The 57,336-nt window shown below is 37.0% G+C and overlaps 1 protein-coding gene across 1 annotated transcript; it reads left to right on the forward strand.

The window, feature by feature from the left end:
• Nucleotides 1-11,814: 11,814 nt before the first annotated feature.
• On the forward strand, nt 11,815-52,199 carry TACR3 (tachykinin receptor 3). The gene is made up of 5 exons (XM_009963162.3): nt 11,815-12,534; nt 27,974-28,162; nt 29,576-29,726; nt 48,098-48,294; nt 51,223-52,199. The coding sequence occupies exons 1-5, from the start codon at nt 12,083-12,085 to the stop codon at nt 51,536-51,538; spliced, it is 1,305 nt and encodes a 434-aa protein (XP_009961464.2). The 5' UTR covers nt 11,815-12,082; the 3' UTR covers nt 51,539-52,199.
• The last annotated feature ends 5,137 nt before the right edge of the window (nt 52,200-57,336 follow it).

A 57,336-nucleotide genomic window follows, 5' to 3' on the forward strand; every position in this document is an offset into this window, starting at 1 on the left:
AGAAAGAATATACAAGGAAAGTAATTTTGCTATCAACTCTTGTCAATATTAGCTATAGTACAGTACTGTGTAGTATAGCACAGTTCAGTATAGTATAGCACAACAGAGCATAGCACATCTAAAGAGCATGCAAAGTAAAATAAATGCACATAAATAAACAGATTGAGTCTAAATCAGGAAAAAATATATGCCACATTATTACATGAGAATTAATAAAAAGAGGAGGACACGATGACAAAAATTAAAGTATCTTCCAGAAAGTTCCAAAATAATTAGTCACCAAATGTGAATGCTAACGTTTGGAGCTTGTCTAAATAAATAAGATGCATTCTTTACAAAGTATATTTAGTTACTACCTTTTGCTTTCATGCCTTTTCCTCCCTCTTTGCTACTGCTTGTTCTAAACTCATCTGGTGATATATGTTGTATCCACAAAAAATAAATTAGTCTAAATTATTTCACCTCAGAAAATTAATTGCCTTCCTCTATGTTGTCTTCACGATGCCTCTGGAACATGCTGAATTATTGAGATTGGTCAACTCATTTGCAAGGAGACTCTTTTTCTGCCAAATACGCCTGTCTCACACTAGAAATAGGAGAAAGGTTTAGTGGTTTAGTACATAAGAAAGCAATATGAATTTTTGCAAGGAGTGGTATACACAGAAAAGCTTGGGACAAAATTACAGACATTTGGTTTCCAACCTTAACAGCAATGCTTTGTTGATATCACTGGTAATCTCGGAGCACTTTACAAAGGAGATTAGGAGGATGGGAATTCTGAAATTGAGAGAAAAACTGATTTCTCCAAGTTGGGTTCTGCTACTGTCAAACTAGAATGTAGGTCTCCAGCAAACCCAGTTCAATGCTCTTAACACTCAGGAACCAATCTTCTTTTGCCTGTCACTGCTCTAAGAAAAGTATAAGATTAACTAGGAATGTACTTTTCCTTACTCGTTTTTTTCAAGTAAGTATAGCACATTTCATATGTTCAAAACCTAAAACTGCTGGTTTTAAACAGTGTCAAGAATATTGAACAGGGTTGGTGTAGCACAAAAATGTGTAGCAGCCAAGTGGTTTAATAGGTCAGCTCAATTAAAACAAGAGGCAATAGGAACACTATCTCATGCTAAGGTAAAACTAGTACAACTTGGTTCTCTTTTCTACAATTTATGGAATATATCACCTGAAGAATATTTGACACTGCAGGTCAGCCACAGAATAAGCAGTACCAGCATACTTGAAATACTGTGCACTACAAGAAGCAAAAAGTGATAAACACCTCTTACCCTTACCCTTCACTCTTCTCCCCTCTACAGCACAACTAAGGCTTATATAAGGCTAAAAAATCAGATATTTTTACCAAAAGCCCAAGCCAAAAAACCTCATGAAATAGTTTTGAAAATAATTTCTAATTAGAAGTTACTTTTAGTGAATCTTCTCCTCATTAGTTGCCACATTAGAATACAAGCTAGCAAGAAAATGCCTGCTTGAACTCTGTTAATTCTTTAGTAATACTTCATAAATGAGAGAATAATGTAGCCTAGAAAATACCTTTCTCTGGAGTATAGGAAAAGAAATCACTAAGAGTAAGTGATGGATCAGACTCCCATAAAGGAGCTAACGCATCCTATTACATAAGATAATCAAAGCAAGAAAAATATATTCAGCACTACAAATTATTCCTAAAATTGTGGTGAACACAGAAATCATGGCCTGATTCATATATAAATTTTATCTGCTCTTCCTGGATTATCTCCACTTGTGCTGGTTTTGGCTGGTATGGAGTTAAATTTCTTCACAGTAACTAATATGGAGCTACATTTTGGATTTGTGCTGGAAACAGTGTTGGTAACACAGGGATGTTTTGCTCACTGCTGAGCAGCGCTCACACAGCGTCCAAGCCTTTTCTGCTCCTCACCCCATCCCAGCAGTGAGGGGACTGGGAGTGCACGAGAAGTTGGAGGGGGGCACAGCCAAGGACAGCTGACCCCAACTAGGCAAAGGGACATCCCACACCATATGTCATTGTGCTCAGAAATAAAATTAGGGGGAAAGATGGCCGGGGGGCTGCTGCTCAGGGACTGGCTGGGCATTGGTCAGTTGGTGATGAGCAGTTGTTTTCATCTACATCACTTGTCTTTCTTGGCTTTTATTTCTGTAATTTTTCCTTTTCATTACAATTTTAAAAATTATCATCATCATCATGATCGTAATCATATTTGAATTATTAAACAGTTCTTATCTCAGCCCACGAGTTTTCTCACTTTTACCCTTCCAATGCTCTTCCCCCCATCCTGCTGGGGGGTGGAGTGAGCAAGGGGCTGTGTGGTGCTTAGTTGCCAGGTGGGGTTAAACCATGACACCACTACAACTGATTTTTGGTGGGGAACTTTTAAGTATTTTAAATGATGGCTAAGAGGAAAAGAGAAAGTGAAACCTGACTTTTGGATGTAGAGTTAAGAGCTGACTTCGCTCTTTAGTTAGAAAGGCAGAAATTTAGAACAACTCCCCAGAAATCAGAGTAATTCTAGATCACATCAGTGTAAATGAGATTGGAAACTGTCGTGAATACCTAACCTAGCATCAGCATGTCCTTTCATTCTTTCTTACAGTGACTTCTGTGAAGAGTTTAGACTTTACTCCTCTATAAAGTAAATATATTTTCTGTAATAATCCACTGTGCTATAGTACTTTTCAGTTTTATTATTACTATTATTTGCAATGTTCAATTCTTCCTGATTCCTTAATCTGCTCTGGTCGATCTGTTTCACAGAGGTTGTTGGTATTAAATGCAATGTTTACTTTTTCTGAAAGCTTCAAAATGCAATTATTCTGGTTTTCCTTAAACTCCAATCAATACACAAAAATGAGTGTAGCAGGAAATCTTCTCTGACCTTGTGAATAAAGCTAGAATGTTAAAAAAAAAAAAAACAAAAAAAACAAAACAAAAACAACAACCAACCCAAAGAAAAACCAAACAAACAAAACCAGTTTACCTAACAGGCAGAAACAGAATAGCAATTTACAGAATCATTTGCAGCAAACTTGTAGGAAAAAATATTTCTTGTCTGTAAGGCTTCAAGGAGGGAAATTATACTTAGCATATTTCTATAAAATCTTCCATTAGAAAAGCTAACAAAATTACTGTCTTTATTGATCATCCTCTTTCTTTTTGCTTTTACTATTGCAGCTTTTTGGGGTCATAACAACCCACAAATCTTCAAGTCAATTTGTAAGCAGTCATATTTTCTTACATTTTTTGAACTGTAATGCAGCTTGCTGAACATCAACCAAGTGATGTTCAGCAGTCAATAAATAATTGGCCAGTCAGAGTGTCATTCCTGGGGCTGGCTGCAGGAATGAGTCTTCACATGCTGAAAGATTCTAATTCTGAGTGATGAAAGGTAAATGTCAAGTACTCTTGTTCTTACATAAAAAATTCTTCAACATGAATACAGGAAATCAAATTAATACAAATTCTTTTGCAAATATATACTGTAGCAGAAATAAGATGGTCCATTGATTTGCAGAAGAGGTGCAACAGATTGACTGACTTCTTGAAGCCTCAAATTTAATTTCACTGATATGGTCATAGTTGGTTTTTTCTTTCATTCAAATCCAAAGGAAGGGGAAAGATCACACAGCAGAGAAACAGAAACTGAGCACTGGGGAGAAGAGACAGGAAAAGAAACAAAAAATTATGTTTGGCAACATTGATTAACTTTCATTGAAAAATAATCATTTTTAAGACATGATTATTTCAATAATGGGTTCCATCCAACTCTACATAGACAGGCTGTATTGTATTTTGGAAAAATAAATTAAATTATTATTTCTGCTGAAAACAAACTAACTAGCAGAACTATTGGCTTGAGAAAATCTTTATTTTAGAAACAGAATGTTTGTGATAAAATGTCATAAGAATACCATGACCTTTACGCATTAATTTTGACGGTTGTTTCTTTTCCACTGACAGTCACATAGGCAAACACACAAAACATGGCAAGACATTGTCAGCATGTAGGCCACAACAGTGGTTTAGGATGTGGAAAAGCCAAGTTCAGATCCCCTCTCCACCTGTACCTGCAGCATCTCAGATGAAAAACAGAAGTCTGAAGGAGGCAGGGCACAAAAATCTTAGATTCCAAAATGCAGAGCAGGAGAAAGAAAATATTTTCCCAGATTTAAGAGAGTATCTGACAATGTTTTCTTTTTATCCTTTCCTCCCAATACAAAAAGATACGTTTCAAGACACAGAATTTCCTATGTTGCCAAAAGGCTCCTTCCTTTGTATTTGTATTTGCTACACAATTTGCAGATACAGCTTTTCTACTAAGTTATTATATGCTTACCACACAAGCAATCACAAAACTCACTTGACTGATCCTACTCTAGCACTTAGAATTCAAAATAATTTTTGGACAAAAGTCATAAGAACATAGTAATATCAAGTGTAAATTTATACCTTTTTTTTTTTTTTTCCCCTCGTACAACAAAGGCAAGAGTAACAAACTTTTTCTATACTGCCCATATATGGTGTCATATAAGCACTCCAATTAAACAGTCTTCTAAAATGGATGAGATTATACTATTTTTTAAGAAATAATCTGTAGGTAGTATTCTAAATCTGTGGATTACCTGCAATGATTTATGAAGAACAATCCATAAAAATTCTTTTTAAATGAAGGAAGCAAGCAACATTGAATATTATCTTGATACAACAGTGATAGTAAAATAATAAGGAAACAGCTGGTCAGATCAAGTCTGAAATTTTCATTAATTCTTTGAAGTGAACACCAGTGATATCTTTTAAAGGCAAATTGATTCAGAGGACACACTAACATCAGCATTATATAACTAAGTAGCTGTATTTAAGTCTTATAAAACTTCTATATATCTCTTCTTTTCTTCAAAATATTATTTCATGTTGTAATTGATTTATGCTTTACCAAAATTCAAGAATGAAAAGGCAACTTTAGAGACACCTATATAGACACATCCCTGTTACAACTGTACTCAGAGTACCACAGCTAGACAATTGAAATAAAAATAACGCTTGATACCAAATACGTTATAATTCAGCAGATTTATGTGATTTCATTCTTTACATATAGAAATGATCCCTACATTTTCTGATGCCATAATGAATTTGTAGATTTTTCTGTTGGTGTGAATAACTCTACGGACCTATAATAATAGCTCAGAAGCATCTCCTGTTATTAAAAAGCAAAGTCAAGAAGCCTCCTTGTTTTACTTTTCAAGTAACAGTGAAACACCGATTCATCACCAATGGTCTATGAGTAATGTGGATAAAGCTACCTGAAAATTTTATTTCCTGATTTCACTCAGCACTGAGTTAGTATGATTTCATTCACACCTTCTCATCTTGCTCAAGACTTTAAAATACACATTTTATTATGTATGAATATGTATATACACTTTAACATATACAACATACATTCAGTAAATCCAGGAGACAGAAAAATCACTGATAAAATTCCGCTTAATCTGGATGTGTGGGAAGAAACAAATGGCTGGAAAGATCCCTGTAGGAGACAGAAGAAATTGTGTTGCCAGTAGGTCTTTTCTATTGACTTTAGTGGACTTACAAACAAGTCGGCACGAATTTCAGGTGTCAAGAGCAGCTACTCATTAATTTCAAGACTATAGGTTCGTAATCTGCAAGATCTAATAAAACACATTCTTTTATCTCTGATTTATATGACCTTGTAATTCTGTTGTTAAATTTAGATTAAAATAAAATAAAAGCAATCAAAAATAAAAGAATATGGGGAAACATGAATGAGTGCATACATATATGTATGTTGCTAGTTCATAGTTCATCTCACCTATGACATTAGCCAGGCACTTGGGCAGTTGAAGAAAGGTGAAAAGGCAGGGGTGCCTGGAATTACAATTGCAAATAATTTGTCTCCCACTGGAGAAAATAAAGAATGTACAGTGTCTAAAAGGAAAACATTTTAATTCAGTGAATATTTCACACTAATTCGTGACAGGGACTGTAACAAAAAATGTAAAGAAGAAAAGGACACTGGCAGGAAAGAAGACTAATCACAATAGCCCAAGAAAATGTTTATTATATCATGTCCCATTTCACTCTGACTTTTCCTCCTCTCCAGATATATTGCTGTCAGGTAGAAGAACCACTTGAATCAATCTACTTAATTTTTTTCCAAAAAATTGCTAGTATCTCACTTTGTATAATGTATTTTCCCCTCAAAGCCCTATCTGACCAGGAAAGCAAATGAATAAGAATATTTTTCACAAAACAATTGCGCCCTACAAATTACATTTTGATGCAGGCACCTCACTGTACCAGCTATTCAGACCCTTCAGTCATTCCCCAAGTGAAGCAGCTAAAAAACAGAGGGCTAAGTTATGCTGGTGACAATGGAAACCAAGAGTATTTAGCCTTTCAGGAAGATTAGAAGATCAAACTCTCAATGGTTGAAGAAATCCTGCTGGTTTTTTCTTCAACAAAGAAGAATAAACGTTTTCTCATACAAAATAATTTGTGAATATTATCTGTAGTTCAGAGTAGTCTCAATTTCTATTTAGAGTTAGTTAATTTCCTATAACTCATCCCTAGACTGGTTGAGTTTTAATTTATTTTAAAAGTGATTTCAGTGAAGTTGTACCTCGGCATCATATTCCATAAGAAATATAGTCTCTAGTCAGTTCTTTGGCTCTGATTGTCCCCCACCCTTCTGGCCCCCTCTAGCTATGATGAAGGACCACATACTGTATTCCTGAATTTGGCCTACCCCTTTGCTGTGACATCCTTACTCACATGCTTGTGAAGTTGCCTGATATCCTACTGAGTCATTTTCATTTGGTGCCAGGAAGAAGACTTTTGCATTCATAAGCAGTGATCAGAAACCACATTCAAACTGAGTTTTCCAGCTGTGATTTAAGCTACACAAATAAAAGCAAAGTGTCCAAAACCCAGGTAGGCTAACATTGTCATGACAGCAGCACAATGCAACCAAGCAGCCATAATAAATAGGACAGCATTAAGCATCCTTAAATTGCAAAAGTTCTCCTGCCACAGCGAAAGCTTTGCATGACTGACTGGTGAACAGGAGATATCAAAGCTGAAGAAAAAAGTCGGACCATCAAAGCTGCTGCTGCTGAAGATCATCTCTTCCAGCTGGGGGCTGGAGGAAGGAGGCAGGGAATGAGGTCATTAGGCTAAGTCTAATCAAGCAAGCAACAACAAAAGCAAATTTAGTAATGCCGTCAGTGCCATATACCAAAGAAAGGAACCACAGAGGACAGGTCTTGTGAAACAGAACTGCTGTACTTAACAACGATGCAGTTAGCACTCATGCTAAATAGATATGTTGTGCAGGCTGCTACTTTGCTACAAATCCTTAATTGTGTTCTACCACAGATACTCTCTGGCTCTATTTCTCATAGCGCCCAGATGAATTTAGTGGAAGAGGGACTTCAGATGAAAATTTCAAGTACAACAGAAGACCTGTAGAAGATTAAATCATAGTCTCATAAATAGCAAAGAATACAATAATTTCTAAATCTACCTTGTAGTCAAGATGCTAAATCAAGATCTTATCTTCCACTCCAGGCTCAGTAGGAAAGGTTTTGCTGGAACTGTGAAAAAATAGCTTCAAGCTATATAACACAACGGAAGAACTACAGACAATCACAGCTACTTTTCTGATCACAGTTTGGATATTTTTTTCACATTTCCAAGTATTTCTGTGAAGCTGGAAATGGCAAACTCCTAATAGATGCAAGTTTAACCACAGCTGACTCTAAAAGAACAAAGTAGCTATCAGTGGAAGGGCAAAAGAGAACAGTAGATAGCAGACGACCCAAAAGCAGTCACTCTAAAGTTAAGTACAGTCTTACTTAGAGGAAAATGAAACATTCCCACTGTGAATATGCATAAACTGGAATGGGTAAAAGTTAACAAAAGGAATCATGTACCTGTAACAGATTTAGAAGAATATGTGAGAATGGTTACCCTCTACAACTACCTTATTTCTCTGCAAGAGACTGGGAAAACCCACAGACCTTTGTCTTTTGTACTGCTCCATTGCATAAATTTCATCACAGTCAGACAGGTTTTGCTACACAGAAGTTATTAATCCAAATGCTTTCACCAAAGTTTCTGTGGAACTTATTTGAAAAACTGAATGCTGATGACATTCAGCTGACCCAACTTCAATCAGTACCTGTATAATCAACACAGATTTTGATGGAGAAACGCAGCTGGCTTCACTGTCCAAGTGAATTTCCTTGCTAGGCAAGAGCCAGTTACTGCCTGCCTGACCTCCTTCCTTAATTAGTTAAATAAAATGCTAACAAGAAAGTTGCTAATGGGCAGCTCAGTTTATTTCTTTGCTGTAGTCTTTTGGATGGAGGACCTGGTTCTGCTACATTTGACTGTACCAGACTGGTCCTCAAGGGTTTCAATAAGAACGAATGCTAGAGCACAGAGAAATTTATTCTAGCAAACTTTTACATTCATCTCCAAAAGGAATTATAAATGTTCCCTATGGGTGGCTGATCCAGTTGCCCAACCTTTGCCCTCTGCTGTTCAGTGTTCAATTTCTCAAAACGAAACAGCTCCAGATACTCAGCCACCTCTTCTGCTAGATTTGGATACCTGCTGCAACACAATAGATAACATCCAGCTTACTGAGCAAGCGACTAATGAAAAATGTAGGTTGTCCATTATGGAACCATGTTAATGGTACCCCACTGTTTTTCTTCTCCTCATGTCTGTAGGAGAGTGGATGGGGAAGAGCACAGAACATTAAAAAAAATAGGTTCCCTACAGGAGTGGAATAATTCCTGTTTCCTCAGGGTATCCCTGAAGAGGAAGACAGGAATCAATGATACTTTAATTTCTACACTGAAAAGCTGATGCTTTTGTTCACATACTGTGTTAGTGGTCTGGCTGACATTTCAAAAACACAGAATACAAAAAGCTTCCTGACTTTTGTTTAAAGTAAGTCTCAAGCACTCGATTTATTGATAGCTTTCCTTGCATAATGAGGTGTTGACTTGTACTAACTTCTCACACTGTGACTAGGAATGTATTGAGGAGAACCATTTCCCTTGGGGACACTGTAGAGAATTAGGGAAATATATATGGGAATGGTCTCTCCAGAACAGATTGTATGCAATGGCAAGCAATTTTCCAAGACAGAGAGCTAGAACAAGGTTCATTCCTCTGAGAAAAGAGGAACAAGAAATTAGACTCAAGCTGTCAAAGTCAAAATACAGCCCCTAGTTTACAGCATTGGTGCAGAACTACTGCATACTACACGTTTTTTAGGGGAATTCACCACTGAGACAGAATTTGCACACAAGACCAGAATGCAACCATGACCTACACAGAGCAAATAGTTCAAACACAGATCCTTTATGTTTCTATACAGGGGAAGTTATTGCATGTGCTATACTATATGCTGTTCCTAGAGGTTTGCACTCTGCTGCACACCTAGCAGTACTGTGTGCAAGAAGAAATGTCCCTGTGTCTCTGCTGAAACTGAGGAAAAGGAGTAATGGAGCTGAGGTTGGGAGAGAAACAGAAACACGTGGGACACAAAGACTTGGGCAGCTGGTGTTGGAATATGGAAAACACGTTAGTTTAGTAAACAAGTTAACTTAGTAAAGTCAGGAATACCCAGTTTGGGCATAAAGGTGGAAAGGTATAGGGCACAGGGCTGGGTTTGTGCTTTCCAGCTCATAGCTATATGAAAATCTTGAGTGAAGCTTCCAGAGTCAAGAGTTGAGGGTCCAAGTATCTGCTATAACTAGTCAGTCCACTATTCCTCGCTCATTGGAACCACCATTTGAATTGTTTCAACACTCAGACTCACAGAGATTTTCTTTACCATGGTTAATTCAGTTTCTTACTTGGATTTCGCCTGTGACTTAGATCATTTATTAAAAGTCAGATTTCTTTGCCCAGGTATGAGATTCTCTCAGACTACACCACTGGCCTATTTTGGACAGCATGATACAACAACAAGCCCCAGCAACCAACCCTCTGACTCCACTGATTTTACCAGGAGAGTGCACCTGAATTACTCAACTGCTTATTCTTCACTGCCTTCCCAAAGACCCCTCTATACATGCCCAAAAGGCAAAGAAATATATCCTACAGTTTGCTGTAGTTTAAGCTAACTTAAAGAGTGGTTCAACCTGCTCAGCGCTACTAGACTCTGCTGACTCTGTGCTTCTTACTATGGGATCTCTTGAGAACCTGACACAAAGCCTTTTGGGGAACTACTATTCCCTTCTTCAGACTCACCTCCAGGGATAAGACAAAATACTTCTTTTGGATGGAAGATGTGGGTCTCAAAATGGAACTGTGGGATTAACTCCAGCGGTTTTCCTGTGATGAGGACCTGCAGCGTATGAGTAGGTTCTAGACATGGTATAGCAAAGGGTGATTATCAGCAGAGCTTCTAGCCTGGGGTGGGCTGCTGCTTGGGATCGTGTTAGCTGGTTAGAACTGAGGAGTGCATAGAAATGGCCACAATTGCAGTCATTCAAATTAAAACTGCAGTGAAAACCTGACAATTAAAGTGCAGACACTACTTCCACTGGGTAAATACTGCAGGGAGGAGGTGGCACACAGGAATATTTGATTTTTGTATGAAGCTTTTGTTTAAAAAAATGTAGAATGTGTTATTGCTGATAGGGGTATTGAATAGCTCCCACTGCTGTGATACAGTTGAAATCTCTGCTGATGACAAGTAGTAGCTCCAAATTGTTGAAGCATGGAGCAGATCAGCACTAAATCACATTTTCTTCCTAAAGACTGCAGCCTATTGAATAACAAAGGTTTGTTAGTTGAAGTCCCTTGCAATCAACCCTTGCATAAAGCATGCATTCCCAATGCCAGCTGTTGTTAACATATTAACAAGAAAACTGATTTCTTGGATGTGAAAACATCAGGTGTTAGATTTCCTCATTTACCCTTTTCTACCAGTATAGAAATCACTGCATATAAAAATATTGCCTGCTCAAAATAATAATAGTACTAAGTGTGGAATAAATGGAAATAAGTAAAAAGAGCTAAAGAAAAAAATGTTTTTTCAAAGACACAAAGAAAACAAACCCCTATCATTTTACTCATATTTAAGGACATCTATGTTTAGGGATGCATAATGTTACAACAAAAATCAGTGTCTGCTGAACATGTAAATGGCTTTACAGTCACCAAAGCTAGGGCTGTAAGAAAAAGATAGTTACATTTTAATTTTATAGATGTTTCTTGATATTACAGATTGAAAAGTGAAATCAGAGAGCATCAGGATGTATTTATTTATCCGAAAGAGGTCACTATTCCAAATCTGTAGTTAACAGAATGGTTAAAAGGAAAGCATGTACTAAATTAAAAGACATTAGCAAAAAAGCAGATCTGAATTCATCTAGAATAAATTCATCTGGAATCAGCTTTAATAAAAAGCAGCCTCAGTCCTGGGATGTTTAACTAAGCCAGCTAATTAGCCCTGCAAAGACAGGGCAAAAAGACTATTTAAAAAGGAAGCGCAATAATGAAACTTAAAGAAAGGCAATATAAAACAAATCTCTCAAGATAAACGAGACAAGAATTCATTTTCCCCATGGTGCTCTCCACAGCTCCTGAAAGTGTCTGCTGCTGGCAATGGATGAAATAAAACGGGAGGAGGGAGAACAGAGAGAAAGAGGTGTTATCTTACCAGTCGATGGAGCTTATTGCTACACTCCCTTCATGACGTCGGGAACTCACAAGCCTATAAAATGTGCCTTGGCTGCCAGTCCCCTTCTCTTCAGCAAAATCAAAAGCAAGAAGTGACTGTAGAGAGGAGGAATAGAATGCTGTTCTATCCAGAGGTAGCTCGCCTGACTCAGCTGGTACAGCATTTCTAACAGTTTGAACACCATAACTAAAGCTTTTTCTGACAGATCTCTCTTTCCAAGTACCTGCTGTGCTGCCTTACTTCCTTTTTTTCCTTCTTTCCTCTTCTGTCAGTGGGGATTTTGGAGGGCTGGGAGAGGCACATCATTCCTGGAAGAGAGGAGGAGAACATCCGAGATGACTTCTGTCCCCACAGCCGGCTGGAACGTGAGCCTCGCTGCAGCAGGTGATGCCTGGGGACAGGCGCTGGGAGCGCCGGCTGGAAACACTTCTCCCCCTGTTGCATCCTCAGCAGCCAACTTCTCCAATCAGTTTGTGCAACCTTCTTGGCGCATTGCCCTGTGGTCTCTGGCTTACGGTGGTGTGGTGGCAGTGGCCGTTTTTGGAAATCTCATTGTCATCTGGATTATCCTGGCTCACAAGCGCATGAGGACAGTGACCAATTACTTCCTGGTGAACCTGGCCTTCTCTGATGCCTCCATGGCTGCTTTCAATACTCTCATCAACTTCATCTACGCACTGCACAGTGAGTGGTACTTTGGAGAGGCTTACTGTCGCTTCCACAACTTCTTCCCAATCACAGCTGTCTTCGCCAGCATCTACTCCATGACAGCGATAGCTGTGGACAGGTGAGAAAAGAGAGGAAAAGTTTAGGGGTGAGAGACTGAGATCAGATTCTCTGCTGAAATAAAAATACAGAGATAACAGTCATTAAGTGATGAGAGGCAGAACCCTCCATAGATCGATTGTGCTCCCCTGTACTTAAGATCTCTCCATAATACATTGGTTTTCTCCCTCTCTTTGGTCTTTCCCTTCAGCCTTTCACTGGTTTTACTCTCTTACTTTCTAACAAACACTTCCTCTCTCTGTTCGACTTCAGCTGCTCTCTGTGCTACATATTTTAATACTAATTCTGTAACAACAGCCATTGCTCACGGTTTTGCTTCCCCACCTGTGAAAACAGTATCTGTCCCTCAGCCAATGTCATCTAATTCATACTGATAAGGAGCTGTAGAGACTATGTGTGAAGGGAGACGATTTCAAATTTCCCTCCTCTTTGTATTTCTGCAGCTGGCAGAGGCATTTGCCTCCTCAGAAATCACTTCAGACTCTGTTTTTAATAGCTTTTCTCACAGACAGCTCTGAGCTGTTTGGTTCCTCCTGATTTTAACTAATGAGACTATTTACATTGCCATCTGTGCATATCCAGAGGTCTGGTAAGAATATGGGTTTAAAGTGCTTTATTTTTTTCTGATTACTTGCAGCAAAACAAGCCTTTGTGACTGTGAAAGAAGACAGGACAAGGAAAAACTTTACCTTTGTGCTCTTGACAAAAATGGAAAAGGACAGTTGTAGTCTCAGCAGAGTAAAGAGGAGATGTAGTTGTCAGATTTCCAGCAGACATACTTTGATGGACAATATTTCTCAGAAGGTGCTGTGAGTCTCCCCTAGGAAATGTTCCTTTCTTTATGATCGTTTTCACATTTGCTGTATTGGAGATATAACTTACCCCATACTTTAGAAATCCAATAAATTCTTGAATTTTCATTCAGAAAAACAGTTCGCTTTGTACTTCAGATCTTTTGTTCATTTTAGCCAAGCACTGAAATTACTCACAAAATTCCTTTCCACATACTCAAATCATGTCACTCATCTTACCTGAATAGACTTGGCAGAACTGCAGCACTTTCCAGTGATGGCAGTTAAGATTTTATGAGGTTCAATCCATCTCCTGAAATGTTACTTCTCGTTTCCAAGTGCAAAGATTTGGAAACATGTTGTTGTAACTTTTGTCTGTGCTACGGACAAGTTCATAATAATGCCTTTCTGTTGGCCCTGCTAACTGTAAATTTTAGGTGGCATTCTCAGCCAGATGCATTTCTGCTCCATAAAGCTAAAAGTGAAAGAGAAAACAAGCAACTCTTTTACCTCTCTGCTTCAGGGATAGGTGAAGACAGGAGGAAATCCTCCTTTCCTCCTGCCAGCAATGTATCTTGTTCACAACTGTTACCTCCCATTAATAACGAAGGAGATCGTGTAAAGCCAGTGATATTATCCTTTAACAAGGCAAAGATTGCTTCCATTGTCAATTTGGGTTTAGCTTAAGATTCTCATCTAGCTTGAGGTTTTCAGAAAGATAAAAGGGTTTCAGTTGATGCTGAGGTTTTAACTGTTATTGCTGCAGCTGATTACATCATTAGGCAAGCACTTACTAGAATGCTCTGAGTAAAGTTTTTTAATTTTTCCGACAAAAACATCCACAGAGAAGTAGTATTTACTACCTTGAAAGTTCCTAAATTTATGCTAGAAAACTGGAAATGAAGGTAAATACAGTTCCTTGGAAATCTAAAGGGTGCATTTCTAGAGTGAGTAAAGAATAGCTCTGCTCCACACTGCCTGAAGTACAATGGTCAGATATAAATATATTGGAAATGTTTTCCTTGGTTTATTAGTGTGAGACACTGGTACTCAGGAGTCAAATACTACTGTTATTCACTCTGATGTATTTAATGTCTGAAAAATCACCTGGAGAAATCACAGTTTCCACTCCACCACACCTTCCAAGCTCACCTGACCCCAAAGACAAATCAAAATCTTCCCTTGGGAGGAGCACAGTGAACAATGCCCCAGCTGTGTTTAGGTGAGCTCTCTGTTGTACCAAGGAACATGATATAAAACAAATAGAAGGGCAGTCTATCCCTTCTTCCCCATTCACACTGCTATTCCTTTTCCTTTTATACTAAATCACATCTGATGTGTTCAGCACCTTTAACCATTTGCTGCCTACCTCTGCGGAACACTTCTGCAGAGTCAAGAGGAAAACCAAGGGTCAGAGTGAATCCCAAGGAATGTTCTTGGATGTACAGACTGCCCTGTTCCAGGGCACAGATCTGCTGGGTGGATGTTTTTTAAAAACCTTGTTTCCCATTTGCCTTCTGTAAAAGTTCATCTAGCACTTCAGGCAGGACACTCTGCTTTTGTTTTGACCCAGTAAACTCATCCTTACACATTCACGTTAATATAAAAATAATTAAAAAAAAAAAAAAAAAAAAAAGGCTATTAATAAGGATAAAGCTACAGAGGGAACTGTAATGATGAGAACATATCAGATGATATTACAGTTGAAATTGTTAACATCCCAAAGTACTGAAAGGTCATGGGTTGCAATTCATTAAAAGTATGTTGGGATACACTCCACTGATTGTTTTAGAACATTCAAATGTTCACAGAGTATGAATGAGTCATTGTGATTTTAGACATCACTGAGCAGCAGATCATGGGTAGTACATGTTTCCTTTCACCTCTGATTCTATAGGCTGTGTTGTCTAATTTGTGTGCACTGTGAAATTACGGGGCTGACACGGACTTCTGTGGAGTAGGCAGTTCCTTCAGAGGGGCGTGCTGCATCGGGACCTGGGGATGAAGGTGTCCAAGACTACCAGATGGCCACCTTGTCATTGAACATAGACTCAAATTTATGTGGGTTTATTCATACTTCCAACTACCCCTTCCTGGTGCTCTTTTCCCCCTGCCTTCTGCTTCTTTTCCAACAGGCTGTTTGCAGTCCAGTGAAGAGATGCCACAGGTAGCTTTAACAAGGCCAGCTCAAGTATCAGAAGCAGCACAGATTTTACACTGTACTGCCTCACAGGCATTCATTCATCTGTTCATTTGTTCTTCTGTAGCTCATGCTGCACTGTACCACAGTCACACTGCTTCCAGTGCAATAGTTCCTTTAGCTACCTTATGGGGATAAACTTTCAAAATAGCCTAAGATAAACTGAATAGGGAATACTTCAGGAGCCAGTAATGCCCTTGCCACCGGCCAGTGCGTGATCCTAATGGGTCATGTGTCTTAGCTTCATCTTCAACTACCAGCTGCGGTACAATTCTTGGACATATTAAAGACAGTAACAGGCAGAATTGAAGCCATCTGGCCCTGGTCACTGAAGACCCAGTGTCCCTTCCTACTAATTCTTAACATACAAAAGAGGTGGTTCATGTACACAGGCAATTAATTTTCAATCCCAAGATTACCTCATTATACAACCAGTTCTGTATGTAGGCCTAGAAATTCTCTGCAGACATCTGATGGTTAAAGTGGAAGTCTGAAGATGTAGCAATATAGCATAAATTATCATGCCTTCAGTAGAGCACTTAGTATATTTTATGCGTTTTTTCCTGTTATTAGCACATCTACAGTATGACTATCTCAGTTATTGTTCTCTCAGCAATCCCGTAATAATATAATCATTTCAACAAGTTTAACTCTTTGTAAAAACAACTGCTCTGGAATTAAACAAGATATTTTAACAGTGATAGTGAGTAGTTGCTTATCCTATTCACATCTTACCATTTCTGTTCTTCCTAGTATGCAAGCAAACTTCTGAGCTTTGAAGAGCTATTACATAGATTTCTCTATATGCAAAAGTAATTGAAAAGAATTACATATATATGACAATATTTCATACAAATGCAAATAAAACTACATTTATGATACTCCAATGGTCTGTATTAGTGCATAACAGCCTACAGGGCTTACTGCTGCTCAACATGGGTCAACATAATAGCATCAAAAAGACCTATATGACTTTTTTTGTTAACAAATTACTATGAAAGAGAAAAATTATGAATTTGACCAAGTCCTTTCTAAAGATCAGATTCTGTCAGATGCTACCTATCTATCCTAGACCCATACTCTGAAAAAACCCCAGCCCATTTTTCAGTTCAGCTACTTGCAGTCAAAGGTATTACAATAGAAGAATGACAAAATAAGGTCCAATGTTAAAGAGAATTCCACATTCATGCACTTTTTTTTTAATAGGAAAACTTTCCTCACATGCTGTGTTGATGTAAACTCTGGAGCTGCTACAATTTTCTTCCTCAGTGAGCCATTACTAATGGAAGTCCAATAATTAACTTAAAACCAGGAGATTATCAAAGTAAATCACCATTTTTAAAACTTCAAGCTTGATCATATCCCAAAGTTCCATCGTGCTTTCAATAACTTCATCTTTTCCCCCTTTTTTGGTCCTCTTGATAGAATGAAATGCCTTTTTTTTTGACCCACAGGCAGATTTAGAACTTTATTCTATATTTGTCCAGTTCCACAGAGCTGTTATGAAACTTCCTGTTTGTATTTCTTCAACAGAACTGTGTCTGCAATTCTATTTTCAGAAGGAATAAATCTATTAAAATTAGAGCTAAAAGACGGGTGTATTAACACTCTTGCCTCTGGTACCCCAGGTAGCTCACTTAAGTATGACTACACAGCATCATGTTGTTGACATGGATAACATGTTGACATCAGGATATGTGGTTTTAAAATTTTGAGTGAAAAATCAAGTAAACAATTTGCAGCAGAATGAGAATCAGAATCCAAGAGCCATAGGCCCAGCTTCCTCTTTCCCAACACCTCTACACTCAATTTGCTGAACACCAGACTCAAAATCAAATTAACCTTCACTAGTAAAAAATTAGACAATTAGAGAATCTCCATGTTTCAGAATATGATTGATTTGTATTATTAGCAGCCTCTTTTTCCTTTTGGATGCCTGTCTCGTTTTTTATAAGCTTCCTCAAATTTAGTTCCCCTTTTTAAATGAAACACTATCATAGCAGCATTTTGAGGCACCTGTTGTTTCTGCAGAGATGTTAAAACCAGCCATACTCTAAACACTGTACAAAAAATAATCACATTTAAGCCTGGCCATAGACTCTATTCAGGACCAATTCAAGAGCTCCTTGTTTACTTTGGGCTCACATGTTTTTGTCCTCATAGATGCTCCATAGAGCAGTCATTAATGTTGACCAAGAGTATATTTTATGTCTGCACAGAACTCACTGATACCTTCTATTATTATTGCATCACCTGCTATCACAGCCTTTCTAATTTCTTTTGGCATGTCACCGTTATTACTGTGGATTAGCTGAGTGTATAATCCTGAAGTTTATTTTTCTCAGAGTCATGCTTGGGGTTTCAAACCATAAAATTCTATATTATTCATGAATACATTTGTTTTACTTGACTTGATGTTCAACGATATTTAACATTCAGTTTTATTCCTCCTCTTGAACAACCTTCTCCTCATAGGTTACATTCTTCCTACCTAGTTTCTAGTATGCCTATTACATCAATATCCTTATTCAAAACTTGCCATTCTAGTTTCCCACCTTATTTTTTTGATTTCTAATATGTCTACAGAAGCACACATATACTGGGTCAGTTTTCTATTTTTCTGTGACATTGTTCAGCTGCTGATGGCTGTTAATAATCCCTCTATACACTCATTAGACTCCAACATAAGTAATATGATACAAGTTTGTAACAGAACCTAGTTACGAGGCATAAACACGCAATTCAATTTATCAAATGAAACCTAAATTCATCATGTATACAGACTGAGATTCTCAAAATATCACTTAGGCTATTCATTCTTTTCAAGAGTATGCTGCAAAAACAGTTATTATTGTTACAAAGTAGTACCACAAGCCCTGTAAATGAATCTGTTACTGAAATTCTGAAGTAGGCAGTTGGAACATTGAAAAATGTATTATTTTTCCAGTAGAATACATTTTGTTATCTGTCTGAGTGAATTCCTATTCCCGAGACAAATTGCTCAAGGTCTTCATGTGCTATAAACATTTTAAAATTATATTCCTGTCAAACTGTACACAACTATTGATGTAGAATAACATTATCTGAATTAAGAGTTAAGTATCTGTTACCTGTCCTGTGTGCTCAGAAACATTAAAGTATAGGGAAAGGTGTATGTGAAAAAATGATCTAATATACATCTAACAGGTTAGGATATGGAGTACACAAGGCATGACCATTTGTTGTGGTCATATGGTAGTGGCGTCAGCAAAAGATGCACACCAAGAAGATGTATACGTGCATTCTTGTACGTGTGCTTGGTACCAAGTGTTTTGTGCTTCGCTCACCAGTGAATAGAGGAGGCAGAAGCACTGGCAGACAGGAAACCTGCATCACCCAAGCCAGCTGCCATCCCCTGCACAGAGTTCAGCCCAGACAGAACTGCAGCCTTTGGCCCCTCTATCACTCTCCTTCCCTCAGACTCTGTTGTCTCAAAGTAAATGGTTTCCATGTAAAAGAAGAGAGAATTTGCACTGAAGATCGGGGAGAGATGAACACGGGAACAAGAAAAGCAAAAAGCTAGATGGATTTGTCTTCTGGTTTCTTGTGCTTTACAGGATATTTCCCCCCAAGAGATCTCCCCTCATATCTGAGAATTTTTCATCCAAAGAAATGGATGAAGGAAGTTTCTGTAAACTCACTATGCTGTTTTTTCCACAAGATGGCATTTTATTGTTAGTTAGCTTTACCTGCCTCTGGTGTCACAGAACTACACAAAACACTATCTGTCCTACCTCCAAACTAAAGTTCAATACACCTTTTTTCCCAAACTAATGTATGACTTCGTAATCATGACTTCATGAATCAGTCTTGGACTCTGCATATCACAAAGGGAAAAAGTCAAGATATGCTTTTAAAATTAACACTATTATTACTGTTACTACTTTGCTAGTTAAACTATAGAATTCAAATAAGAAATTCCTTCTCCATTTCTCTGTGTTTCCCAATTTGTATTTTGAGATGAAGAACATAATATTTTTGGATTCCAGTATCTAGGCTGCCCTCTGAAAAATACTAGTCCTCAGAACTGCGGAGAAAATGTTGGAGCAGGAGAGCATTAAGGGTTCAAAAATCAAGAGGTGAAACATAAAGAACTCTTTATGACTTGGGGGCCTAAAATGATTTTCTGGGTTTGACAATTCCCTTTTTGAGTAAGGTGAAATAGTTTCTTCAGAATATCCTGATGCAATGGCTGCAAGACTCAGACTGCCAGAGACATAAAAAAATTCATCCATTTCTTGCTATGGTACAAACTCATAGCAATCAGGCAAAAAGACAGCATCTTTTTGGGTTTTGGTCAAAATTCATGTCAGAGTTATGTTACTGATAGCATACTGAGATAGTTTGGTAATAAATATAGGCATAAGAGCTATTTTTTTCATCTTTGTTTTTCATTGTGTAAATATTCTATTTAACCAGCTGCTTTCAAAAGATGCAGTGAAAAAAATGAGATTGACACACCAATATCTTGAGGAGTATAAGCAACATTTACAACAGTGACTACTCCCAAGTCTGCTTGTTCTTGGTAGGAAACATCTGACAAGTTTGAACCATATGTTCAAATCAGACGTTCATTTTAGACTGCCTTAGCCTTAAATACATTTTCTCAGTGCCCTTATCTATAGCTTAATGAAAACTATTAAAAGGTATATCTCTGGTTTACTTCGTAATGTAGCCTGCAGTACTTTCCAAATATAGTGAAGGGTTTTTTGGTTTGGTTTGTTTTTTTTCCCTTCTTTTTCTTGAATATTATTGCCTATATGCATGTATTTCTGACTGATTTAACAACCAGGAGAGAAATTTGTATTATTCACATATTTGTGTTTACCAAAATTAAAAAATTTTAAAATAACCGGAGAAACAAGAAGGAAGCCATTCAGATGACAGTGTCAGAAATGTAGACAATAACAGTGAGTTGTAGTCTGTGCAGATGGAGCTGGTTTTGCAGCTTTTGCATTGATACTGGTTCTTGATAGCCCAGGGAGCTTGTATTCAAAGATTAGAAGAAACAGAAGTCATTCTGTCAGGGGAAGTCAGTTAGTCCATCATTTTAAGAGGCAGACCAAACAAAAGTGTTATCCCTTTTCTATCAATATGCATAGGTATGGAATACATTGTGTAAAATCAATTACATACTTATAAAAATCTAGCCCGTTGTCAGTTACCAGAATGTTCCTCAAGAAGAAAGCATTGCACTATTTATGAGAACTCAGCAATACTGAAGAATTTCAGTATTCCTGTTTTAAGTTTTTTGTTAAGAGGTACCCAAAAGCAAGGCATTGGACACTAGCCCGGATTTCAGAAAAACTGCGGTGTTACACCCTGCTCAAAGCACGACAGCGATTCACCAAGAGCAGCACATGTGCCTCTGAGTAAATCAAGGCCAAGTTATCCCTCTGGGTTATTGCCCACTGATCTCTCAAATGTACAATGTGTTTTTTTATCATGCTGTCATATACTCTTTCTTTATGCTGTTAGCTTTAAGGTGATCACTGTATAACAGTAACAATGTTTGCCATAGATCCTCCTGATGACCAAAACCAGCCTTATTCAACAATCAGAGGTAGCCCTACAAAAATGCCCATAGCCACTCTTTCTGCAGAGAAAATCAGTCTAAATGAATGAATACATACCACTCTCACAAGAAAAGACGGAGCCTTGCACTAGTAGGTAGAAGATAGAGAATGCAAAAGTTAAAGATTTGGTTTCCATTGTACAAAAAATGTCTCTAAAATCTCACATCCTTTTTAGTCTACTGTATCTACCTTACAAAGACCTTTTGTAGGATTTTCCACAAATGTTTTACATAAGGGCAGGGAATCATAGCAATTTCCCTACCTAGGTTTCTTAGTTACCAATTGATTCCAAATACAAAGTTTCAAAACCAGCTTCTGTTTTGAGGGAATAAGGGCATCTGTGCATTCACCAAGGAAGCATACACTGCTGTCTGCTGTTGATGAACCACTTATATGCAAGAATTATGATTTTCTCTCAGTCTCTTCCTTTGTCAAGTCCAAATTTCCTGTTACATTCTGGTGCTGAATTGATTACTTTTTTCCTCATTTGAGTTTATAAACACACTGTAAAGAGGTGAAGCAAATCACTTAGGATGATTAAAGGGTTCCAGCTGTGTCTTCAGATGGACATTTGTAGGATCCAATTTTGAAAATCATTTTGTTTTAAAAACATCTTATGTAATTTTCCTACAATTTTCTAAATAATGTGTTAAAGAGGGAAGATTTTCCTGCCTGTATTAGTATATGCTGCTTTACAAAAAGATTAACTAGCATTATTTTTTTATCTTTGCTACTGTCAGGACCATAATACACAAACTTCAGCAGCTTTTATAGTACTTACCAGCTATTTGTCTCTTATGTTATTTGCAAACTGTAACAGAGATACATGATTATGCTGTCATTGTAACTACTGGCTTAAAGAGTTTATAAATGTTATTCAAATGAGGACTGTCTCTATTATCGTTTCAGGGGAAACAGATTTTCTTGATTTAGTGAACCCAAGAAACAAGTGCAAAACAGTAAATTATAGACTCCAGCCAAACTGAGCATTTCTGAAGTAAACTAGACCTATTTTGACCTCAGCAGATAAGAACAGTCTGGAAGGAAAAGAACACTGCAGCAAGCACACTGTGATGCACCAGCCATTATATGTTGCAGCCTGACTGATTTCTCATTAAGTTCAATAGAAAGACTCTTGCTGACTTTGGTAGTAGTCATCTAGGGACAAAGATTAACACAAGCCAAAGCTAGAAGAAAAGTGATGATAGTGGGATATAGTATGATCTCAGCAAACAAAATCATGTGTTAATGATTCTAGTGATTAAACTAAAGGGCTACTCAAAAATGCTTTAGAGTAATACAGAGAACACGGTGCAGATGTTGAACAATCCACATTCTTGCAAGTGTTGGCTTGAGCCTCTACCTGCACATATTTACAACCCTAAATTTCTAATGTGTATATTCCGTCTTATAATTACCTTCCAAGTGTTAGTGTTTATGTTGGATGGGGTAATAGTGCTTTCTGTTTGTTGTGATGAATTTTCAGTTGATATGTACTTTAGATTCTGCATCCTTGCTTTATTGTGTGGAACAAGCTATCTGTGACATCAGCAGCAGCTCCCGCTGAAGTCTGATTCTGAAATCAAATGACCTCAGTGAGAGTTCAGAGCCCTTTGTTTGGCAGGGAATCCCATTGCTCCAGCCTGGTGACTGGCTGAACAGTAAATGTTCAAAGACTGCAAAACAAATTGGCACGGCACCCCACTGTGTTTGTGTGGCTACAGAATGCTTTTCAGCAATGCAACAAGTCTTCAGTTGCTTGTAGCCATTATAAATCCCCCTCCAGCTCAAGCACTTACCATCTTTTAGTGTCCTTAGAGACAGAGGTGTGGGGAGGTCCAAGATCTGTGTATAAATACCACAGAACACAGTGGACCTACAAGGGCCTTAGCACTTACCACTTTCACTGACTTCAGAAGGACTGCATAAGTTCAGACTACTTGAAAGAACAGTGGAGATACAGAACAGTCATTAAGACAGATGACATCTGAGCAACAGGGAAGTCCATCTGTTTGTTACCCTTGCGCACAATTTACGCTTGGCTGATCAGAGAGAGAGCAACTCTTTGTGAGCTCTCTCCCATACACCTGCACAGTCAAAAGGGCTTGCCACCACAGAGCCCTGTGGTGAAAAACTTGTGCTTTTCTACCAGTTCTACTTACCTTGGAATCTCTGGCCAACTAGGGCTGATTTTTCTCATATATCTTTTGACTTTACATTACCCCAGTTTCCTTTCCTATTTCCTTCTCTCTCAACCTAGTTTCTATCTGCTATTATTCTACAACTCTCCTGTCTTTGCTTCTCCTCCTATTAGTTTCTCATTATTCTTGTTTCACTTCTATTCCTATTTTTGCATTCAGCAAACTGTTCCCCAATCTCAGTTCTTTTGATTTTGCTCCAGATCCTGCATCTCATCATTCTCTCTTTCATTCCTGGACTACTCACACAATCCTCTTTTTTCTTCAGCATGTTCAGCGCCATTCAGTGCACAATTCAGACAGCATGTCTGCTGCTCCCCCTTGTAACTGGCACTTTGCCATACAAATTATATATAAGGATATCAAACAGAGTAAGGAAATGAGCCCTAATGACAGAGCTACACCATGAAAGATGACAGACAGTTGTCAGCCATGGGTAATTGGAATATATAAGGGCAACATCCTGCATTATATATGCACATTATCCCACACTTAGCCTCCTCACCTCACTAAATTTCTGAGCAAAGCCTAAGCATGGAAACTCTAGTCTGTGCTAGCAGGAGCTTTTACTCCTGATGGAAACAGCCTGGCCAAAATGGACAAAGATCAAAGGCAAGGGCCAACCGAAAAACTAGCTACTGCTCCTTCAGGTTGAGGCTAAAGAGATAGCGAAACAATTTACTGCCCTTAGGTACCAGCAATGGCAAGATAACATTTCCAGCAAAAAAAAATTATAGGCAGGAGTGGCTAAGCCTCCTTTGCAAATGACAGCTAAGAGTGCAGGAAGGATTCAGTTCTCTTCTGAGCTTCTTTGGGCTACAGAGATTAACATCTAGAAACAGCTCAGCTATGGACCTGCAACTGAAAGTCATTCCATATTTTCCACTATTGTTAACCATGGCAATGATGGCTTCTCTAGGAAAATACTACAAACCTTATATGACGAATTTGAGTGAGTGTAACAATTGCAGATCTAAAGCAATCTCACTATGTTAATTAAGCAATTTTGTTTCTAAGAAAAGCCACTTAGGGAACCAATTAAATACTTCTTTGTAATTGTTAGAGTAGTGATAAATTAGACTAAATTAGATTTGTTATCAAAGTCTCAGTAGCAGAGAGCTGTCAATACTCTCTGGTCAGCTAAGCCCTTCCCGCACAAGGGCATTATTGAGGGTCAGGGCTCCTCCACCTCCTCACCATCTTGTTTATTAGAACGACTGCCTGCTACGTTTTTGTAATCCATCTTGTGTAAAAGCTAGGCTGTTGACTTATCACTCAAATTTCAACAAGACAAGTAGCCTGCTTTTCATCTGATCCTTGTCCTTTGACTTTCCTCACTCAGGGCGCCAATAATTACAATTTCCATCAGTACAGCTGTAGGAGTCATTTCATATAGACAATCCACATTTTTAAAGGGAATTCATCAGACAGGGAGGTAAACCAACAGAATTTTATCTCAGCCAGAGAGAAATACTGCTGGTATATGTTGGGAATAAGAATAATCTAACTGGGAATAAGAATAATGTGAATGTAATAGAAATCTGACAATAGCACATAAAATAATGTCAATGTGCAATCTGAAGAAAACTAGCAGTTGAAAAGAATGATTCCAGGATGGGAGGAGATGCCTTAAGAATCCCATAAACACATGAAAATGATGACTTGTTTATGGGTTATCACCTACTACAGGTAAAGATCATCAAACATGTTGGACAGTACCTAGCAGCCCATGCTCAAGCTAGCTCAATTTGAAAGATAGGACTCATGATTATAAACTTGTCTTCATTACCAATTTGTACTTACTCTTTGGAAGAGAAAGGAACTTGTGGGTAGAGGACAACAATCCAGCTGATGTTTATTTTCAGGAGATCTGCTATTCTCTCATGCCAAGACACCCAGCACTCAAATAAAGCTATTTCATAGTTAGTATGTAATACTGAAAGCACCAGTTTAGCCAAATAAACAAAACAAAACAAAAAACAAGTAAATGAGAGGAGAATTAATTACCTTGGGGGCAGGTGTGTGTGTGGAAATATAAGTGCAGTAAAAACAACGCAAAATTAATAGGCTTGAAATTCTATATACGGAAATTGAGGATTCAGAACTGAAGTTGATTTAGATCACTCTCCGTTTCTGACAGCATTTAGATGTTTTAAGGTATTAGTACAGTTATCATGTCTACTAGAGGTTGAGTACTGCTATGAAGGCAGATGTTGGATTTATCACATATTTGATGGATAACTATAAATGGAGTTAATTTTTGCTAAAAAAGATATCTGTTCTATAGTTACCCATCTCTCAAGTATGAAAGTTCAAAAAAATAGGAATATCTTGAATGAAATTTGTTTCTCATAGCAGGTACGTATGGATGCAGAAGATTACTTACATAAATTCTTATCAGGAGCATTACCTTATTATTATTATTATCATTATTATTATCATTATTATTATTGTTGTTGTGGTATTGTGGCTAATGTTTGTACCTAAAAATCGTAGAAATGTAGTGAAAGAGTAGATGAAAAGCTGTAGTACATCTTTTATTTATTGCAATTCCTTTAGAAGGTATAAATGACACAAGGAGGGAAGCAACACTGGAAAGTTCTGAAAATATTTTCTCTACACATGTAGGCTGGAGTAAGTGTGGTTTGACTTTCTAACTGTATTTAAAACCTGAAAAAGACAGTGACAAGGGTCTGACATCAAGACTGGAGACCTACAGTAGAAACAAAGAGGACATTTAGGAAATCATGGATATAGTCCAATAATCTTGTCAAAGGTGATCGGATAACTGGACACGTGTACTGTGAAAGACAGTGAAAGTATATGGGCCATAATTATTCTTTGCCAATGAGTTTTCTTCTTTCAGAATTACTACTAATACTTGTGACCGATGACAAACTGTTGAAACTGAATCAGATATCCTCCTAGAAATTTGGAAAACTCTCAGTAGTCAAACATTCAAGTTGGTTTTCATATTCATTCCAGTTTCCTATCTGTTTCAGGTCTGTTTATAGAATATGAAAATTAAAAAACACAAGGAAACACAAAAAATAAGATTTTAATTTTGTTAGTTTCCTTTCGACTTTCCCTGGTTATTCCTGAGGAGCTTCTAGATCATTGTTATTCCAATCTTGATTTCAGAAAAGCAATGTTTTGGGAAACACAATGTAGAATGTCAACCCTACCAATGACTGCAGAAGAGCAGATCTTCAGTTTCCTGAAGAAGCACAGATACACTGAATATTTCCATGGAAATTTATTGATTTAATGTAGGAGTTCAGATCAGCAATTTAACTCACAAACAGCATTGTGTTTTAATCATGAATAAAAGGATTTTTCTAATGTACTTTGGGAACCCTCTGGATCTGAAGTATTAATGTAAAAACCATTTCCTTGTGTTGTTTTGGAAAAACAACATTAGGATGTCACATTAAAGAACACACAGTTATTCAGTAACACAATATGGACATACAGTCATCCAGTATCTCCCTGGTTTTACCGAAGTACAAGAATTCCTTTAAATGTGATTCTGGATGATACTTAACAGCATTCCTCCTAATACTGGAAGAAATTTTGAATAGTGTTCCTATTTAATTAATATGATTAATGATTTTCAAAGTTGTCATTTGGTCACTGTTAAATGAAACAAAATAGAGTGATCAGGGAAGTTGGTGGAAAATACTTTAATTCAGGAGTTTTCCCAGAAATCAAAACAGTAGTCATGATAAGAAAAATGCGATAAACACATGAAGTATGTGATACGGAGTATATAAAATATAAAATTTCTCTCTCCCTTGTTCCTTGCATCTGTAATAGAGATCAAAAGTCAGAAAACAAGACTTGTTTTTCTTTTACTGTCTGTCTTGATGTCTTCCTGTTGCTCTTTTTTCCTAAGCTTTTAAATTTTAATTACTTAGATTAAATTTTTTGGATGTTATTCTAAAGTTATCAGCATACATGGATTGCCAACAGAATTATAGGGCAGCAGGAAAGATGCTACCCTACCTGAGAAAACAGGAACTGAGAAAGCAAATGAGATGTTTTCATGCTTTATGCATCTATTTCTGTTGGTGCTTTTATTGCTTCTACACTGCCTGAGAAAATGCTCATATGGCTCCTCTCTCAGTCTCTGTATGAGCCAGCTGCAGCCTGGGGCTCTTTGGCAGACGATCCAAAGTCAGTCTATGTCTACTAAAATAAATGCATGCAGTTTTATCAGGTTCCTGTAGCTTTTGGACAGATGACTAATAATCCTGACAGATTGGCTGTTAATTTTTTAATTAGAGATAAACCCTGTATTATGTAGCAGAGTAACAGAAGATCCAGCTGTATTGTTCCTTTTCAATCAGACTGTGTAGTAACACATTAGGATTAACTGACTCTTTGAGAAATACTTGCTCTACTAGCATGCATATGGTGTCCCACAGCTTTAAAATAATATTCAGTGAACCTTCTTTTACTGCAAGCATTGCCTTCATGGGGGCTGAACCACCCAAAGAGCACAATGCCATCAGAACTCCAGGAAGAAAAATATCTCTGCTTTTAATCCTTCTCCCAACCCTAAGCTTTGGTTGATTCTAGATACACCCTAATCTCTGAAGGTTTCTTATGCACAGGTTTTTGTTTTCTTTTACAGATACATGGCCATTATTGATCCTTTGAAACCTAGGCTCTCTGCAACTGCTACCAAGGTGGTCATTGGGAGCATATGGATTTTGGCTTTCCTGTTGGCCTTTCCCCAGTGCCTATACTCCATAACCAAGGTGATGCCTGGGAGAACTCTTTGCTATGTAGCATGGCCAGGTGGTCCAAAACAGCATTTTACGTAAGCTATTGTTTTTTAAAACTTGTGCATGGTAGTGTTTACACTTTCAGTGGACTTTGCAAAAGCTTTAGAGTATCATGAAGATACTTTACATGTAGAATAACTAACAGCATTGACAACTGAGAAATGTAAAGCAAGTTTTCTAAGCTAGGAAGACAGAGCACTTTGAGTGATAAATTGAACACATTTATTCTCTTTCACTTCTATGAGTGTTCTCCATCCCATGCTGCATGTTTACCATCATTGCTTCTCTTAAGATGGCTACTTCTATACAGAGATGGTCAGAAATGGGGACAAAACATGCAATTCAAAGCAAGCTTCCTTTTCATCCTAACCATGAAAACAAGTATTTCCAGCCTTTCCTTGTCCTAATATTTTTTTTTTCCACCTCTGGATCTCTTCATAAGAGGGTTGGATTCTCCCACTTCATTCTTTTACACTACCACAATTACCTATCTCAGATATCAGTCCTATAACTGGTTCCAGTCTCTGGAAGTGTAGAATAACAGTCAATTAAATTGCATTTATCCCATTTGTCCCTGTGGCAGAATTAGGAATAAATGGTTACCTAGTCATAGAAACTTTATCTGCCCTTTCATGTCTTCACTGGCATTTAAGATGAACTCTGTGTTCAAGGCAGAAAGCCTGTGTATCCATCCAGCACCAAATCTGATCTTTTGCTCTCTTTCAGGCAGGTGAAAGAGGCCCTGGTCATATATAATTTTTATCACTTTAGGAGCCATGCACAGATCTCTCTTTAGGGCTGTAAGGTCACTCTCAGTGACAGCTAGGGATCCTTCACTGATCATTCTCTGGGATTTTATCTAAAGATGGCATTTAACCAGGAACTAACAGGAGGCAGAAGTTATCTTTTTTTCCGCAGTGTTTACATCAGCAGCAATGACTATATTGCACATAGGCAACAGATCTGTGTTGCCTGTGTGCACCAGATCTGCCACATGAAGTATGTTGGGTAACACAGGACACTTATCAGTGCCTTTGTATAAATATGATAAACATACCATTTAAATAGTTATTTTCCTCTTTCATTTATGGTCCAGACTAGAGCTCAGAATTTCTAGTTTGCCCTTAGGATACTTGGCTGTGCAATAATTAAACCAATTCAGCTAGTTATGGACAAACATACCTTATTCTGCCATGACGACTAACCATGATAACTATAGAGCCATTCTTAATTTATGCTAGTGCAACTTCAGAATCAGATCTAGAAACCCCATAAAGCATTTGCATTAAAATGTAAATACATTTGCAGTGCAGTTAAGATGTTCAAAAAGGGAAAACACCAAGGACTAAACATGCTTTGTGCTACAGGAGCACTCGACTTCTAGCAGCCCATTCCATTGGTATAGCTCCTCTGAAAGCACTTACCATCTTAATGCTTTTTCATTGCAGGTATCATGTCATTGTGATTGTGCTGGTCTACTGCTTTCCACTGCTTGTCATGGGCATCACTTACTCCATAGTGGGAATTACCCTCTGGGGAGGAGAAATACCTGGCGACACATCCAACAAATATCATGAGCAGCTCAAAGCTAAGAGAAAGGTACTGTTCCATTAAATCCTGATTACATAATCTGCAACTACGTTGCAAAGTATGGATGTATGTTCCTTCAGAAACACTAAATCATGAAATAACAGTAATGAGAGATCAACTTCAATAAAAAATTGTATTAAGTTTTACAAGTTGTCTCTATGTTCGCTAGCTGTTCTTTTTGTAACTTTACTGTTCATCATTAAATAAGAGTAACATTTGGATTTTAACTTCTTACTCCACATGTAGCATCATATACCGAGTTTGCTATGTGGAAACTAAGTCCAAATGTTTAGACTTTACAGAGCTAAAAAACTGTGTTTTGAACAATGGGCTAGCGAACCATTATCTCCTCTTAGGCCAGATTCTGATCCTACTGAAAGAAAAGTAAATCTTAATGTAATTTTCAGTAGATTAAGACCCATGAATCTTTGAGATTAATGCTGATCAGCCTGTTCATATTGAATAATTTAGGTTTTAAATTAGTAACTTTTGGTGATAAATACAAATTATTTTTTCCATTATTTTCTTTCCATCTTTTTTACTGTAAGTATTGCCTAATCTAACAGTACCATGGATTGCTTATGAACTGATTATTTGACTATTTCCAATTCAGTTTTCATGATGTGGTAGTACCATGAAGGATTCTTTCCTATATCATTCTTCTTCTTAACCTAAATTTTCTTCTTTAATGAGGTAGCCCTTCTGGTTTTTTATTTCTGATATTTTTTTGAGACTAAAATGCATTCAGCCTTTCAGATTTGAACAAAAGGTACCCAAACATGGACTTCTCATTCGCAATGATGAGCACATTTTCAATTGCTCAGTTTGCTTCCTGATACTGTGAATATGTTTGAACAGTGGTATATGCTACCACACTAGCAATAGCACAGAGCAGCATATTGGGTCCTGAGGCAATAGGAGATCTGCAAATACTACAGAACACTGATGTTTCCATTTCTTTGAGGACACTGTCAGGAATATGAAAGTGTTTTTTCCCCATATACTACACAGAAAAAGTTGCTACAGCAGAGGATATACGAAATGAAAGATTAGGATCATTTTCTCATTCATACATCTTCAGACTCATAAGAGACAAGTACAAAACTTTTTATGGCAACTTTCAGTTGTCAGAATGGTAGGCATGCCCAGACAGCTTTACGGTACGATGTGCAATGTCTCCTATGAAACCAAAGATCTTATTTATTTTTGCTTTTACATAGCTTTGTTTAAGAGGTCGAACTGCTAACCTCTCTTAAGGAAGTAAAATGCAGTTTGACTAGTATTAACATTACTATCACCTTGTAACAGTTCAAAGATCATTTGGAATGTGAATGGAGAGAAAACTGAAAAATCATCATCAAAAATTCACCAATATGCTTTGCATACTTGCCCCCAAGTGAAATTACTGGACTAATTTCCAGAAATGCTGAAACCCTTCCAAAAGATTGGCATCTCACTCTTTGACATCATCCATGAAAGTCCAACATTACCATAGTCTTTGCTATGCATGTTGTCACTTTCTCAAAAGTGCATTTTCAAAGTTACAAATTTACCTTTCCTACACAGCATAAGCAGAAAAATATTTCAGTTGTCAATTATCTGTGTTATTACATACTGCCCTTTCAGCCAGTGAAAAAAGAAAAAAAAAGAAGCAAATACTCAGTGGAGGGTTCCTGGGGTCTGATTGTAAAGACAAAACAAGGAATCACTTTCTGTAACAAACAGTGTGCAAAACCGAGTTTGGAAAGAAAATTATTAAAAACTAACTCAGAGAACCAGGAGATCCCAGAACTTCAGCACCTGTTATCATAATGACTAAGTACATCTTGCGTCATAAAAACTAAAAGTCTCTGCAGAGAAAAGCTGGTTTTTACTATATGATACGAAGGGTTCAATTAAATCCCTCAAATACTTTCGAAACCACACCTCTTTAGAACTCTAACTATATGCAAGAGACATGGAGCAGCATCCTTAATTCAAGTATTTTAAGTGTGAGAGTACTGGAATGCATGCCTTCAACATATGCAACAAGGGAATCAAATTATGTGCAGATATATTGTAACTGCATCAGTGACTTTTACTGGCAGAGCTCCATGACAGCTCTTCAGTTCTATTGCTGTGCTCTCAAGCAGGATTTATGAAATAACTGGTATTTGGAAAGATGAATGATAATTGGTCATTCATGAAGATGAACTAGTAGACTGGAATCCAAATCAAGCTATCACTCAGCCTGCCTCTGACAACAGAACTATTGCTTTTCCTTTATTCAAACAAAGAAATCACATGGTTTTCTTGCTATTTAGCATGCAGATATCTAGACATATGAAAAGTCTGTGCAGCTGTAATAAAGGAGAAATATAAAATAACTGACTGCATGTTTGATATTATGCAATGATATAGTGCAAAGGATGTTTGATTAGGATTGTTTGAAATGGTACTTAATGTTAAGAAGGTAGTGAACAGTTCATGTAAGAAATTTAAAAGAAATTCTGTTTGCTAAGGAAAGATTTGAAGCTTGAGAAACTTTGATAGATAGTCTCATCACTTCACATGTGTGACTGTGCAGTGCACCCTGGATCCTTCTGAAAGCAACATCAAAGAACAAAGGATTTCACAGTACGCACTACAAGCTGGACAGCAAAAAGTCATACATAGTATCTTTAAGGGTCAAAGACTTTAAAGTTTTAGAAATTCAGGACTGCATGAGACTACTACCACCATTTTTTTTTTTTTTTCTGACAGATCAAATGTATCAGGGATTGACCCATTTAAATTCGCCTGACATCAGTCTTTTGAACTTCTGAATATTCACTACATGTGGGGACTTTGCAGCCATTACCCCTTCTTAAAGCTCCTGGTATGAGACTGACTGATGTTCAGCTGAACATCATTTATTCTCCTGCAGTTCCTGTTTTCACAAGACAGAATTATAGTTTTAATACTGTCATACATAACTGAAATTTATATAGGTGGATCATAATGTTACTATCAGTTTTACTAGGCCAAAGTGTTCTTCAACAGAAGATGCCATTGACTTATCCCAGTAGAAATAATGCAGAACAGAAAATACTCTCCTTAACTTTATATCTTTACTTTACAGTTGCCCTTACCTCTAACTACTGATTTTACGATAATACATCAGTGTGCATCTTTTTCGGCAATTTTCACAATTGCTCCATACTTACACCTCTGCCCATATTCTCTCCTTCTCCTAACACAGTTTGGGGTGTCATCTCAAATTCTTACTGCAATGAAGTTCGATTAAAAGCCACACTTTTCTAGTATCAAAATTGTTCTGCAAATTGGCATGTAAACACAGAAAAAAAAAAAAAAAAAGTAGTATGTTGAGATGGTCAGGTTTACCAGCCTAACTACCCAAGGAAATTTTCAAAGTTTTATATACATATTTTGACAGCAAAAGTAGACATCCCATATCCAATTACAGTTAAGTGCATCTATTTAATTAGTTAATACAGAACACACAACACTGTGGAGAAGAAATGAAAAAGTAGAAAACTTAAGACTTCCATCTGAAAATCTTCCATTTGAAAATAATATTCAAAACAATGTGGGACTGTAGGAATAATGATGTAATGAGAAACGCTCTTGAATATGAATTTGAGATATTACATATTGTGGGAAGCCAAATCAAATAAGATGGCAGGACACACTTTTCCAAGTCAGGGTCAGAACAATTACATGTAAATTCAAAAATTACTCAAAATTACTGTGTGAAAAGCTTTCACTAGCTAAACAGAAATATCCAGGTGAAGTCTTAAAGGACTACAAGTAAATATTACAAGAAGATATCCCAAAAATTTTAAATAATTTTCAAAATACTTACATGAAATATTTCCCCTCTTCCATAGACTATGGATGTAAGCAACAGGACAAGATCTGAACAAATGGTCTCTGTAAGAACTACTGCACAAGCACTTCACACGTATTTGTTTTATTCTCCTTTTCTTTTTTTTTTCCCTTTCATAGATTTAGAGAAAGTTCAAAGAAGGGCAACTAAAATGATCAAAGGTCTTATTATGAGATTAAAATGGACTTCTCTAGGTTGCAAAGAGACCAAGGGATGAGATGATCAAAGTTTACAGAATCACGAACATGTTAGATAAAGTGTCTGAAGATCTGTTGTTCACCAAATCCTGAAATACAAGAAGTAATAGGAGAACAGTTCAAAGCACATAGAAGAGAAAATACTTTACAAGAGGGTAATTTAAGCATTGGTAAAGAGCTTCTGAGACTCTCTCCCGCCAGATGCTATGATCTCAGCAGGTTCCGAAAGGGATTAGGCAAATTAGCAGGCAATAAATTCATAAGTAGATACTGAAAGGATGAAGCAGGAATGCACACCTCTCTAATACAATTTTGGATTCTGGGGAAGTATTAGGAAAATAGAAGACGGAAAATGGCCAGGTTCATGAGATCTCTCTAAACAGCACCTCCTACTGCCACTGTCAGAGATAGAATAGTAGGATAGATGGACAACTGCCTGATCCAGGAAGAACTGTCCTATGTCCTTATGTTACTTTTCTACATAACAGTACAGCTATAAAAATGTAGTTCATCATATTATTCCTGTCTTCCCACTGACTTTCAGTGCAACTAAAAAGGCAGATTTTACTTTTTTCTTTTTTTTTTTTTTTTTTTTTTTTTTGCCACATATGAAAACATGACATGAAATCACATTAATATACGTTTGAAACCCTGGGTCCAAGGATTTGTCTTGCATGTGACTTCCTATTTCCTGCCAACACCATCTTGAAACTCCACCTTTATCCTAGAAATTTGTTCAGACTTCTTCAAAGTTGGAAAATAATTGCTACCCCAGGGGACTGCACAAAGACATGGTAAGTTTAGTATCTTCCTCATTATTTAAGCAATCCATCTTCTCCTAGCTTTTCCCAGCATGTGGACCAGCATTCCGATCTTCAATAATTTATATATTTCATTTTCAAAATGGCATAAGGGAGTCAAACACTTTAATGTAACAGAAAGTCAATATCACTTGATTATCCTAAATTCCATTTAAAAACAGCTGCAAACAACTACTCTACACTGCTTTGTACTACAGACTTCAAGGGACAGCCAAATCCTCACAGCTGATATCTCAGTCTATACTGAATCATCACCTATGAATGCTTTTTAAAAGTTAGGCAGTAATAACCACACAATTTTTTAGCCTTTATTCAGGTAATGGTCAACCAAGACCACAGTATGTCTAAATATTCACTTCTCCGTGTTATGTATGCAGAGAGAACCAAATCCTGCAGTGCACAGATAAAAGGGGAAGGCATTTGGGCTACAGCTCATCCAAACTGACCATGTAACAGCAGGCTGTGGAAGAGACTTATATTGTCATAGTGCCTTTCCCACCACTTATTTATTCATGGGGCATGAATGTTTCCACCCTGTAGATTCATTTGTGCTTGTGCTTCATGGACAAAAATGACTGCCATGGTGATGTAGGAGCCATTTGCTTACATACTGACAAGGTGCCCACTCCAGGACTGTGCAAACATACACAAAGGGGCGTATGCACTTCCCCCTGGGAAGGTACCCCTTTCCTTTGGTTGATTTTACGTTTCTGAGAGTGATAAGTGAAACAATTTACCCATTCTCTCACGGGGTAATGAGGTGCAGAAGTTCAATTTGTTACGAACAATATATACCTCCTGCCAAAAATAGGTGCTTGTGTATATTTTTGGTCCATCAGTAATCTTCTGCTGTAAATGGGTCTACTTCTTGAGTTGAAGAAATTGCCAATGAAAATAAAACAGAGCAAAAAAGATAGGGGTACACTAGAACAGAAACAATAAAGAGGAAGATGGAGAATTAAACCCTGTTTTAAGAACAGGTAATCTCACTGATCTAACAGACATAGCACTATGGCTCAGACTGTGTGGATGGCTATATTGCTTGACTATGTGAAATTTCATACAGCTACAGTTAAATTACCATTTATCCGAAATGCTGATGGCATTATGAGTGCCTTTTAGGCCAAAGCTTTATCATGGTGGAAAAAAACAACTGTACTTCAGTGCAGCCATTCATAAATTTAGCAAGCATTGTTCAGCACATTCAAAAAGCAAAAAGACTAAGTAATACCAAGTTGAAGGACAATTTACCCCAGGTAGCATCAGTTTTCTGTACATTCCACTGCTTTGCTGTCAGTCAACAATCAAAAAAAAACAGAAATGCTTTTTAATGATTCCAGCCCTTAAGTGGAAATATCCATTGATTTATTCCTTAGGCAGCTGAAGGTGTGATAAAAATACCCACCAGAGGCAACCTCTTTCCTCTACATGAAATACAAAGACTTAAACTAAAAGTTTCTGAAGTGATTAGTTATGAATCTCTCTGTTTTCCCTATCATAAAACTAGTCTAACTTTATGATTTCATACTTTTAAGCCAGTCTCCTCTGAGGTTTTTCTCACCTAGTCATATATCTTAGACTTTGTGAAACTACTCTAGAAGTTAAATCCATTTGAAGATTTTCATATCAATGAGACACGGCAAGTTTTAAGCATCAGTTTTATCTGTGACCGTGTTTGACAGCGTCATGTTTCTTGCTTAAAGAAAAAACAACCCAGGAAGAAGGAATTTTCAGGAGCTTTTAAAGGCTCCACCAAAAGCAAACTTGTCCCTTGTTTCCCAGACATTGGAAGATGTTGAACTCTGTCCAGAGATTTCCCCACTTATTCCTTGAGTGTCAGTTTGTCTCTTTCAACATAAAAATGTTAAATGAAAACAGGACAGGAACCAGCCTCAGGGCCCAAGTCCTGTCATCACAGGCAACCGTAACAGAATTCCTCTGATATCATCTTAAATCTTCATCTTAAAACCATTCTGCCTTCTGGATCACTACATCTAATGGAAAGCATTCTAAAAGTCTCACCACTCCTAGAGTTCCAGTTTCCAAACTAAATTCATGGACAGCTCTATTTATGCCCTTATTTTCCGTTAGCTTAATTAATCACTTATTATCCCTCACTGGTGCCACCTCTACAGGTGTTTTTATAGCAACATCCTCTCTCAGCCTTTATTTAAATTCATTACATAACGTATGTAAATATGTAAATAAAACAAGTGCTTCTGGTTTTCTTTTATATAACATCTGTCTGCAATAAGAGACCAAACCCAGACAAGGAATGTCAGCAGTGGAGCCTCACCATGGTCCTGCACAGTGGTAATAACAGCTTCCTGTCTCCACTGAAAATGCCTTATCTGGAACATCCTAATATCTCATCTATCCCTTTCATTAAAGTGATGAACTGGCTGTGCTGTAATGAACCAAATACATCTGTCTCCTCATTTGTTTACAACAGTTCATTCCACAACTCACAACAGAAAATTTTGTTAGTCCTTAATTCAGCAAAGCCTGGAATTTTTCAGAGTATGATCCTACCTGTGGAAGAACAGTGTAAAACAATACCCAAAACTAGCACGGTACCAATCCAGCAGTTTGTCTGCTCTGTGATATCGGTCACTGCCACGACCCCACTTAGAGACACAATCACTAGAGGTACCACACTAAGTATAAGATTAGCACTTTGAAGTTGCACTTCTGTCCCTGCAGTTCTTCAACATCCAAGTTCTTCCTCTGCTAGGCCTCTGTACCAGCAAAGCTGCACAAAAGTGTGTTTTCCCCAAACTTATTTGGCATGCTCTTATTCTTCTGTACTAAACTCCTCAGTAAATACATTAAATGAGGCCAATATCAAGACTGACATGGAACATAACCTGGTTTGGAGGGAGGTTAGTATTAAATACTTTCTAATAAAAAATGTGTCTCTCCACTACCTTTCCAGTGAAAAGCATTTCCCAAATTGTGCTCAATAGTGAAACACAACAGGTAAAAGTTGCTTGGGAAAATGAATAACTAAGGATAGGTTTCCACTGATTCTGATTCAGGGCACCTCTTACTATAACCTTAACGCTGCCAATTTACAAGAAGTATGAAATATCCTTGCTAAAATGGTAAATGCAAGCCAATCCTAATAAAGCTAAAGCTTGACTTCAGAAACTGTTACACATGCCTAAACCTGGTTTTGTAACACTGCAGAGGAAGTTACACAAGGGGATGTATCATGCTTCTAGGCATGCTTCCTATGAAGCACTGATGGCAATTCTGCCTGTTGTTCTTCTCTACAGCTCTGCATGGGCAAGTCAGCACTGGTCATGAAGTAGGTTATCGGACCACACTGCAAATGTTAGCGTTCCATGAAAATTTTGAGCCATCATCCTACATTCATAAAGATCAATACCCTGCTAGACTCGCCAGAATGCTGTTGACACAATAGTAAACGTCACTACTTGCAAGTAATTGCTATTACAGTTAAAAGCTTGCAGAATAGGGATTTTTTTAAACCTCATTTTCTCATAAGCTTAAAAAAATCTTCTAAAGGATAATAAGGGCCAGAATATCATATGAATAAATATGTCCGGTGAAACTACTAGCAGAAGAAGGTATCTTTTCCTATTTTGATTAATAATACATTCCCATAGCTATTAAAAATCTCAACAAGAATACAGAGTATTGACGGGAAAACTTGTTTTTGACATTTCTATTTACCATTAATTAAATTCTTAAATTCTTGCACAATCAACACATTAATGACAATGTATAACCCCCCCTCCCTAAACACATACACACAGAGAGACTTTTTTTCCAGCAGCACAAGGCAGAATAACCAATACTCCGAGAAAACACTTTTTCTTAAGTTTTAAAAAGTTCTGTTAAATCCTTTCCATTACTGAGTATATGGACTGAATACCTATTGAAAATGTAGGGAATGAGCAAAGTAATTCTTAATGTTGTGTACCGTAATTTTAATTTTATAGTCTCTCTTCACATGCTTAGCAATTGCCTAGGGAAAAACTGGAACATGAGGTACTGGAGGATTATTTTCATTGCATGTTAAAACCAAAATCTCTTTTACAGAGCTATTTTATGGGTTTAGAAAAATGAGGTTCATCCTTTCCCCTCTCTGGGATTTCCGCCCCCCCCCACACACACACACCCCCCCCAGTAATTTGTTCTGTTTGTAATAATTTGCCCACATTTTGAACAAGTTTTCCTGAGGTAAAAATAAAGTCAGACCTCTTGATCATTTTTTGAACAGCATTAAAACAGTGAAATATAATGAAATTACTAGCAGCTGCCCTGCTCTGCTCTCTATCTACCAAATAGCTACAGCACACCCAGCAACAGTACCAGTTTGCATTCATTGTCTCAAGTTTTCCTAAAACTCAGCTATGAACTGTGAACACATCACTCCACACCCATCACCTGTGCTTCAAGGAGCAACGACAGGGGAGTAAAAGAGCGGTAAATTCTAAAAATGGCTTTATGCTGTGCATAAACTTTGCACAGTGTATTTACTGACAGACTGATGCAAGTTTTCTGGTTAAAACTTTCTTATAGAACAGCTGACAATAACTCCAGGTCAGGGGCAGGGTTAACAGACCTGTTCTGCATAGTCAGTGAGTGGGCTCAGGATTGTACACTTAGAATTTCTGTGATATTTCTCTTCCATATTTCTATATTTCTGATCACTTGTGGCAGAAAATTCATGTAAAATATTGTCTAGTCACAGTCATAGGGCAAAAATTTCTGTTTAGTAATGCCTCATATTTTTAACAATGGAAGTAACACTCTATTAAACAGAACAAAAATTTCAACAAATCACTCCAGCGTTAGTGAACTCAGTGTGGTTTTAAAAGAATTGCTGAATTGAACTATACATATTCCTTAATAATAAAACTAAAATACCTACTGGAAAGACAAATAAAACCCAAATCTGTCTCTTTTTCAAAATTTACATTTTAAGCATGGAGATTATGATCTCCAAGTTTAAAACTGTGGAGTTGTTTTTTTTTAAGACTGCCCTCATTTCATCTGTGTAGTTTTCCCCAAGTTTAAGTTTGGGACCTAACTCTCCAGACATAACTTTAATATCCCAGATTCAGGACAAAATATGGTCTTGAAGTTCTAAGCAAATTCTTTCACCAGCATACAAACAAACCTTGAAACCTCAAAAGGTCTTTTGTTGTCTCTGAACGTGTCTCATCTAATCTGCAAAGTTATCCCATTATATATACTAAATTGCAACCACATGTATAGCCCTGTGTATGCATATCTATATACATATGTACAGATAAGAGAGAGTTCGTAAGAAGCCCCTTCTTCATTGATTCCCTATAAGGAAATAATGAACAAATTAATTTTAGCATGAGTTTTGAGTCTGTGGAGCTTTCTGGAATGGTGCCCAGCACCTGTGTGGTGAAGAGTCCAGGAAACCTGACACAGAGCAGTCCTTTTGGAGGACTGCAGTGCCGAGAGCTGTATATTTAGTAGAGCAGAATTGCAGTTCCAGTATTGCACTTACACACTTTTACATTCATTGCATGTTGCTATTCATGTAAAAAACAGAACATAACTTCAGTACATCTTTTTCTGAGTGAAAGCAGAAGGCTATTTGACTCCTTCCTTAAAACTTAGAGTGACAGACTTCACTAAACTCCTGCTACAGCAAAAACTTAGGAAGAGGAAACCAGATGAAATAGCCCAGAGACATCACAGATGATGGCAGGAGCTGAACTGCAGAGAACCTACAATATTCCAAATGTGCTTTCTAGAAGCAGGTGAAAATTATCACCTACACACAGAGCGGTGTCCGTGTTATGTCTATTGATATCTTCATCTAACAAGTTTAATCCTTTAACACAAGTACTTCATGCTGTAGAATTTTCTGTACTGCAACACTGTAAACAACCTATTGAAAGGACCTTTATGTCATTGCTCATTTTCTGGGGTGGATAGAAAGAATTTCTTTGATTTCTACAGGCTTCGGGGCAAGTTTCCCAGGAAACAGTTTCAGCCACCCTGTCATGGGTCAGCTTATAACTTATTCAACAAGAGTATCAAATCAGTGCAGTAATGATCAGTGTGCTGACCATTATGGCCAAGTACTGGATACTTTAATACTTGAAGCAATGCTAAACTGTCCGTACAAAAGCAGAAATAGCAGATGCTCTTGCAACAATGATACTCCTGACACTTTTTAGCAAGAACAATTGACCAGAGCATATACCATCTTTTTACTGACCAAATATTTCCAAAACGTTCTGTATGTGATTTACAAGTCTACTTCTCCTAATGAGTTCATAACCTTCTACAGTCATTTGTGGAATAACAAAAATAAACTAAGTGCATCAAATGCAAAATATAAACCTCAAGCATCACTGACATTAACAGTTTCCTTTCAACTCAATTTAAATTAAAAAGAGACTGGGGGACATTATTAATTTTTTTGTCTGTTTTTTCTTAGGTGGTAATAAACACTTTTGCTTCAACCTTTGAAAGGGAAGATGTTAATACCATTGCAAACGCATAATTATGACGGCAATAAAAGAATAGCTTTAACTGTGTTGGTTGATTGTTTTTTTTTTTTTTCTGAACAGAATTTAGCCATACACTTTAAACAAGTACAGTCCAGGAATAATTAATTTCATCTTCAGGCAACACAATTTTATTCCTATCAACAGAAAACAGAAGAAGGAAGTTTTTCAAACTATGTATTAAATAATCTGCATTCTCTCCCATTATGTTCTTGTGCCAAAATTATAGAAAAATATAGTAAACATTAAAATGTTTTCTAATTATATAAATCACTTATTTTATTCCCCTAAGTGAATAAACTGAAAATAAAACAATCCAAAAGACTGTAGGCTTTCCATATGAAATAAGAGCCTGTGCTCCTATTTTGAAGATAACCAAAAGTATCCATCTCATTTTAGCTTCAAGAGAATAGTTTCCATTGATAGGAACCCATATAAAGCAAACCACATGTAGGGATATTTTTGCATAATTCATTGGCATAATTCAGTATAGCCTTATTTATTTATTGCACTGTTAACTATAAGGTCTAGTTTCCAAGATAAAAAATTCAGACATGCCAATCCCTCTGAAGTCTTATATGGAAATTTCAAGTGGGTCTTAAAACATTGGCAAGATTCTGGGAGAGTCTTCAAGGAGGATTAAAGGTCCCAGAACATTTTCAGAATTGTGACAGAAAGTAGACAGAAAGAACCAACTACTCCTATTGGGAAAACAAAAGGAGATACGATTGTTTTGTTTCCCCCACACCAAATCTCATCTCTGCTTGGAAGCATGGACATGAAATGTGCCCCATCACTCATTCCAGGTCAGGAAGGAAACTATTGTAAAATAAGTGATGCTGTGAATTTTAAGTACAAAAGCACTAGATCAGCTTTTTTACTTTATTCAGAACTAGATATCAAGTGGATAACTATATCCAGTAATGCCAATCCCTCAACAGCCACTTGGAGTCATCTTCTAAAGAACATAAACTTCTTATGCTACTCCATGCTGAAGACCAAGGCAAAGATACAAGGGCAGCTACCTTTACCTTTTCATCTACGCTACAGAAAAACAACTCTTTTAGTTTGAGCAGCAGACATTAGCATACTGTCTAATATCTAACAACCTCTTGTGAGAAATTGAAACACCTCTTTTAGATAAAATAACATAAGACTTGTGACAACTTTTCCTCCCCACCTCATCAGATGCTTGTGAAATCGTGTCTTCTCAAGGAAAAAAGTCTAAGCAAAAGATTTACCCCTCTTCTTCAGATATTTCTTGACATGTTGAGAGAATCTTAAAGTCACTGTCAAAGCTGTGTTCCATGCAACATTAGCAAAGCATAGTTTAAAAATGGCAGTAGCTAAGATCATTCATAAAAAATGTCAATTGCTTTGATTTGTCGGGGGTGGGGGACCCCCACATTTTAGCATTTGTAAGACAGCAATTTGATTCAAAGCTACTTCATACTAGAACAAAATGTCTTTTTCAACTTTACAGCTTAAATAACAAAGTAAGTGATTGTGAATTCTGTCTGTAGCAAGGGATTATGCAAACTGAAATGAGAAGTAGTTTATTTCAAGCGACTGAGGAAAAAAATGGATGAAAAGTATAAATCAGGAGAATAAAATTATTTCTTGAGCACAGGAATTGACAAATGCCTTACCTGCCTGAAAGAATTTCAAGCTCTCCAATTCTTTCTACTTCTAAATGTGCATCTCCTTTGGCTATTAAGAATCTATCCTTTCTATGGGTTAAAGGAGCACAGAAGAAATCCCTGAGCTTGTCAAAATTATATGAAAGTCCACAGCACCTGGTATCTGAGGAATCAGTCCTATCTCTGTACTAATACCAATAAGAGTTATCCTTGAATCCTAATTTTATTGCAAAAGATTGATAGTTTACTCCAACTAAGAGTTGTGGAGAAGTAAAAGACACAATGGTCTTCCCTTCTCTCTGTGCTTGGTGCACAAGTGCCAAGTATGTCCCCACACATGGGGAACATAGGATTGGGCAGTGGATTGACTGATTGCATCCAAACACATTGGGAAAAGTACTTTGTGCAATGTTAGTTTGGTATTTTACTTCTTCCAAAAGAGCATAGAGCAGAAAGATATACACATGACTCCCAGAGGTTATCTGTAAACTGTGCTTAAGTTGTATTCATGGGCAAATAATATGCATGATTGGGTAAGCAAAGACATTGTATGACACTGTAGGTGTTCTTAAAAGTATTTGCTCTACTTCCCATTTACATATGCATAACACCTTAGGAGTGAAAGTCCTGAAACTAATGAAGTTACAGTGTGTGATATTGGTACAAATGAAATCAGAAGTAAAATTCCTGACCTTGTAGAAGCAGCAATATCAAAGATGACTTAGGAAGGCAATAATGAGCTGCAGAGCAGATTGAAAAGGAAATGATTCCATGGCCTAAATCTTAGGTATTGATGGCATATCAGTGCCTTGCAATGTGATTTGCTCTAGTCCCCCAGCAGCAGCAGGGTCTCTCAAAAAAGTATATTCTATTCCTAATCACTCAAGAGCTGTTTTCAATACATCTAAATCAGACTCATTTTTCTAGCTATTTTTCATGCAAATAAAAACAGGAGGAAAAGAACCATATTTGCTTCGCTTTCCAAGTGTAGCAGAATCTATTAGCTCCTTTTCACTTTTACTGCTTTAAATGTTTCACAACAAAGGCAAACCTGCAAACTTCAATTCCAATCAATTTATGTGTTTTGTTCTTTAAATCTATTTTTTCTCATTACATACCAATCATTAATGAAAGAATGTTTTTTACTCAGAGAAGAAGGATCTAAAGGAACAGACAAGACTACAAAGCCCATAAGTTAATTTTTTTTTATAGCCACAGTTTTTCTTAGACATAGGCAGAAACACAACAACATCAGTAGAACATGTTATAAGAATATAAAATACTTTGATTTTCCATCGTATTCCAAATCTAGCCTCAAGACTTGCCTGAAGGTTGCACAACTGATAAAATCCATACAATTCATTTTAACAAAAGTCCTGGAACAGAAAAACACCCCTTTCCTCCAGCTATGCTGTCCACAATATACAAAGGGAGATAGAACAGTGCACTGGGGGAAAACAGAGGCTGGTGATGTTCACTGTAGTCACACATTTTGGAAAGCTCTGTGTTGAAATGGTCACAGGAACAGAGCTAGAGATTAAGCATAACTGAATTCAGTAATTTTCTCATTTGCTTGTTTTAAAAATGTTTCTTAACACACAAGAGCAAACACTTATTAATGAATTCTATGCAACACAGAGGAGAAAGCAATTGAAAAATGACAGTATCTCAAAAAAATAAAGCAGAACAGGCATATTAAAAAGAAACAAAACAAAACTTTGTATTGTCAGGGCCACAGATCTAAGTATTAAAGAAAGAAACAAACAAACAAAACTGTTGTAGCTCTCTTTTATACTCTGCAGTTGAACCTGCAAAGTGTCACTGTACACTTTTCAGTGAAACATCACAGTGTACTGGGAAAAAAACACCGGGCTTTTGCAGTAAATTCATACTTGGCGTGTTTCACTTACTTTCCTGGGCCCCAATTTAGCTTAACAGTTTACTGGCACTCATTCATGTGGATTTATACCAAGTAAAAACAAGGTGCCCTGTGCTTATAGACCTTGAAGACAGTTTCTGTTCATAGTTATCCATATTATCAAGAAATTAAACTTAACACTGGAAAGACCAAGGGGATGGACAAGAACCTCAGCCACAAACCGTAAGGTATAGCCTTGCACAGTGTGTGTCCCTACCTCTGAAAGAGGAAAGGAAATCCAGAAAAATCTCCCTCCTTTTCAGCTTCCCCTTATTCTTCTTTTCCTCCATTTCTGCCAACACATTCTCATTCTTAGTTGATGAAACAAGGACAGAACAGTGCTTTTTGATTCCTCTCATAACATCTGTGGTTGACTTCAAATTCAGTAACTGCCCTGTGTTTCAAAAACTTTTATGCCACATAGACTTGAAGCATCTCACTTATCTTCTAAGGTAATATGGCAATGACTGCGTTGTACTACATAAATACTCAGAAGAATGACAACTGAACCTTGACTTTTCTTGGTTGTCCCTTTTTGCTGAAAAATTTAGCACTTTTGTTTTCCAGGAAAAATAGACGTCACACATTAATAAGGAAACCCCATTGCACTTTCCCCCCTAAACATACATATATCAGTATATTACTCTTCACTTCAGTGAAACTCAGACTGAAAGAGCCTTATCTGAGAGAAAAATTATACTTTAAATTTTATGTAATTTTTGTTATTTATGAAAAACAGCTGCAAACCTGAATAATTAAGAACTTCATGTACTTCACTGTCTGTCATTCCAGTGACTTGTTACTTCAGAAATTAAATCAAACATTAATTTCCATCTAAAATAATCTTTTGTTTGTTATCTAGTTTAACTATTTGCTTCAGAAATTTCTGTTTTCAGGATGATGATAAATTATTATTTAATCATGGATTTTCAGACAGAAACAGCAACAAGAAAACTTTATGCTGATTTCACTGTTTTTGAGTGCTTTGTTTTAAACAAAACAGTAACCTTGCAGGAAAAAATGTGATTTTCTGGGAGTGGTTTGGCATTCTTAATTTCAAAACTTAACAAAAGAAAATATTAAAAACATTTAAAATAAGAATTGACTGATCTGAAATTGTGACAAGAAGATTTTAGTTGAGGATTTTATTTGGATCATAGTGTAAGTAGTTGTTTTCAGATTTTTGTTTCCCTGAAGATAACCTGAAGTACTATATTTGGGTCAAACCAAAACTTAATTAATTTTGTGTTAATTTTTGAGTGCAGCAGTCGAAATCAAAACGCTATTATTTGTACAGTCTGTGAAGGTTTGTTAGCTTTAGGAGCCCTTTAAGCTGATTCTTAAAGCACTGCTTGCTTTGCCCTTCAATGTAACACAGAAAACGGGCCAATAAGAATTTGGATATTAGAAAAAAGAGAAACTGTTTTATTTTTTAAATGTTATTAACACAATTTAGTAGGCCAAACTGGCAACCTTCACTCTTACTGTGATTTCTAGCAGTTCTGGGGTGCGAGTAACACTGTTCAACCAGATTAAACTACATATATTGCTGGAAAGCTCTACTGTTTCAGTTCTCAAGCACTGCACAGATGAAATGTTCAGTGTAAGTATGGACTTGCCTGATTACACTGAAAACTTGGGAGACAAAAATCCTTCCATTTAGTACCTATGATATTCCAATAATAAATAACTATAGGAATAATTTCACATGCACAGCTGGCACTGCAAGACTTGCTAATTAAATATCAAGGCAAGTAATAAGACTTTCAAGTATTCTGAAATTACAGAAATCCTGAACAGCGTTGAAGTAATACTTACTGTTCCCGGCAAGCATAAAAACACAGCAATGAGCAAAGTGCACCTGTAAATCAATGGACAAAGAGCTCAAGTACTGTGGTAATACTATGGACTTAAGTCTTCTACCTGTACAATATATGCAAGGCACAGGTGTAAATCCCCAGCAGAAAAATAATGGAAGTTATGTCAAAGGAGTGGAAAAAACATGTCATTTAATGATAGACTATGATTTGAGAACATAGTTTTATGCCATCATTTCAGATACATAATTTAGTCCAGAAATGTCTATTCACATACAGACACAATCTCTTCCCACCCTCAAAAATATCTCACATACAGTCCCATATACAGCCATACATACCTAGATATAGACATACAGATGTACACTCAAAGATGAAAGTGATACTATGTTTTGATGTGCTGCCTGCCCTTGTAATGATACTGATCTTCCTTCTTCAATGATTTACAGTTAATTGATGAAAAGTCCTTTAGAAGAACCAGATATTAATAATGTTGTTGTATGCATGAACATATGTCCCTTTTGTATCTTTAAGTGATGATCAGTATATGTATCAGCAAAATCTGGTACACTACAGTCCCAGCCAGCAGGAAAGCTTGTAAACTGGTACTAGATATTAAATGAAAAATTGCTTTATGTTTCCCACAGGAAGATGTAACACAAGTTAGAATGGCACCACGACATTTATACATAAAATAATATCATTACATTAGCTGAAATTTTATAAAAATATCAACCTAAGACATGTAGGTATGGGAAATTTCAGCTCTTTTTTTTTTTTTTCCCCTGGCAAAACTACACAGTAGAAAATGGCACCTTGTACAGAGAATTGAGAGGAACTGTTGATAGCAATCCCTATTATTCCTTAGTATCACAGTACAAATGAACAAGAGATGTCCCAGTACGAATCTATCATGTCTGGTTTCATTTTACCTACAAAAAGAAAATCTGTTGTATAAATGTGTGACATACGGTGTTAAAAATGGTAGCCAGGATAATATTTGGCATAACTGAAGGGGGAAAGACAGGAGTGTTATGATGCCTGCAGAAAACAGCAAATAGTGATCACCAGCCAAGGAAATTGTTAGCCTCTGAAATTAAACAGAATACTGCAGTTGCTCATTTCCTATAACCTAGTGTTTACTCAGATCACATCTAATAATTGAGGGCAACAGAAAAAGACACCAGGGTCAATAAAGGCCAAAATGAGATGTCCAAATAAAACACCCTGCAACCTTATTCCATGATTAGGTGTACAGAAAAAAGTAATATTTCAGATAGCCAAATATAAGTAAGCAAATATATTACTTGGAAGAATCAATACAAATAAAGTTAGAGAAGATTTTAATGTACTTTTCCTTAGGAAAAGGAGTGGCCAAGGGGAGGGGGGGGCAAGAAAAAAAAAAAGGAAAGAAAATACACAGAAATTTAGGAAAGTCAGATTAAAAGAAAAATTATATAAAAGCATATTCATCTTTTCTTTGACTCAGTTTAATCAAATGCAAGAAAATTATCAATGGATATTGAAATGCTAGTCCGAATAAAAAATGCTGACGTATATTATAAAATCGCATTATTACTTTCTTCTTTCAGGTGGTAAAAATGATGATTGTGGTTGTGCTGACATTTGCCATCTGCTGGCTGCCCTACCATATTTACTTCATAGTTACTGGGATCTATCAACAACTAAATCGGTGGAAATACATTCAGCAAATCTATCTGGCCAGCTTTTGGCTTGCCATGAGCTCTACAATGTACAATCCCATTATCTACTGCTGTCTTAACAAGAGGTAAGAGCTGGTTATGAACAAGGTGGTATGCATAACTTCAATGAGAATATAAATTATTAAAATGGGGTAAAAAACAAAGAATTTTCACTTGAATACTTTTCAGTTAGTGGGAAAGAAAACAAAACAAATCTTCCTTTAAGTTTGTACTCAAAATGAATCCCAAAAGAACAAATGCACACTTCCAACAAATACTTCGGTCTATCTAAAATTTCAGACCAAATTCAGTATTCGGAAACCAACCCTTCTCATTCCCATATGCAAAATTTTAAATCTATAGCAGTTTAATATTTTTTAGCTTGTAAAACATTAAAGAAGTAAAGACAGTCATTAGATATACAGTGTAATCTGTATGTTTGCTAACTAATTGTAGTCACAAATTTGCTTTGCAGTGCTGGAAGGTTGTAATATAAAATGTGATTTACCGTGTATTTTATACCTCACCATTAGATTTCTACTGAGCTCTGAGGTCTGTGACAGGCTAATAAAATAAATATTTATATTCTCATTACTCAATACTAAATTACAGTACTGTTTGATAGCAACGCATTATGTTCTGAATTTCAAAAGCACTGTACTTATTGAGTTTGGTGAAATATTATGGATACATGGCAGTTTGAGACTAGTGGATTGCAGAAAGAACTCATGTTTTTCATTGCAGCTTGTAGGACCGGGATCTAAACAATCATTATCCTGGTCATCCTAGTTTTCAGTATTTCTTCTAGTATTACTGGATAAAGACCACCAAGAACAAATAATTACTTCACAAACTCAGACAGTATGAAACAGTATTGAATAAGTAAACTTAAATATTATTTGAAATCTCTTTTGAATAAGCAGCCAGTGTCAAGTTTAATTGCTGACAAGCCTTACACGAATTTTGTTAAATATTTATAAAGCCCCACTAAAGATCACGCAATACCTGTCAAAAGAAGTCTAATCAAAAATGAAGTGACAAAAACCTGCTGAGTTTTTATTGGTGTAAAAACACTGGATTCTGCTTCCTTGATGAGGATAGCTTATGATGCTTAACATTCATAGTCTTTTAAAATGTTGAGATAATCCCTGATTTCACACAGCCTTCTGCTCCTTTTGATCATTTACAACTGTTTAAAGAGGTAAAGTTTTAGTATGCCAGGACAAAATCCTAACTCAAATGGAAAATTTCCCATTAATTTCAACAGAAACTAGATTTCACTGAGTGTCCAGTGGCTGCAAAATTAAGGATGAGGAAAACCAGGTCTCATTTTCTTGATTACTACCATAAAACCTCTAAAACATTGACATTTTCTTCAAAAATTTTCTTCTTTTTATAGCAGTTACAAAGAATGTTATCCATAAAAATTTAATACCTCTTATGTGTCTTACGTTGACACTTGAGCACTGCAAATTTAAATGTCTGTATTAAAGAACACAAATCAACAAAAATTTTGTCATTTTGAGACACACTAAAGGTCACCTTGTTCAGAAATGAATGCAAGAATTTAATACTGGTGAAAGTTTTCTTATAATTAAGTTCCCTTTTGAAATCAAGAAGCCAGAGCATCTGCTTCCTTTTCATGCAGTAGGAAAATACAGCCTGTTGCTGGGAGTCAGATCAATTCATCCGGTATTGTTACCTCTGCTGGATTTAGTATCCAAAGGAGCTATAACACCTACCCCCAGCCTCATCTTCCAGGCTAATTAGGATATTATTTACATATCTAGATAAAAAGCATTATTTCAAGATGAAGGAAAACCATGCCCTGAATGAGGGTAGAAGGTGAGATGAAAAATAATACAGTCTAAAGATGCTTAGGTTTTACAGCTTCCTTCACTAAATCCATTTCCATCAGAGGTTCTTTCAGTATTTTTTCAAAATGTGGACTGCATCTAAATCGAGGAATGTTGAATAACAAGCTACCTACCTGCCTGTTTGTCATCAGGTGACAGCTCTGTGGCAAACTTAAAAAATGGAGGAGGAAAAAGATATTTCTGTGAGATCAGTCAACTTTCACCGAAAATTTAATCTAAATTTTTATCTGTAGTCATCACTGTGGTAGCTGAACCATTGCTCCAAAAAGCTTACAGAAACAATCAACAACACAGCTGATGGCTGAAAGACAAAAGAAACCAGACAAGTAAGGAAGCCTGATAAGTTTTAGGTCCAGGTGAAAAGGTATTCTTTTTCAGGTTACACATAAATATACAGGAAATTGTTTTTCCTAATGTATTTTACTTCTAGTCCAGAAAGGCATACACATGAAAAGTAACAATTGACTTTAAAATAAATCTCTGCCCCTGAACTGAACTGAAATAAAACACTGTATGATTATTGCAAGCACTAATGCACTAAAACTTCAAAATTCTCATTTGTACATTTCTCACATTCAGTTTTCAACTTTCTAGGATCTTCTTTAACTATTAAAAATTATTTTCCAAATATATTATATGAACAATTATTAGTCATTACATCATTCCCATTTAAGCACCTCTGTTAGAGAAAGAAACACAGAAGGGATGCTGGAATCTAGAAGATGGGATGGCAGTTTAGAGAAAAAGAATGCTATGAAGTTCTTTGTTGAGAGAAGACAAAAATAGAGGTGCAGATTTCATCATAGGTCAAATCAAAATTTCTGTGAAGACAGTGCTATGAAAGCTGGTGTTTGTTTATTTAGGCACAGGCAAAGAGAAATTAAGTATCAGAAAAATACCAATGTTAAAATACAGGGAAAGTATATAGGAAATCAGAAACAGAAACGAGCAGCTACCACTAGCTTTTTTTTTAACCTACTCAGACTTTAGTCAAGCAAACTCCTACTGACTTCACCACAAACAGGATTAGGGGCAAGATAATTAGCTGAGTGAGTGTCCTGTCAGCATGGTATATGTTTTCAGACGAAGGCCTGCGGCTGGCAAGCACAGGCGTTCACCGATCATCTTTCCTCCCAGGTTCCGAGCTGGCTTCAAGCGAGCTTTCCGCTGGTGCCCCTTCATTGAGGTGTCCAGCTACGATGAGCTAGAGCTCAAGGCAGCCAGGTTTCATCCCACCCGGCAAAGTAGCCTATATACTGTGTCCAGAATGGAATCCAGCATGACAGTGGTGTTCGACACTAACGATGGAGACAACACCCACACCAGCCGTAAGAAAAGAGCAGCTCCGAGGGACATGAATTTCAATGGCTGTTCACGGAGGAACTCCAGGACCATCTCCACAGCCTCAAGTCTCATCAGCTCTCTGCACACATCAGTAGATGATTATGCCTAAGCATTTCATGGTGACTGTTGCTAGAAGGGCAGTACTGGACAATGATCTCCTAATTTGGGACTAGATATTCATACCACAGGAAAGCAAACATAATTCCACTGACAAACCCTAGCTATAAATATCATGAGATTTTTAGGCATCACTTACTTCTCTGCTTTGGAGAGAAAGAGGAACTTGAAGACATATGTATGCACCAGTCTGAAAGCACAGTTGCACCTAATACACAGCAACGTTTGTACGGATTATCTAAAATAAGCTAATAGCATAAAAAACATTGTTTCAGCTGTATCTGACCTGTGGCATTTGTGTTTCACTTACTGAAATGTAACAGGCTGCTTTACTTATTGAAGATAAAAAGTACAGTGCTTTCTATTATGAGTGTATTGACTCTACAGTAACAAAGTTACATAAGAACTGATATAAAAAAAAAAAAAATCTTCAGAATAAAGACATAATGAGCCCCAGGTCTGTTTGTTTTACAGTTTACCCCTATTCCCAGTGAAATACATAAAATGAAGTTCAACTCTGTCCGCAACAGTACAATTTTTCAAATATACATGAAAAATGTTTTTTTATAAAGAAGAAAATCTCTAAGAGGCTAAGTTAAATTCTACCAAAGTTTCCATACTAGTGAACATTAGACATCAATGGAATGCGTACTTCCAGGAGGATGTATTGCTTAAAGGAATGTCCTATAGCTTTGTATCCTAGCGCTAAGGATAAGACCTTCCTCCAGTGACCCCAACAGGAGCTTTGTGACTGACTTTAGAAAGGTCAAAAGATTTTAAACTGGAGATTCCCATATAAGAAAAACACCACTGTGGCAATGAACTCTTCTCTGCAGAAGATACAGTAACATGTTTTACTAAGAAATGCCTTCACCAAGAAAAAAAAAATATTTGGGCTATTTTTCCAAATTTTCCATGTTTGTTCTCAAACAGTTAATTAAAACTTCAGCAAAAAGAGTGTGAATGTCTTCCTGAGTCAGCCAGACCAGCATAGGGGAGTGTGTATCTGGCTCAACCCCACACATTACCAAAGCTGAGCAATTAACAAAGAGAAGTTTGAAGAGAGAAAGGCTTGAGCTGGCTTTAGCCCACATTCCTTCCCAGCGACTGGGGATGCCCAGCATTGTGGCAGTGAGCATATCATAAGAGACTAGTAATGAGAATCATGTTTGTATTGTGATTTAACTGTATAGTCAATTGCTATATTCTGCTAAGTGTATTTTGTACTTGTATTGTGATTTCAGTGCATTGCTGTATCACTCTGCTAAATCAAAATCCTGCGTGAGGTGAAATATCTTCAAATAAGTAAATTTGGTATTTAACATTAAACCCTCCACTGAAGAACCTGGTCATAGAGTATTGCACTCTGATAAAAATGTATCACAGTTCCAGACTCGCACTTTTCCTGTCCAATGCCTAACCTTAAATCCACTGAAGGAAGAGCTCTGTTCATTAATGGCTTTCCTTTTAAACGCCAGATCATGCTTTTCAGTGGTGCACATTTCTGAAAAAACAGTTCTATTTTCCATCATGCCATAGTTGTACTCTCACTTTTCCTTTTTTTTTTTCCTAAAAAAAATGTGTAGTAATCCAGCAAGTGTCATTCAATGCCAATAAAAAATATTTTCCTATTTTTTCTCCTGAAATACTTTGTTTTAAGAATTTAAAATCTCCACAGGTGTTTAACAACCCTGCTGAGAATATTCAGGATAGCCGCATACACACTCAAAAATTAACCTAAGCATATTAACCTTACGGTGACACATTACAAACACACGTTGTAAAGTCCTCTGCTCATGTGCAACTTTTAAGCAACATATGTACAGGAAATGTAGTTGTTAAATAAACTGTCTTTTCTACCTATCACTATTACAAAATGAGTGTTGATAAACAACAATACACAAATGTAAAATTGAACAATATGGTTGTAGTGAGATTAGTTTATTGGTATTAAATGTAGAGTATAAATCTTAAAAATCTGTATATAAAAATACTGTATCACAAATGAATAAAACACCATGCTCATATAACTTTTATGATCCCCGGTTGACAAACATTGAGGAAGCAATGGTGGCTTCCTACCTGTGTGATTAATTAGTGAAACAATTTCACTTTAAGAGTTTTAGGATATGACCTCCTAGACAAGTAAACCACTGATAATCTCACTATATTTTGGTGGGGTAGGTGTGTCCAAAACACCATCACCATTCCTGTAGGTCTCCTCTGAATTTTGAGGATATTCCTGCACAATAAATGAAGAAATCTGTGTAATCAAATCATTGCTTTAACAAAACATTACAATGATACATGATGCAAATCCATCTCTGTCTCAGCTTCAAAAAACATGAAGGGTTCCACAGTGAATCAAGTAGCACAGCAAAAGCTGTGACTGACGGCAGATTGCATTTCAATTACTATTTCTGAACAAACATTTTCAGTAAGTGTCCTGGTCACTATAAAATTCATTATAGGCCTCCTGACACCCCTCACTGAAGGCAGAGGAAATCAAGTCATGCTCAGTTTGTGCCAATAAGATTGATCGAAGTAGCAGCCTGCATGCAATGCGCACGCTTCTGTGTGATTGCTGGTGCAGCACTGTAGCAGTCTCATGTCTCTGCCACAACCTTCAATCCACATTCTTTACTTTTGCTGAGAGGTGAGTTAAGGAAAACAGACAGACATAGAGCTAGCTTCCTACTGAGAGAGGCATGATAATATTCTAAAACAGCTACAATTCAACAGCATCAGGAAAGTTCTTCTCATCTTGAAGATCCTCTGAAACATGAGTCCTTCTCATGTATAAGAGTTCTTACTACTTCAGCCCAGGCTCCTATTTGAGTCTGCCTCTAAAATGTTTATCTGATGAAAATACTTCATTAATCCCTGAACTGCCATTTTGCAGTGAGGTTACCTTGGTATAGAACAGGTTTAAATTTCACATCTCCAGAGACAGTACGTTCAGCATCAGTTTTCTCTGTCATTCCCTTGACATTGGTTAAAATTGTTAATTAAAAAAAAAAAAAAAGTAGCCAGAGTGAAAAAAGTTAAACATGACTACATTTAAACACAGTTCTTCAAAACTCATTTCATGAATAGAGATTTATAATACCTTTGTCTCAAGTCTTCCATATAAAAGCATGATATGGAGAGGAAAAAACGAACTCCAAGTAAGCTCAGGGCACTCATACAAGATGCATTCAATAGATTGCAGCCTGTAGCTATTTGGCAGGAATCCCCTGACAGCCTCCCTTCCAGTCCACTTAAGTCTTATTGTCAAGGTTGGGAGGCATTAGCAGAACTGCACAGCATGAGATATATGCAGCACATTTACGTCTGGTAACTAACTGCATCCATTGAGGAAGGTCATTGACCAATACTAATATACATTCTCAAAAATAACATTCTAAAGAATCTAGTATAGAAAAGGAAAGCAAAACACAAGTTTTAGACATTGCCTTTTATTAACCTAGATACAAACATTCGGGTGTTTTGGACATGGATACTTCTCCTGTAATACAAGTAAATTTTTTTTGCAGCAGTAAGCAAGAACCTCTGATTTCACTGATATAAATTTCAAAACCTTTCAGGCTGTTCTCTCCAGGAACTGCAGACTTTATAGAAGCACTTATTCCTGTTTCATTTATTTCAAGACTTTTGAAGTTGCCCCAGCTCAGGTAGAATTTAAATCTGCTGTACTGCTTCCTGTAGTTCAAGAAGAGCTTTAAATTTAGAGTCTCAATTACTATGTGCTGTTTGTTAATGAATACATCCACATATTGCTACAAAAGATGCAGGAGATACTGCTCAGAATACACCACTGTTTACAAATGTCATGTGAGTTCCTTGTATTAAATAACAGCTCAATGTAAGTCTTCCTGTTCATGAGCGGGTTCAAGTGGTTCTATGTTCATAAATCAAAATGATTTCTTGAGTGCAGTCAGAGATAATTCTTTATCAGTCCATGAGCAGTTGCTGTGGGTATTTAAATTCAAATTGTTTCACATGGGTTCATGTATCACATGATATACTTTTATGGGCTAATTGGATTCCCTCTCTCCTATCTATAAAACTGAAACATGCATATTGGATTACAACTGGAATCAGATTTCCCAGAGCAGTTGGTTATATTTATAAATACCAAACTTGCCTGTTTTGAGTACTCTGCAACATAGCCTCTGGAATCACTGTTTCCAAGTTTCCCAGCAATAAGTTTTTTACTGCAATGTTTGTGATGCAAACAAAAAGAGGCACTGGTATCAGTCATATGAATTGTATTTCCATAGGACATTCACTTTGAAAATTAATGTTGCCAAGCCCGCTTGGATTTACATGCTTTAGATTATTTAAAAAACTAATAATTTAATCAATAGGTGTGCATCAGCTGAATGCTACAAATCTGTTAACACCTGAAATACTCAGCAGCTTTGCTATAACACTGCCCACAAATTCATATGCAAATTACAGTAACAACAGATCAAGACTGTAGATACTATAAACTTCAAGACTTCAGGCAATCTCCTGCATGAAAGCAAGGGATAACTTACTGCAGAGAGTCTCCAGATTGTCAGAGGCTCTGCCAGATGAGGTCTGACCAGCCGAGGACAGGTCAAGGTTCCAGTATCAAAGGCCTTCACAGAGGAGCCCAGCCAGCAGCTCTTTCCTGTCTGCAATACTGAAACCTGCCTGTTGGATGTTAACTGAAAGGCAGCCAACAATGCCTCAAAGATACTGCTTTTCCTTGGTCTGAAGCTCTACTCAATAGGGCCTTATAGTAGAGAAAGGAAGCTTTGTATTCAAAAGTGTGTTCTAATATGTTCACAGGGTTCGTTCATTTTTTTGAGTTTGGAACCTTAAAAACATTTAGGCAAGCATATCACCAAGAAGTGATGAGGCAGGTGAGGCTACCCATCTGGAGCAGTTCTCCTAAGGCTTCGTGAGTTCAACAAGTCAGAAAGGACATGATCTTCACTCCTCTATGACCTTCACCTCAGCACCTTTAGGGCTACTAACCAATGCCATTGCTGTCACCCAACCAGCCAATAACTATGGGGCAGCTGGACCAGTACTGTCAGAGGGGAGAGATCGCAAGCCAAACAGTTCATCCCTGGGCCCAAAACTACTTTTCAAAGCTTGTTAGGGATGTAATCCCCCTAAAACTAATAGGATGTAAAGACACTTGGGAGCTAGCAGCAGATGAACTTAGGTACAAAAAATAGCATAGACATGTCGACATAGAACTCTGAGGGCTAAAATTTACACTGAAATTACTAAACCAGCAGAGTACCATGGGTAAATTTGCCCATGCTGCCAAGGCTGGACCATTTCTAATATCTGTAATCACACACATGCACCCCCCATAGTACAAAACAGTTATTGTTCTAGTGTATACTAAGGGAAAAAAAATAACTGTAACCATCTGCCATGCTCTCAAAAAATTCCAATGTTTCTCCCTGGTACTGTCTTAGCAAACATCTCAGAAATGCCTTCTCCCACATTTCTCTTTATGTGAAATGCTTCCTCTTTCACTGTGTTCAGGTCATTCTGAGCCCAAAAAGGTTCACACAAATTGTACCACCACAGTCTGGTCTCCAGGTGAATATGGCAAGCCAAATGAACAAAGTGAAACCCTCAAACTCCCATTTTCAAGCACAGCAAAATAGCTTCTCCTTGTCTGAACAACTTGAATAACCAGGGAAAGCCTTAGGTATAGTTATATTTAGTTATTGCGAACAGACCTATTTCTCCTCACAGCAGACAATTATAAGCCTCCTTTTTTCCTCACCAGATCCT

Source organism: Tyto alba, unplaced genomic scaffold (assembly GCF_018691265.1).
Source record: "Tyto alba isolate M040663 unplaced genomic scaffold, T.alba_DEE_v4.0 Super-Scaffold_23, whole genome shotgun sequence".
NCBI classification, from domain to species: domain Eukaryota; kingdom Metazoa; phylum Chordata; class Aves; order Strigiformes; family Tytonidae; genus Tyto; species Tyto alba.

Bases quoted from the DNA above. Each gene is read 5' to 3' on its own strand.
- TACR3 (XM_009963162.3), top strand. From the start codon at position 12,083: ATGACTTCTGTCCCCACAGCCGGCTGGAACGTGAGCCTCGCTGCAGCA. The intron at 29,727-48,097 runs GTACTGTTCCAT...TTCTTCTTTCAG, and splicing joins AGCTCAAAGCTAAGAGAAAG to GTGGTAAAAATGATGATTGT. The intron at 48,295-51,222 runs GTAAGAGCTGGT...CTTTCCTCCCAG, and splicing joins TACTGCTGTCTTAACAAGAG to GTTCCGAGCTGGCTTCAAGC.